The sequence below is a fragment of the Peromyscus maniculatus genome, chromosome 23 (genome assembly GCF_049852395.1).
Source record: "Peromyscus maniculatus bairdii isolate BWxNUB_F1_BW_parent chromosome 23, HU_Pman_BW_mat_3.1, whole genome shotgun sequence".
Lineage (NCBI taxonomy): Eukaryota > Metazoa > Chordata > Mammalia > Rodentia > Cricetidae > Peromyscus > Peromyscus maniculatus.
This window is the reverse complement of record NC_134874.1, coordinates 31,143,885-31,215,973: the sequence shown is the minus strand read 5'-3', so window position 1 is coordinate 31,215,973 and position 72,089 is coordinate 31,143,885.

Sequence of the window (72,089 nt, the reverse complement as noted above, 5' to 3'; positions counted from 1 at the left end):
CAGCCAGTACAGTGTATTGGACTGAAGAGAAGCTCCTGTATTACTTAGGTTCCAATACTGAGTTGGACTAGAAATGCCCTGTTTGTGTAGGAAGCACAGTTCTTTTCTTCTGAGATAGCTCACTGTACTGGCCCTATAGGAAACTCAGTAGAGTACAAGAATGCCCATTTCTCAAAAGCAGAGTGTTTTTCTTGCATGGCACACTAGGGTTCAATTAAACTTCTTATGGAGTTGAATCACGATCAGTTTCAAGTTCTAGCAGCAAGTGTTCATTCAGGCTAAGAACACCACTCTTGTGCTATTCTGGCCATACACAGTGCAAATAGCATTCGCGTCTGTTCCCAGCAAGTACAGTGTATTGGACTGAAGAGAACCTCCTGTTTTACTTAGTTTCCAATACTGAGTTGAACTAGATATGCCCCGTTTGTGTAGGAAGCACAGTTCTTTTGTTCTGAGCTAGCTCACTCTACTGGCCCTATAGGAAACACAGTAGAGTGCAAGAATGCCCGTTTCTCAAAAGCAGAGTGTTTTTCTTGTATGGCACACTAGGGTTCAATTCAATTTCCTAAACGGAGTTGAATCACGTTCAGTTTCAAGTTCTAACAGCAAGTGATCATTCAGGCTAAGCACACGACTCTGGTGCCCTTCTGGCCAAACACAGTGCAAATAGCATTCGCATCTGGTCCCATCAAGTACAGTGTATTGGACTGAAGAGAACCTCCTGTTTTACTTAGTTTCCAATACTGAGTTGAACTAGATATGCCCCGTTTGTGTATTAAGCACAGTTCTTTTGTTCTGAGCTAGCTCACTGCACTGGCCGGATAGGAAACTCAGTAGAGTGCAAGAATGCCCTTTTCTCAAAAGCAGAGTGTTTTTCTTGCATGTCACACTAGGGTTCAATTAAATTTCCTAAACGGTGTTGTTTCACGTTCAGTTTCAAGTTCTAGCAGCAAGTGTTCATCCAGGCTAAGAACACAACTCTTGTGCTATTCTGGAGATACACTGTGCAAATAGCATTCGCGTCTGTTCCCAGCAAGTACAGTGTATTGGGCTGAAGAGAAGCTCCTGTTTTACTTAGTTTCCGTACTGAGTTGAACTAGATATGCCCCGTTTGTGTATTAAGCACAGTTCTTTTGTTCTGAGCTAGCTCACTGCACTGGCCCGATAGGAAACTCAGTAGAGTGCAAGAATGCCCGTTTATCAAAAGCAGAGTGTTTTTCTTGCATGGCAGCTAGGGTTCAGTTAAACTTCCTAAACGGAGTTGTATCACATTCAGTTTCAAATTCTAGCAGCAAGTGTTCATTCAGGCTAAGAACAACACACTTGAGCTAATCTGGCCATACACATTGCATATAGGATTCGCGTCTGTTACCAGTCAGTACAGTGTATTGGACTGCAGAGAAGCTCCTGTTTTAATTAATTTCCCATACTGAGTTGAACTAGATATGCCCCGTTTGTGTAGGAAGCACAGTTCTTTTGTTCTGAGCTAGCTCACTCTACTGGCCCTATAGGAAACACAGTAGAGTGCAAGAATGCCCGTTTCTCAAAAGCAGAGTGTTTTTCTTGTATGGCACACTAGGGTTCAATTCAATTTCCTAAACGGAGTTGAATCACGTTCAGTTTCAAGTTCTAACAGCAAGTGTTCATTCAGGCTAAGCACACGACTCTGGTGCCCTTCTGGCCAAACACAGTGCAAATAGCATTTGCATCTGGTCCCATCAAGTACAGTGTATTGGACTGAAGAGAACCTCCTGTTTTACTTAGTTTCCAATACTGAGTTGAACTAGATATGCCCCGTTTGTGTATTAAGCACAGTTCTTTTGTTCTGAGCTAGCTCACTGCACTGGCCGGATAGGAAACTCAGTAGAGTGCAAGAATGCCCGTTTCTCAAAAGCAGAGTGTTTTTCTTGCATGTCACACTAGGGTTCAATTAAATTTCCTAAACGGTGTTGTTTCACGTTCAGTTTCAAGTTCTAGCAGCAAGTGTTCATCCAGGCTAAGAACACAACTCTTGTGCTATTCTGGAGATACACTGTGCAAATAGCATTCGCGTCTGTTCCCAGCAAGTACAGTGTATTGGGCTGAAGAGAAGCTCCTGTTTTACTTAGTTTGCGTACTGAGTTGAACTAGATATGCCCCGTTTGTGTATTAAGCACAGTTCTTTTGTTCTGAGCTAGCTCACTGCACTGGCCAGATAGGAAACTCAGTAGAGTGCAAGAATGCCCGTTTCTCAAAAGCAGAGTGTTTTTCTTGCATGGCAACTAGGGTTCAGTTAAACTTCCTAAACGGAGTTGTATCACGTTCAGTTTCAAGTTCTAGCAGCAAGTGTTCATTCAGGCTAAGAACAACACACTTGAGCTAATCTGGCCATACACATTGCATATAGGATTCGCGTCTGTTCCCAGTCAGTACAGTGTATTGGACTGCAGAGAAGCTCCTGTTTTAATTAATTTCCCATACTGAGTTGAACTAGATATGCCCCGTTTGTGTAGGAAGCACAGTTCTTTTGTTCTGAGCTAGCTCACTCTACTGGCCCTATAGGAAACACAGTAGAGTGCAAGAATGCCCGTTTCTCAAAAGCAGAGTGTTTTTCTTGTATGGCACACTAGGGTTCAATTCAATTTCCTAAACGGAGTTGAATCACGTTCAGTTTCAAGTTCTAACAGCAAGTGTTCATTCAGGCTAATTTCATGACTCTGGTGCCCTTCTGGCCAAACACAGTGCAAATAGCATTCGCATCTGGTCCCATCAAGTACAGTGTATTGGACTGAAGAGAACCTCCTGTTTTACTTAGTTTCCAATACTGAGTTGAACTAGATATGCCCCGTTTGTGTATTAAACACAGTTCTTTTGTTCTGAGGTAGCTCACTGCACTGGCTGGATAGGAAACTCAGTAGAGTGCAAGAATGCCCGTTTCTCAAAAGCAGAGTGTTTTTCTTGCATGTCACACTAGGGTTCAATTAAATTTCCTAAACGGTGTTGTTTCACGTTCAGTTTCAAGTTCTAGCAGCAAGTGTTCATCCAGGCTAAGAACACAACTCTTGTGCTATTCTGGAGATACACTGTGCAAATAGCATTCGCGTCTTTTCCCAGCAAGTACAGTGTATTGGGCTGAAGAGAAGCTCCTGTTTTACTTAGTTTCCGTACTGAGTTGAACTAGATATGCCCCGTTTGTGTATTAAGCACAGTTCTTTTGTTCTGAGCTAGCTCACTGCACTGGCCCGATAGGAAACTCAGTAGAGTGCAAGAATGCCCGTTTCTCAAAAGCAGAGTGTTTTTCTTGCATGGCAACTAGGGTTCAGTTAAACTTCATTAATGGAGTTGTATCACGTTCAGTTTCAAGTTCTAGCAGCAAGTGTTCATTCAGGCTAAGAACAACACACTTGAGCTAATCTGGCCATACACATTGCATATAGGATTCGCGTCTGTTCCCAGTCAGAACAGTGTATTGGACTGCAGAGAAGCTCCTGTTTTAATTAATTTCACTTACTGAGTTGAACTAGATATGCCCCGTTTGTGTAGGAAGCACAGTTCTTTTGTCTGAGCTAGCTCACTGTGCTGGCCCTATAGGAAACACAGTAGAGTGCAAGATTGCCCGTTTCCCAAAAGCAGAGTGTTTTTCTTGCATAGCACACTAGGGTTCAATTAAACTTCCGAAACGGAGTTGAATCACGTTCAGTTTCAAGTTCTTGCAGCAAGTGTTCATTCAGGCTAAGAACACCACTCTTGTGCTATTCTGGCCATACTTAGTTCAAATAGCATTCGTGTCTGTTCCCAGCCAGTACAGTGTATTGGACTGAAGAGAAGCTCCTGTTTTACATAATTTACAATACTGAGTTGAACTAGATATGCCCCGTTTGTGTATTAAGCACAGTTCTTTTGTTCTGAGCTAGCTCACTGCACTGGCCGGATAGGAAAGTCAGTAGAGTACAAGAATGCCCGTTTCTCAAAAGCAGAGTGTTTTTCCTGCATGGCACAATAGGGTTCAATTAAACATCCTCAACAGAGTTGAATCACGTTCAGTTTCAAGTTCTAACAGCAAGTGTTCATTCAGGCTGAGAACACCACTATTGTGGTATTCTGGCCATACACAGTGCAAATAGCATTCGCGTCTGTTCCCAACAAGTACAGTGTTTTGGACTGAAGAGAAGCTCCTGTTTTACTTACTATCCAATTCTGAGTTGAACTATATATGCCCCGTTTGTGTAGGAAGCACAGTTCTTTTGCTCTGAGCTAGCTCACTCATCTGGCCCTACAGGAAACACAGTAGAGTACACGAATGCCCGTTTCTCAAAAGCAGAGTGTTTTTCTTGCATGGCACACTAGGGTTCAATTAAACTTCTTATGGAGTTGAATCACGATCAGTTTCAAGTTCTAGCAGCAAGTGTTCATTCAGGCTAAGAACACCACTCTTGTGCTATTCTGGCCATACACAGTGCAAATAGCATTCGAGTCTGTTCCCAGCAAGTACAGTGCATTGGACTGAAGAGAAGCTCCTGTTTTACTTAGTTTCCAATACTGAGTTGAACTAGATACGCCCCCTTTGTGTAGGAAGCACAGTTCTTTTGTGCCTACCTAGCTCACTGTACTGGCCCTATAGGAAACACAGTAGAGTGCAAGAATGCCCGTTTCTCAAAAACAGAGTATTTTTCTTGCATGGCACACTAGGGTTCAATTAAACTTCCTAAACGGAGTTGAATCACGTTCAGTTTCAAGTCCTAGCAGCAAGTGATCATTCAGGCTAACAACACCACTCTTGTGCTATTCTGGCCTTACACAGTGCAAATAGCATTCGCGTCTCTTCCCAGCCAGTAAAATGTATTGGAATGAAGAGAAGCTCCTGTTTTAATTAGTTTCCAATACTGAGTTGAACTTGATATGCCCCGTTTGTATAGGAAGCACAGTTCTTTTGTTCTGAGCTAGCTCACTGTACTGGCCATATAGGAAACACAGTAGAGTGCATGAATGCCCGTTTCTCAAAAGCAGAGTGTTTTTCTTGCATGGCATATTGGGTTCAATTAAACTTCCTAAACGGAGTTGAATCACGTTCAGTTTCAAGTTCTAGCAGCAAGTGTTCATTCATGCTAAGCACACAACTCTTGTGCCCTTGTGGCCATACACAGTACAAATAGCATTCGCATATCTTCCCAGAAAGTACAGTGTATTGGACTGAAGAGGAGCTCTTGTTTTACTTACTTTCCAATACTGAGTTGAACTAGATATGCCCCATTTGTGTATTAAGCACAGTTCTTTTGTTCTGAGCTAGCTCACTCTACTGGCCCTATAGGAAACACAGTAGAGTACTAGAATGCCCGTTTCACAAAAGCAGAGGGTTTTTCTTGCATGGCACACTAGGGTTCAATTAAACTTCTTACGGAGTTGAATCACGATCAGTTTCAAGTTCTAGCAGCAAGTGTTCATTCAGGCTAAGAACACCACTCCTGTGCTATTCTGGCCATACACAGTGCAAATAGCATTCGCTTCTGTTCCCAGCAAGTACAGTGTATTGGACTGAAGAGAAGCTCCTGTTTTACTTAGTTTCCATAACTGAGTTGAACTAGATGTGCTCCGTTTGTGTAGGAAGCACAGTTCTTTTGTTCTGAGCTAGCTCACTGTACTGGCCCTGTAGGAAACACAGTAGAGTGCAAGAATGCCCGTTTCTCAAAAACAGAGCGTTTTTCTTGCATGGCACACTAGGGTTCAATTAAACTTCCTAAATGGAGTTGAATCACGTTCAGTTTCAATTTCTTGCAGCAAGTGTTCATTCAGGCTAAGAACACCACTCTTGTGCTATTCTGGCCATACACATTGCAAATAGCATTCCCATCTGTTCCCAGCAAGTACAGTGCATTGGGCTGAAGAGAAGCTCCTCTTTTACTTAGTTTCCAATACTGAGATGAACTACATATGCCCCGTTTGTGTAGGAAGCACAGTTCTTTTGTTCTGAGCTAGCTCACTCATCTGGCCCTATAGGAAACACCTTAGAGTGCAAGAATGCCCGATTCTCAAAAGCAGAGTGTTTTTCTTGCATGGCACACTATGGTTCAATTAAACTTCCTAAACGGAGTTGAATCACGTTCAGTTTCAATTTCTTGCAGCAAGTGTTCATTCAGGCTAAGCACACCACTCTTGTGCCCTTGTGGCCATACACAGTACAAATAGCAAGCGCATCTGCTCACAGCAAGTACAGTGTATTGGACTGAAGAGGAGCTCCTGTTTTACTTAGTTTCCAATACTGAGTTGAACTAGATATGCCCCGTTTGTGTAGGAAGCACAGTTCTTTTGTTCTGAGCTAGCTCACTGTACTGGCCATATAGGAAACACAGTAGAGTGCAAGAATGCCCGTTTCTCAAAAGCATAGTGTTTTTCTTGCATGACACATTAGGGTTCAATTATACTTTCTAAACGGAGTTGAATCACGTTCAGTTTCAATTCTAGCAGCCAGTGTTCATTCACGCTAAGAACACCACTCTTGTGCTATTCTGGAAAAACACAGTGCAAATAGCATTCGCGTCTGTTCCCAGCAAGTACAGTGTATTGGACTGAAGAGAAGCTCCTGTTTTACTTAGTTTCCAATACTGAGATGAACTAGATATGCCCCGTTTGTGTAGGAAGCACAGTTCTTTTGTTCTGAGCTAGCACACTGTACTGGCCCTATAGGAAACACAGTAGAGTGCAAGAATGCCCGTTTCTCAAAAGCAGAGTGTTTTTCTTGCATGACACACTAGGGTCCAATAAAACTTCCTAAACGGAGTTGAATCATGTTCATTTTCAAGTTCTAACAGCAAGTGTTCATTGAGGCTAAGCACACCAATCTGGTTCCCTTCTGGCCATACACAGTGCAAATAGCATTCGCATCTGTTCCCAGCAAGTACAGTGTATTTGCCTAAAGAGAAGCTCCTGTTTTACTTAGTTTAAAATAGTGAGTTGAACTGGATATGCCCCGTTTGTGTAGGAAGCACAGTTCTTTTTTCTGAGCTAGCTCACTGTACTGGCCCTATAGGAAACACAGTAGACTGCAAGAATGCCCGTTTCTCAAAAGCAGAGTGTTTTTCTTGCATGGCACACTAGGGTTCAATTAAACTTCCGAAACGGAGTTGAATCACGTTCAGTTTCAAGTTCTAGCAGCAAGTGTTCATTCAGGCTAAGAACACCACTCTTGTGCCCTTGTGGCCATACACAGCACAAATAGCATGCGCATCTGTTCCCAGCAAGTACAGTGTATTGGACTGAAGAGGAGCTCCTGTTTTACTTACTTTCCAATACTGAGTTGAAATAGATATGCCCCGTTTGTGTAGGAAGCACAGTTCTTTTGTTCTGAGCTAGCTCACTGTACTGGCCCTATAGGAAACACAGTAGAATGCAAGAATGCCCGTTTCTCTAAAGCAGAGTGTTTTTTTGCATACCACACTAGGGTTCAATTAAACTTCCTAAACGGAGTTGAATCACGTTCACTTTCAAATCCTAGCAGCAAGTGATCATTCATGCTAAGAACACCACTCTTGTGCTATTCTGGCCATACATAGTACAAATAGCATTAGCGTCTCTTCCCAGCCAGTACAGTGTATTGGACTGAAGAGAAGCTCCTGTTTTACTTAGTTTCCAATACTGAGTTGAACTAGATATGCCCCGTATGTGTAGGAAGCACAGTTCTTTTGTTCTGAGCTAGCTCACTCATCTGGCCCTATAGGAAACTCAGTAGAGTAAAAGAATGCCCGTTTCTGACAAGCAGAGTGTTTTTCTTGCATGGCACACTAGGGTTCAATTAAACTTCCGAAACGGAGTTGAATCATGATCAGTTTCAAGTTCTAGCAGCAAGTCTTCATTCAGGATAAGAACACCACTCTTGTGCTATTCTGGCCATACACAGTGCAAATAGAATTCGAGTCTGTTCCCAGCAAGTACAGTACATTGGACTGAAGAGAAGCTCCTGTTTTACTTAGTTTCCAATACTGAGTTGAACTAGATATGCCCCGTTTGTGTAGGAAGCACAGTTCTTTTGTTCTGAGCTACCTAACTGTACTGGCCCAATAGGAAATGCAGTAGACTGCAAGAATGCCCATTTCTCAAAAGTATGGTGTTTTTCTTGCATGGCACACTAGGGTTCAATTAAACTTCCTAAACGGAGTTGAATCACGTTCAGTTTCAAGTTCTAACAGCAAGTGTTCATTCAGGCTAAGAACACCACTCTTGTGCTATTCTCGACATACACAGTGTAAATAGCATTCGCATCTGTTCCCAGCAAGTACAGTGTATTGGGCTGAGGAGAAGCTCCTCTTTCACTTAGTTTCCAATACTGAGATTAACTAGATATGCCCCGTTTGTGTAGGAAGCAAAGTTCTTTTGTTCTGAGCTAGCTCACTGTCCTAGTCCTATAGGAAACACAGTAGAGTGCATGAATGCCCGTTTCTCAAAAGCAGAGTGTTTTTCTTGCATGGCACACTAGGGTTCAATTAAACTTCCTAAACGGAGTTGAATCACGTTCAGTTTCAAGTTCTAGCCGCAAGTGTTCATTCAGGCTAAGCACACCACTCTTGTGCCCTTGTTGCCATACACAGTACCAATAGCATGCGCCTCTGTTCACAGCAAGTACAGTGTATTGGACTGAAGAGAAGCTCCTGTTTTACTTAGTTTCCAATACTGAGTTGAACTAGATATGCCCCGTTTGTATAGGAAGCACAGTTCTTTTGTTCTGAGCTAGCTCACTGTACTGGCCATATAGGAAACACAGTAGAGTGCATGAATGCCCATTTCTCAAAAGCAGAGTGTTTTTCTTGCATGACACATTAGGGTTCAATTAAACTTTCTAAACGGAGTTGAATCACGTTCAGTTTCAATTCTAGCAGCCAGTGTTCATTCAGGCTAAGAACACCACTCTTGTGCTATTCTGGCCATACACAGTGCAAATAGCATTCGCGTCTGTTCCCAGCAAGTACAGTGTATTGGACTGAAGAGAAGCTCCTCTTTTACTTAGTTTCCAATACTGAGTTGAACTAGATATGCCCCGTATGTGTAGGAAGCACAGTTCTTTTGTTCTGAGCTAGCTCACTGTACCTGCCCTATAGGAAACACAGTAGAGTGCAAGAATGCCCGTTTGTCAAAAGCAGAGGTTTTTTCTTGCATGGCACACTAGGGTTCAATTAAACTTCCTAAATGGGGTTGAATCATCACGTCAGTTTCAAGTTCTAGCAGCAAGTGTTCATTCAGGCTAAGAAAAAAACTCTTGTGCTATTCTGGCTATACACAGTGCAAATAGCATTAGCATCTATTCTCAGCAAGTACAGTGTATTGGCATGAAGAGAAGCTCCTCTTTTACTTAGTTTTCGTACTGAGTTGAATTAAATATGCCCCGTTTGTGTTGGAAGCATAGTTCTTTTGTTCTCAGCTAGCTCACTGTACTGGCCCTATAGGAAACTCAGTAGAGTCCAAGAATGCACGTTTCTCAAAAGCAGAGTGTTTTACTTGCATGGCACACTAGGGTTCAATTAAACTTCCTAAACGGAGTTGAATCACGTTCAGTTTCAAGTCCTAGCAGCAAGTGATCATTCAGGCTAAGAACACCACTCTTGTGCTATTCTGGCCATACACAGTGAAAATAGCATTCCCGTATGCTCCCAGCATGTACAGTGTATTGGCCTGAAGAGAAGCTCCTGTTTTACTTAGTTTCCAATACTGAGTTGAACTGGATATGCCCCGTTTGTGTAGGAAGCACAGTTCTTTTGTTCTGAGCTAGCTCACTGTACTGGCCCTATAGGAAACACAGTAGAGTACAAGAAAGCCCGTTTCTCAAAAGCAGAGTGTATTTCTTGCATGGCACACTAGGGTTCAATTAAACTTCCTAAACGGAGTTGAATCACTTTCAGTTTCAAGTTCAAGCAGCAAGTGTTCATTCAGGCTAAGAACACCACTCTTCTGCCCTTGTGGCCATACACAGTACAAATAGCATGCGCATCTGTTCCCAGCAAATACAGTGTATTGGACTAAAGAGGAGGTCCTGTTTCACTTAGTTTCCAATACTGAGTTGAACTAGATATGCCCCGTTTGTGTAGGAAGCACAGTTCTTTTTTCTGAGCTAGCTCACTGTACTGGCCCTATAGGAAACACAGTAGACTGCAAGAATGCCCGTTTCTCAAAAGCAGAGTGTATTTCTTGCATGGCACACTAGGGTTCAATTAAACTTCCTAAACGGAGTTGAATCACGTTCAGTTTCAAGTCCTAGCAGCAAGTGATCATTCAGGCTAAGAACACCACTCTTGTGCTATTCTGGCCATACACAGTGAAAATAGCATTCCCGTATGCTCCCAGCATGTACAGTGTATTGGCCTGAAGAGAAGCTCCTGTTTTACTTAGTTTCCAATACTGAGTTGAACTGGATATGCCCCGTTTGTGTAGGAAGCACAGTTCTTTTGTTCTGAGCTAGCTCACTGTACTGGCCCTATAGGAAACACAGTAGAGTACAAGAAAGCCCGTTTCTCAAAAGCAGAGTGTATTTCTTGCATGGCACACTAGGGTTCAATTAAACTTCCTAAACGGAGTTGAATCACTTTCAGTTTCAAGTTCAAGCAGCAAGTGTTCATTCAGGCTAAGAACACCACTCTTCTGCCCTTGTGGCCATACACAGTACAAATAGCATGCGCATCTGTTCCCAGCAAATACAGTGTATTGGACTAAAGAGGAGGTCCTGTTTCACTTAGTTTCCAATACTGAGTTGAACTAGATATGCCCCGTTTGTGTAGGAAGCACAGTTCTTTTTTCTGAGCTAGCTCACTGTACTGGCCCTATAGGAAACACAGTAGACTGCAAGAATGCCCGTTTCTCAAAAGCAGAGTGTATTTCTTGCATGGCACACTAGGGTTCAATTAAACTTCCTAAACGGAGTTGAATCACGTTCAGTTTCAAGTCCTAGCAGCAAGTGTTCATTCAGACTAAGAACACCACTCTTGTGCTATTCTGGCCATACACAGTGCAAATAGAATTCGAGTCTGTTCCCAGCAAGTACAGTGCATTGAACTGAAGAGAAGCTCCTGTTTTACTTAGTTTCCAATACTGAGTTGAACTAGATATGCCCCGTTTGTGTAGGAAGCACAGTTCTTTTGTTCTGAGCTACCTAACTGTACTGGCCCTACAGGAAATGCAGTAGAGTGCAAGAATGCCCGTTTCTCAAAAGTATAGTGTTTTTCTTGCATGGCACACTAGGGTTCAATTGAACTTCCTAAACGGAGTTGAATCACGTTCAGTTTCAAGTTCTAACAGCAAGTGTTCATTCAGGTTAAGAACACCACTCTTGTGCTATTCTCGACATACACAGTGCAAATAGCATTCGCATCTGTTCCCAGCAAGTACAGTGTATTGGGCTGAAGAGAAGCTCCTCTTTTACTTAGTTTCCAATACTGAGATTAACTAGATATGCCCCGTTTGTGCAGGAATCAAAGTTCTTTTGTTCTGAGCTAGCTCACTGTCCTGGTCCTATAGGAAACACAGTAGAGTGCATGAATGCCCATTTCTCAAAAGCAGAGTGTTTTTCTTGCATGGCACACTAGGGTTCAATTAAACTTCCTAAACGGAGTTGAATCACGTTCAGTTTCAAGTTCTAGCCGCAAGTGTTCATTCAGGCTAAGCACACCACTCTTGTGCCCTTGTTGCCATACACAGTACCAATAGCATGCGCATTAGTTCACAGCAAGTACAGTGTACTGGACTGAAGAGGAGCTCCTGTTTTACTTAGTTTCCATTACTGAGTTGAACTAGATATGCCCCCTTGTGTAGGAAGCACAGTTCTTTTGTTCTGACCTAGCTCACTGTACTGGCCCTGTATGAAACACAGTAGAGTGCAAGAATGCCCGTTTCTCAAAAGCAGAGTGTTTTTCTTGCATGGCACACTAGGGTTCAATTAAACTTCCTAAACGGAGTTGAATCACGTTCAGTTTCAAGTTCTAGCCGCAAGTGTTCATTCAGGCTAAGCACACCACTCTTGTGCCCTTGTTGCCATACACAGTACCAATAGCATGCGCCTCTGTTCACAGCAAGTACAGTGTATTGGACTGAAGAGAAGCTCCTGTTTTACTTAGTTTCCAATACTGAGTTGAACTAGATATGCCCCGTTTGTATAGGAAGCACAGTTCTTTTGTTCTGAGCTAGCTCACTGTACTGGCCATATAGGAAACACAGTAGAGTGCATGAAGGCCCATTTCTCAAAAGCAGAGTGTTTTTCTTGCATGACACATTAGGGTTCAATTAAACTTTCTAAACGGAGTTGAATCACGTTCAGTTTCAATTCTAGCAGCCAGTGTTCATTCAGGCTAAGAACACCACTCTTGTGCTATTCTGGCCATACACAGTGCAAATAGCATTCGCGTCTGTTCCCAGCAAGTACAGTGTATTGGACTGAAGAGAAGCTCCTCTTTTACTTAGTTTCCAATACTGAGTTGAACAAGATATGTCCCGTTTGTGTAGGAAGCACAGTTCTCTTGTTCTGAGCTAGTTCACTGTACTGGCCCTATAGGAAACACAGTAGAATGCTAGAATGCCCGTTTCTCAAAAGCAGAGTGTTTTTCTTGCACGACACACTAGGGTTCAATTAAACTTCCTAAACGGAGTTGAATCATGTTCAGTTTCAAGTTCTAACAGCAAGTGTTCATTCAGGCTAAGCACACCAATCTGGTTCCCTTCTGGCCATACACAGTGCAAATAGCATTCGCATCTGTTCCCAGCAAGTACAGTGTATAGGCCTGAAGAGAAGCTCCTGTTTTACTTAGTTTAAAATAGTGAGTTGAACTGGATATGCCCCGTTTGTGTAGGAAGCACAGTTCTTTTGTTCTGAGCTAGCTCACTGTACCTGCCCTATAGGAAACACAGTAGAGTGCAAGAATGCCCGTTTGTCAAAAGCAGAGGTTTTTTCTTGCATGGCACACTAGGGTTCAATTAAACTTCCTAAATGGGGTTGAATCATCACGTCAGTTTCAAGTTCTAGCAGCAAGTGTTCATTCAGGCTAAGAAAAAAACTCTTGTGCTATTCTGGCTATACACAGTGCAAATAGCATTAGCATCTGTTCTCAGCAAGTACAGTGTATTGGCCTGAAGAGAAGCTCCTCTTTTACTTAGTTTTTGTACTGAGTTGAATTAATTATGCCCCGTTTGTGTTGGAAGCATAGTTCTTTTGTTCTCAGCTAGCTCACTGTACTGGCCCTATAGGAAACTCAGTAGAGTCCAAGAATGCACGTTTCTCAAAAGCAGAGTGTTTTACTTGCATGGCACACTAGGGTTCAATTAAACTTCCTAAACGGAGTTGAATCACGTTCAGTTTCAAGTCCTAGCAGCAAGTGATCATTCAGGCTAAGAACACCACTCTTGTGCTATTCTGGCCATACACAGTGAAAATAGCATTCCCGTATGCTCCCAGCATGTACAGTGTATTGGCCTGAAGAGAAGCTCCTGTTTTACTTAGTTTCCAATACTGAGTTGAACTGGATATGCCCCGTTTGTGTAGGAAGCACAGTTCTTTTGTTCTGAGCTAGCTCACTGTACTGGCCCTATAGGAAGCACAGTAGAGTACAAGAAAGCCCGTTTCTCAAAAGCAGAGTGTATTTCTTGCATGGCACACTAGGGTTCAATTAAACTTCCTAAACGGAGTTGAATCACTTTCAGTTTCAAGTTCAAGCAGCAAGTGTTCATTCAGGCTAAGAACACCACTCTTCTGCCCTTGTGGCCATACACAGTACAAATAGCATGCGCATCTGTTCCCAGCAAATACAGTGTATTGGACTAAAGAGGAGGTCCTGTTTCACTTAGTTTCCAATACTGAGTTGAACTAGATATGCCCCGTTTGTGTAGGAAGCACAGTTCTTTTTTCTGAGCTAGCTCACTGTACTGGCCCTATAGGAAACACAGTAGACTGCAAGAATGCCCGTTTCTCAAAAGCAGAGTGTATTTCTTGCATGGCACACTAGGGTTCAATTAAACTTCCTAAACGGAGTTGAATCACGTTCAGTTTCAAGTCCTAGCAGCAAGTGTTCATTCAGACTAAGAACACCACTCTTGTGCTATTCTGGCCATACACAGTGCAAATAGAATTCGAGTCTGTTCCCAGCAAGTACAGTGCATTGGACTGAAGAGAAGCTCCTGTTTTACTTAGTTTCCAATACTGAGTTGAACTAGATATGCCCCGTTTGTGTAGGAAGCACAGTTCTTTTGTTCTGAGCTACCTAACTGTACTGGCCCTATAGGAAATGCAGTAGAGTGCAAGAATGCCCGTTTCTCAAAAGTATAGTGTTTTTCTTGCATGGCACACTAGGGTTCAATTGAACTTCCTAAACGGAGTTGAATCACGTTCAGTTTCAAGTTCTAACAGCAACTGTTCATTCAGGTTAAGAACACCACTCTTGTGCTATTCTCGACATACACAGTGCAAATAGCATTCGCATCTGTTCCCAGAAAGTACAGTGTATTGGGCTGAAGAGAAGCTCCTCTTTTACTTAGTTTCCAATACTGAGATTAACTAGATATGCCCCGTTTGTGCAGGAAGCAAAGTTCTTTTGTTCTGAGCTAGCTCACTGTCCTGGTCCTATAGGAAACACAGTAGAGTGCATGAATGCCCATTTCTCAAAAGCAGAGTGTTTTTCTTGCATGGCACACTAGGGTTCAATTAAACTTCCTAAACGGAGTTGAATCACGTTCAGTTTCAAGTTCTAGCCGCAAGTGTTCATTCAGGCTAAGCACACCACTCTTGTGCCCTTGTTGCCATACACAGTACCAATAGCATGCGCATTAGTTCACAGCAAGTACAGTGTACTGGACTGAAGAGGAGCTCCTGTTTTACTTAGTTTCCATTACTGAGTTGAACTAGATATGCCCCCTTGTGTAGGAAGCACAGTTCTTTTGTTCTGACCTAGCTCACTGTACTGGCCCTGTATGAAACACAGTAGAGTGCAAGAATGCCCGTTTCTCAAAAGCAGAGTGTTTTTCTTGCATGGCACACTAGGGTTCAATTAAACTTCCTAAACAGAGTTGAATCACGTTCAGTTTCAAGTCCTAGCAGCAAGTGATCATTCAGGCTAACAACACCACTCTTGTGCTATTCTTGCCTTACACAGTGCAAATAGCATTCGCGTCTCTTCCAAGCCAGTACAGTGTATTGGACTGAAGAGAAGCTCCTGTTTTACTTAGTTTCCAATACTGAGTTGAACTAGATATGCCCCGTTTGTGTAGGAAGCACAGTTCTTTTGTTCTGAGCTAGCTCACTGTACTGGCCATATAGGAAACACAGTAGAGTGCATGAATGCCCATTTCTCAAAAGCAGAGTGTTTTTCTTGCATGACACATTAGGGTTCAATTAAACTTTCTAAACGGAGTTGAATCACGTTCAGTTTCAATTCTAGCAGCCAGTGTTCATTCAAGCTAAGAACACCACTCTTTTGCTATTCTGGTCATACACAGTGCAAATAGCATTCGCGTCTGTTCCCAGCAAGTACAGTGTATTGGACTGAAGAGAAGCTCCTCTTTTACTTAGTTTCCAATACTGAGTTGAACTAGATATGCCCCGTATGTGTAGGAAGCACAGTTCTCTTGTTCTGAGCTAGTTCACTGTACTGGCCCTATAGGAAACACAGTAGAATGCTAGAATGCCCGTTTCTCAAAAGCAGAGTGTTTTTCTTGCACGACACACTAGGGTTCAATTAAACTTCCTAAACGGAGTTGAATCATGTTCAGTTTCAAGTTCTAACAGCAAGTGTTCATTCAGGCTAAGCACACCAATCTGGTTCCCTTCTGGCCATACACAGTGCAAATAGCATTCGCATCTGTTCCCAGTAAGTACAGTGTATAGGCCTGAAGAGAAGCTCCTGTTTTACTTAGTTTAAAATAGTGAGTTGAACTGGATATGCCCCGTTTGTGTAGGAAGCACAGTTCTTTTTTCTGAGCTAGCTCACTGTACCTGCCCTATAGGAAACACAGTAGAGTGCAAGAATGCCCGTTTGTCAAAAGCAGAGGTTTTTTCTTGCATGGCACACTAGGGTTCAATTAAACTTCCTAAACGGAGTTGAATCATCACGTCAGTTTCAAGTTCTAGCAGCAAGTGTTCATTCAGGCTAAGAAAAAAACTCTTGTGCTATTCTGGCAATACACAATGCAAATAGCATTGGCATCTGTTCTCAGCAAGTACAGTGTATTGTCCTGAAGAGAAGCTCCTCTTTTACTTAGTTTCCGTACTGAGTTGAATTAGATATGCCCCGTTTGTGTAGGAAGCACAGTTCTTTTGTTCTGAGCTACCTAACTGTACTGGCCCTATAGGAAATGCAGTAGAGTGCAAGAATGCCCGTTTCTCAAAAGTAGAGTGTTTTTCTTGCATGGCACACTAGGGTTCAATTGAACTTCCTAAACGGAGTTGAATCACGTTCAGTTTCAAGTTCTAACAGCAACTGTTCATTCAGGTTAAGAACACCACTCTTGTGCTATTCTCGACATACACAGTGCAAATAGCATTCGCATCTGTTCCCAGAAAGTACAGTGTATTGGGCTGAAGAGAAGCTCCTCTTTTACTTAGTTTCCAATACTGAGATTAACTAGATATGCCCCGTTTGTGCAGGAAGCAAAGTTCTTTTGTTCTGAGCTAGCTCACTGTCCTGGTCCTATAGGAAACACAGTAGAGTGCATGAATGCCCATTTCTCAAAAGCAGAGTGTTTTTCTTGCATGGCACACTAGGGTTCAATTAAACTTCCTAAACGGAGTTGAATCACGTTCAGTTTCAAGTTCTAGCCGCAAGTGTTCATTCAGGCTAAGCACACCACTCTTGTGCCCTTGTTGCCATACACAGTACCAATAGCATGCGCATTAGTTCACAGCAAGTACAGTGTATTGGACTGAAGAGGAGCTCCTGTTTTACTTAGTTTCCATTACTGAGTTGAACTAGATATGCCCCCTTGTGTAGGAAGCACAGTTCTTTTGTTCTGACCTAGCTCACTGTACTGGCCCTGTATGAAACACAGTAGAGTGCAAGAATGCCCGTTTCTCAAAAGCAGAGTGTTTTTCTTGCATGGCACACTAGGGTTCAATTAAACTTCCTAAACGGAGTTGAATCACGTTCAGTTTCAAGTCCTAGCAGCAAGTGATCATTCAGGCTAACAACACCACTCTTGTGCTATTCTTGCCTTACACAGTGCAAATAGCATTCGCGTCTCTTCCCAGCAAGTACAGTGTATTGGACTGAAGAGAAGCTCCTGTTTTACTTAGTTTCCAATACTGAGTTGAACTAGATATGCCCCGTTTGTATAGGAAGCACAGTTCTTTTGTTCTGAGCTAGCTCACTGTACTGGCCATATAGGAAACACAGTAGAGTGCATGAATGACCATTTCTCAAAAGCAGAGTGTTTTTCTTGCATGACACATTAGGGTTCAATTAAACTTTCTAAACGGAGTTGAATCACGTTCAGTTTCAATTCTAGAAGCCAGTGTTCATTCAAGCTAAGAACACCACTCTTGTGCTATTCTGGTCATACACAGTGCAAATAGCATTCGCGTCTGTTCCCAGCAAGTACAGTGTATTGGACTGAAGAGAAGCTCCTCTTTTACTTAGTTTCCAATACTGAGTTGAACTAGATATGCCCCGTATGTGTAGGAAGCACAGTTCTCTTGTTCTGAGCTAGTTCACTGTACTGGCCCTATAGGAAACACAGTAGAATGCTAGAATGCCCGTTTCTCAAAAGCAGAGTGTTTTTCTTGCACGACACACTAGGGTTCAATTAAACTTCCTAAACGGAGTTGAATCATGTTCAGTTTCAAGTTCTAACAGCAAGTGTTCATTCAGGCTAAGCACACCAATCTGGTTCCCTTCTGGCCATACACAGTGCAAATAGCATTCGCATCTGTTCCCAGTAAGTACAGTGTATAGGCCTGAAGAGAAGCTCCTGTTTTACTTAGTTTAAAATAGTGAGTTGAACTGGATATGCCCCGTTTGTGTAGGAAGCACAGTTCTTTTGTTCTGAGCTAGCTCACTGTACCTGCCCTATAGGAAACACAGTAGAGTGCAAGAATGCCCGTTTGTCAAAAGCAGAGGTTTTTTCTTGCATGGCACACTAGGGTTCAATTAAACTTCCTAAACGGAGTTGAATCATCACGTCAGTTTCAAGTTCTAGCAGCAAGTGTTCATTCAGGCTAAGAAAAAAACTCTTGTGCTATTCTGGCTATACACAATGCAAATAGCATTGGCATCTGTTCTCAGCAAGTACAGTGTATTGGCCTGAAGAGAAGCTCCTCTTTTACTTAGTTTCCGTACTGAGTTGAATTTGATATGCCCCGTTTAAGTTGGAAGCATAGTTCTTTTGTTCTCAGCTAGCTCACTGTACTGGCCCTATAGGAAACTCAGTAGAGTCCAAGAATGCACGTTTCTCAAAAGCAGAGTGTTTTACTTGCATGGCACACTAGGGTTCAATTAAACTTCCTAAACGGAGTTGAATCACGTTCAGTTTCAAGTCCTAGCAGCAAGTGATCATTCAGGCTAAGAACACCACTCTTGTGCTATTCTGGCCATACACAGTGAAAATAGCATTCCCGTATGTTCCCAGCATGTACAGTGTATTGGCCTGAAGAGAAGCTCCTGTTTTACTTAGTTTCCAATACTGAGTCGAACTGGATATGCCCCGTTTGTCTAGGAAGCACAGTTCTTTTGTTCTGAGCTAGCTCACTGTACTGGCCCTATAGGAAACACAGTAGAGTACAAGAAAGCCCGTTTCTCAAAAGCAGAGTGTATTTCTTGCATGGCACACTAGGGTTCAATTAAACTTCCTAAACGGAGTTGAATCACTTTCAGTTTCAAGTTCTAGCAGCAAGTGATCATTCAGGCTAAGAACACTACTCTTGTGCTATTCTGGCCATACACAGTGCAAATAGCATTCGCGTCTGTTCCCAGCAAGTACAGTGTATTGGACTGAAGAGTAGCTCCTCTTTTACTTAGTTTCCAATACTGAGTTGAACTAGATATGCCCCGTTTGTGTAGGAAGCACAGTTCTTTTGTTCTGAGCTAGCTCACTGTACTGGCCTAATAGGAAACACAGTAGAGTGCATGAATGCCCGTTTCTCAAAAGCAGAGTGTTTTTCTTGCATGGCACACTAGGGTTCAATTAAACTTCCTAAACGGAGTTGAATCACGTTCAGTTTCAAGTTCTAGCCGCAAGTGTTCATTCAGGCTAAGCACACCACTCTTGTGCCCTTGTTGCCATACACAGTACCAATAGCATGCGCCTCTGTTCACAGCAAGTACAGTGTATTGGACTGAAGAGAAGCTCCTGTTTTACTTAGTTTCCAATACTGAGTTGAACTAGATATGCCCCGTTTGTATAGGAAGCACAGTTCTTTTGTTCTGAGCTAGCTCACTGTACTGGCCATATAGGAAACACAGTAGAGTGCATGAATGCCCATTTCTCAAAAGCAGAGTGTTTTTCTTGCATGACACATTAGGGTTCAATTAAACTTTCTAAACGGAGTTGAATCACGTTCAGTTTCAATTCTAGCAGCCAGTGTTCATTCAGGCTAAGAACACCACTCTTGTGCTATTCTGGCCATACACAGTGCAAATAGCATTCGCGTCTGTTCCCAGCAAGTACAGTGTATTGGACTGAAGAGAAGCTCCTCTTTTACTTAGTTTCCAATACTGAGTTGAACTAGATATGTCCCGTTTGTGTAGGAAGCACAGTTCTCTTGTTCTGAGCTAGTTCACTGTACTGGCCCTATAGGAAACACAGTAGAATGCTAGAATGCCCGTTTCTCAAAAGCAGAGTGTTTTTCTTGCACGACACACTAGGGTTCAATTAAACTTCCTAAACGGAGTTGAATCATGTTCAGTTTCAAGTTCTAACAGCAAGTGTTCATTCAGGCTAAGCACACCAATCTGGTTCCCTTCTGGCCATACACAGTGCAAATAGCATTCGCATCTGTTCCCAGCAAGTACAGTGTATAGGCCTGAAGAGAAGCTCCTGTTTTACTTAGTTTAAAATAGTGAGTTGAACTGGATATGCCCCGTTTGTGTAGGAAGCACAGTTCTTTTGTTCTGAGCTAGCTCACTGTACCTGCCCTATAGGAAACACAGTAGAGTGCAAGAATGCCCGTTTGTCAAAAGCAGAGGTTTTTTCTTGCATGGCACACTAGGGTTCAATTAAACTTCCTAAATGGGGTTGAATCGTCACGTCAGTTTCAAGTTCTAGCAGCAAGTGTTCATTCAGGCTAAGAAAAAAACTCTTGTGCTATTCTGGCTATACACAGTGCAAATAGCATTAGCATCTGTTCTCAGCAAGTACAGTGTATTGGCCTGAATAAAAGCTCCTCTTTTACTTAGTTTTCGTACTGAGTTGAATTAAATATGCCCCGTTTGTGTTGGAAGCATAGTTCTTTTGTTCTCAGCTAGCTCACTGTACTGGCCCTATAGGAAACTCAGTAGAGTCCAAGAATGCACGTTTCTCAAAAGCAGAGTGTTTTACTTGCATGGCACACTAGGGTTCAATTAAACTTCCTAAACGGAGTTGAATCACGTTCAGTTTCAAGTCCTAGCAGCAAGTGATCATTCAGGCTAAGAACACCACTCTTGTGCTATTCTGGCCATACACAGTGAAAATAGCATTCCCGTATGTTCCCAGCATGTACAGTGTATTGGCCTGAAGAGAAGCTCCTGTTTTACTTAGTTTCCAATACTGAGTCGAACTGGATATGCCCCGTTTGTCTAGGAAGCACAGTTCTTTTGTTCTGAGCTAGCTCACTGTACTGGCCCTATAGGAAACACAGTAGAGTACAAGAAAGCCCGTTTCTCAAAAGCAGAGTGTATTTCTTGCATGGCACACTAGGGTTCAATTAAACTTCCTAAACGGAGTTGAATCACTTTCAGTTTCAAGTTCTAGCAGCAAGTGATCATTCAGGCTAAGAACACTACTCTTGTGCTATTCTGGCCATACACAGTGCAAATAGCATTCGCGTCTGTTCCCAGCAAGTACAGTGTATTGGACTGAAGAGTAGCTCCTCTTTTACTTAGTTTCCAATACTGAGTTGAACTAGATATGCCCCGTTTGTGTAGGAAGCACAGTTCTTTTGTTCTGAGCTAGCTCACTGTACTGGCCTAATAGGAAACACAGTAGAGTGCATGAATGCCCGTTTCTCAAAAGCAGAGTGTTTTTCTTGCATGGCACACTAGGGTTCAATTAAACTTCCTAAACGGAGTTGAATCACGTTCAGTTTCAAGTTCTAGCCGCAAGTGTTCATTCAGGCTAAGCACACCACTCTTGTGCCCTTGTTGCCATACACAGTACCAATAGCATGCGCCTCTGTTCACAGCAAGTACAGTGTATTGGACTGAAGAGAAGCTCCTGTTTTACTTAGTTTCCAATACTGAGTTGAACTAGATATGCCCCGTTTGTATAGGAAGCACAGTTCTTTTGTTCTGAGCTAGCTCACTGTACTGGCCATATAGGAAACACAGTAGAGTGCATGAATGCCCATTTCTCAAAAGCAGAGTGTTTTTCTTGCATGACACATTAGGGTTCAATTAAACTTTCTAAACGGAGTTGAATCACGTTCAGTTTCAATTCTAGCAGCCAGTGTTCATTCAAGCTAAGAACACCACTCTTTTGCTATTCTGGTCATACACAGTGCAAATAGCATTCGCGTCTGTTCCCAGCAAGTACAGTGTATTGGACTGAAGAGAAGCTCCTCTTTTACTTAGTTTCCAATACTGAGTTGAACTAGATATGCCCCGTATGTGTAGGAAGCACAGTTCTCTTGTTCTGAGCTAGTTCACTGTACTGGCCCTATAGGAAACACAGTAGAATGCTAGAATGCCCGTTTCTCAAAAGCAGAGTGTTTTTCTTGCACGACACACTAGGGTTCAATTAAACTTCCTAAACGGAGTTGAATCATGTTCAGTTTCAAGTTCTAACAGCAAGTGTTCATTCAGGCTAAGCACACCAATCTGGTTCCCTTCTGGCCATACACAGTACAAATAGCATTCGCATCTGTTCCCAGTAAGTACAGTGTATAGGCCTGAAGAGAAGCTCCTGTTTTACTTAGTTTAAAATAGTGAGTTGAACTGGATATGCCCCGTTTGTGTAGGAAGCACAGTTCTTTTTTCTGAGCTAGCTCACTGTACCTGCCCTATAGGAAACACAGTAGAGTGCAAGAATGCCCGTTTGTCAAAAGCAGAGGTTTTTTCTTGCATGGCACACTAGGGTTCAATTAAACTTCCTAAACGGAGTTGAATCATCACGTCAGTTTCAAGTTCTAGCAGCAAGTGTTCATTCAGGCTAAGAAAAAAACTCTTGTGCTATTCTGGCAATACACAATGCAAATAGCATTGGCATCTGTTCTCAGCAAGTACAGTGTATTGTCCTGAAGAGAAGCTCCTCTTTTACTTAGTTTCCGTACTGAGTTGAATTAGATATGCCCCGTTTGTGTAGGAAGCACAGTTCTTTTGTTCTGAGCTACCTAACTGTACTGGCCCTATAGGAAATGCAGTAGAGTGCAAGAATGCCCGTTTCTCAAAAGTATAGTGTTTTTCTTGCATGGCACACTAGGGTTCAATTGAACTTCCTAAACGGAGTTGAATCACGTTCAGTTTCAAGTTCTAACAGCAACTGTTCATTCAGGTTAAGAACACCACTCTTGTGCTATTCTCGACATACACAGTGCAAATAGCATTCGCATCTGTTCCCAGAAAGTACAGTGTATTGGGCTGAAGAGAAGCTCCTCTTTTACTTAGTTTCCAATACTGAGATTAACTAGATATGCCCCGTTTGTGCAGGAAGCAAAGTTCTTTTGTTCTGAGCTAGCTCACTGTCCTGGTCCTATAGGAAACACAGTAGAGTGCATGAATGCCCATTTCTCAAAAGCAGAGTGTTTTTCTTGCATGGCACACTAGGGTTCAATTAAACTTCCTAAACGGAGTTGAATCACGTTCAGTTTCAAGTTCTAGCCGCAAGTGTTCATTCAGGCTAAGCACACCACTCTTGTGCCCTTGTTGCCATACACAGTACCAATAGCATGCGCATTAGTTCACAGCAAGTACAGTGTATTGGACTGAAGAGGAGCTCCTGTTTTACTTAGTTTCCATTACTGAGTTGAACTAGATATGCCCCCTTGTGTAGGAAGCACAGTTCTTTTGTTCTGACCTAGCTCACTGTACTGGCCCTGTATGAAACACAGTAGAGTGCAAGAATGCCCGTTTCTCAAAAGCAGAGTGTTTTTCTTGCATGGCACACTAGGGTTCAATTAAACTTCCTAAACGGAGTTGAATCACGTTCAGTTTCAAGTCCTAGCAGCAAGTGATCATTCAGGCTAACAACACCACTCTTGTGCTATTCTTGCCTTACACAGTGCAAATAGCATTCGCGTCTCTTCCCAGCAAGTACAGTGTATTGGACTGAAGAGAAGCTCCTGTTTTACTTAGTTTCCAATACTGAGTTGAACTAGATATGCCCCGTTTGTATAGGAAGCACAGTTCTTTTGTTCTGAGCTAGCTCACTGTACTGGCCATATAGGAAACACAGTAGAGTGCATGAATGACCATTTCTCAAAAGCAGAGTGTTTTTCTTGCATGACACATTAGGGTTCAATTAAACTTTCTAAACGGAGTTGAATCACGTTCAGTTTCAATTCTAGCAGCCAGTGTTCATTCAAGCTAAGAACACCACTCTTGTGCTATTCTGGTCATACACAGTGCAAATAGCATTCGCGTCTGTTCCCAGCAAGTACAGTGTATTGGACTGAAGAGAAGCTCCTCTTTTACTTAGTTTCCAATACTGAGTTGAACTAGATATGCCCCGTATGTGTAGGAAGCACAGTTCTCTTGTTCTGAGCTAGTTCACTGTACTGGCCCTATAGGAAACACAGTAGAATGCTAGAATGCCCGTTTCTCAAAAGCAGAGTGTTTTTCTTGCACGACACACTAGGGTTCAATTAAACTTCCTAAACGGAGTTGAATCATGTTCAGTTTCAAGTTCTAACAGCAAGTGTTCATTCAGGCTAAGCACACCAATCTGGTTCCCTTCTGGCCATACACAGTGCAAATAGCATTCGCATCTGTTCCCAGTAAGTACAGTGTATAGGCCTGAAGAGAAGCTCCTGTTTTACTTAGTTTAAAATAGTGAGTTGAACTGGATATGCCCCGTTTGTGTAGGAAGCACAGTTCTTTTGTTCTGAGCTAGCTCACTGTACCTGCCCTATAGGAAACACAGTAGAGTGCAAGAATGCCCGTTTGTCAAAAGCAGAGGTTTTTTCTTGCATGGCACACTAGGGTTCAATTAAACTTCCTAAACGGAGTTGAATCATCACGTCAGTTTCAAGTTCTAGCAGCAAGTGTTCATTCAGGCTAAGAAAAAAACTCTTGTGCTATTCTGGCTATACACAATGCAAATAGCATTGGCATCTGTTCTCAGCAAGTACAGTGTATTGGCCTGAAGAGAAGCTCCTCTTTTACTTAGTTTCCGTACTGAGTTGAATTTGATATGCCCCGTTTAAGTTGGAAGCATAGTTCTTTTGTTCTCAGCTAGCTCACTGTACTGGCCCTATAGGAAACTCAGTAGAGTCCAAGAATGCACGTTTCTCAAAAGCAGAGTGTTTTACTTGCATGGCACACTAGGGTTCAATTAAACTTCCTAAACGGAGTTGAATCACGTTCAGTTTCAAGTCCTAGCAGCAAGTGATCATTCAGGCTAAGAACACCACTCTTGTGCTATTCTGGCCATACACAGTGAAAATAGCATTCCCGTATGTTCCCAGCATGTACAGTGTATTGGCCTGAAGAGAAGCTCCTGTTTTACTTAGTTTCCAATACTGAGTCGAACTGGATATGCCCCGTTTGTCTAGGAAGCACAGTTCTTTTGTTCTGAGCTAGCTCACTGTACTGGCCCTATAGGAAACACAGTAGAGTACAAGAAAGCCCGTTTCTCAAAAGCAGAGTGTATTTCTTGCATGGCACACTAGGGTTCAATTAAACTTCCTAAACGGAGTTGAATCACTTTCAGTTTCAAGTTCTAGCAGCAAGTGATCATTCAGGCTAAGAACACTACTCTTGTGCTATTCTGGCCATACACAGTGCAAATAGCATTCGCGTCTGTTCCCAGCAAGTACAGTGTATTGGACTGAAGAGTAGCTCCTCTTTTACTTAGTTTCCAATACTGAGTTGAACTAGATATGCCCCGTTTGTGTAGGAAGCACAGTTCTTTTGTTCTGAGCTAGCTCACTGTACTGGCCATATAGGAAACACAGTAGAGTGCATGAATGCCCATTTCTCAAAAGCAGAGTGTTTTTCTTGCATGACACATTAGGGTTCAATTAAACTTTCTAAACGGAGTTGAATCACGTTCAGTTTCAATTCTAGCAGCCAGTGTTCATTCAAGCTAAGAACACCACTCTTGTGCTATTCTGGTCATACACAGTGCAAATAGCATTCGCGTCTGTTCCCAGCAAGTACAGTGTATTGGACTGAAGAGAAGCTCCTCTTTTACTTAGTTTCCAATACTGAGTTGAACTAGATATGCCCCGTATGTGTAGGAAGCACAGTTCTCTTGTTCTGAGCTAGTTCACTGTACTGGCCCTATAGGAAACACAGTAGAATGCTAGAATGCCCGTTTCTCAAAAGCAGAGTGTTTTTCTTGCACGACACACTAGGGTTCAATTAAACTTCCTAAACGGAGTTGAATCATGTTCAGTTTCAAGTTCTAACAGCAAGTGTTCATTCAGGCTAAGCACACCAATCTGGTTCCCTTCTGGCCATACACAGTGCAAATAGCATTCGCATCTGTTCCCAGTAAGTACAGTGTATAGGCCTGAAGAGAAGCTCCTGTTTTACTTAGTTTAAAATAGTGAGTTGAACTGGATATGCCCCGTTTGTGTAGGAAGCACAGTTCTTTTTTCTGAGCTAGCTCACTGTACCTGCCCTATAGGAAACACAGTAGAGTGCAAGAATGCCCGTTTGTCAAAAGCAGAGGTTTTTTCTTGCATGGCACACTAGGGTTCAATTAAACTTCCTAAACGGAGTTGAATCATCACGTCAGTTTCAAGTTCTAGCAGCAAGTGTTCATTCAGGCTAAGAAAAAAACTCTTGTGCTATTCTGGCAATACACAATGCAAATAGCATTGGCATCTGTTCTCAGCAAGTACAGTGTATTGTCCTGAAGAGAAGCTCCTCTTTTACTTAGTTTCCGTACTGAGTTGAATTAGATATGCCCCGTTTGTGTAGGAAGCACAGTTCTTTTGTTCTGAGCTACCTAACTGTACTGGCCCTATAGGAAATGCAGTAGAGTGCAAGAATGCCCGTTTCTCAAAAGTATAGTGTTTTTCTTGCATGGCACACTAGGGTTCAATTGAACTTCCTAAACGGAGTTGAATCACGTTCAGTTTCAAGTTCTAACAGCAACTGTTCATTCAGGTTAAGAACACCACTCTTGTGCTATTCTCGACATACACAGTGCAAATAGCATTCGCATCTGTTCCCAGAAAGTACAGTGTATTGGGCTGAAGAGAAGCTCCTCTTTTACTTAGTTTCCAATACTGAGATTAACTAGATATGCCCCGTTTGTGCAGGAAGCAAAGTTCTTTTGTTCTGAGCTAGCTCACTGTCCTGGTCCTATAGGAAACACAGTAGAGTGCATGAATGCCCATTTCTCAAAAGCAGAGTGTTTTTCTTGCATGGCACACTAGGGTTCAATTAAACTTCCTAAACGGAGTTGAATCACGTTCAGTTTCAAGTTCTAGCCGCAAGTGTTCTTTCAGGCTAAGCACACCACTCTTGTGCCCTTGTTGCCATACACAGTACCAATAGCATGCGCATTAGTTCACAGCAAGTACAGTGTATTGGACTGAAGAGGAGCTCCTGTTTTACTTAGTTTCCATTACTGAGTTGAACTAGATATGCCCCCTTGTGTAGGAAGCACAGTTCTTTTGTTCTGACCTAGCTCACTGTACTGGCCCTGTATGAAACACAGTAGAGTGCAAGAATGCCCGTTTCTCAAAAGCAGAGTGTTTTTCTTGCATGGCACACTAGGGTTCAATTAAACTTCCTAAACGGAGTTGAATCACGTTCAGTTTCAAGTCCTAGCAGCAAGTGATCATTCAGGCTAACAACACCACTCTTGTGCTATTCTTGCCTTACACAGTGCAAATAGCATTCGCGTCTCTTCCCAGCAAGTACAGTGTATTGGACTGAAGAGAAGCTCCTGTTTTACTTAGTTTCCAATACTGAGTTGAACTAGATATGCCCCGTTTGTATAGGAAGCACAGTTCTTTTGTTCTGAGCTAGCTCACTGTACTGGCCATATAGGAAACACAGTAGAGTGCATGAATGACCATTTCTCAAAAGCAGAGTGTTTTTCTTGCATGACACATTAGGGTTCAATTAAACTTTCTAAACGGAGTTGAATCACGTTCAGTTTCAATTCTAGCAGCCAGTGTTCATTCAAGCTAAGAACACCACTCTTGTGCTATTCTGGTCATACACAGTGCAAATAGCATTCGCGTCTGTTCCCAGCAAGTACAGTGTATTGGACTGAAGAGAAGCTCCTCTTTTACTTAGTTTCCAATACTGAGTTGAACTAGATATGCCCCGTATGTGTAGGAAGCACAGTTCTCTTGTTCTGAGCTAGTTCACTGTACTGGCCCTATAGGAAACACAGTAGAATGCTAGAATGCCCGTTTCTCAAAAGCAGAGTGTTTTTCTTGCACGACACACTAGGGTTCAATTAAACTTCCTAAACGGAGTTGAATCATGTTCAGTTTCAAGTTCTAACAGCAAGTGTTCATTCAGGCTAAGCACACCAATCTGGTTCCCTTCTGGCCATACACAGTGCAAATAGCATTCGCATCTGTTCCCAGTAAGTACAGTGTATAGGCCTGAAGAGAAGCTCCTGTTTTTCTTAGTTTAAAATAGTGAGTTGAACTGGATATGCCCCGTTTGTGTAGGAAGCACAGTTCTTTTGTTCTGAGCTAGCTCACTGTACCTGCCCTATAGGAAACACAGTAGAGTGCAAGAATGCCCGTTTGTCAAAAGCAGAGGTTTTTTCTTGCATGGCACACTAGGGTTCAATTAAACTTCCTAAACGGAGTTGAATCATCACGTCAGTTTCAAGTTCTAGCAGCAAGTGTTCATTCAGGCTAAGAAAAAAACTCTTGTGCTATTCTGGCTATACACAATGCAAATAGCATTGGCATCTGTTCTCAGCAAGTACAGTGTATTGGCCTGAAGAGAAGCTCCTCTTTTACTTAGTTTCCGTACTGAGTTGAATTTGATATGCCCCGTTTAAGTTGGAAGCATAGTTCTTTTGTTCTCAGCTAGCTCACTGTACTGGCCCTATAGGAAACTCAGTAGAGTCCAAGAATGCACGTTTCTCAAAAGCAGAGTGTTTTACTTGCATGGCACACTAGGGTTCAATTAAACTTCCTAAACGGAGTTGAATCACTTTCAGTTTCAAGTTCTAGCAGCAAGTGATCATTCAGGCTAAGAACACTACTCTTGTGCTATTCTGGCCATACACAGTGCAAATAGCATTCGCGTCTGTTCCCAGCAAGTACAGTGTATTGGACTGAAGAGTAGCTCCTGTTTTACTTAGTTTCCAATACTGAGTTGAACTAGATATGCCCCGTTTGTGTAGGAAGCACAGTTCTTTTGTTCTGAGCTAGCTCACTGTACTGGCCATATAGGAAACACAGTAGAGTGCATGAATGCCCATTTCTCAAAAGCAGAGTGTTTTTCTTGCATGACACATTAGGGTTCAATTAAACTTTCTAAACGGAGTTGAATCACGTTCAGTTTCAATTCTAGCAGCCAGTGTTCATTCAAGCTAAGAACACCACTCTTGTGCTATTCTGGTCATACACAGTGCAAATAGCATTCGCGTCTGTTCCCAGCAAGTACAGTGTATTGGACTGAAGAGAAGCTCCTCTTTTACTTAGTTTCCAATACTGAGTTGAACTAGATATGCCCCGTATGTGTAGGAAGCACAGTTCTCTTGTTCTGAGCTAGTTCACTGTACTGGCCCTATAGGAAACACAGTAGAATGCTAGAATGCCCGTTTCTCAAAAGCAGAGTGTTTTTCTTGCACGACACACTAGGGTTCAATTAAACTTCCTAAACGGAGTTGAATCATGTTCAGTTTCAAGTTCTAACAGCAAGTGTTCATTCAGGCTAAGCACACCAATCTGGTTCCCTTCTGGCCATACACAGTGCAAATAGCATTCGCATCTGTTCCCAGTAAGTACAGTGTATAGGCCTGAAGAGAAGCTCCTGTTTTACTTAGTTTAAAATAGTGAGTTGAACTGGATATGCCCCGTTTGTGTAGGAAGCACAGTTCTTTTGTTCTGAGCTAGCTCACTGTACCTGCCCTATAGGAAACACAGTAGAGTGCAAGAATGCCCGTTTGTCAAAAGCAGAGGTTTTTTCTTGCATGGCACACTAGGGTTCAATTAAACTTCCTAAACGGAGTTGAATCATCACGTCAGTTTCAAGTTCTAGCAGCAAGTGTTCATTCAGGCTAAGAAAAAAACTCTTGTGCTATTCTGGCAATACACAATGCAAATAGCATTGGCATCTGTTCTCAGCAAGTACAGTGTATTGTCCTGAAGAGAAGCTCCTCTTTTACTTAGTTTCCGTACTGAGTTGAATTAGATATGCCCCGTTTGTGTAGGAAGCACAGTTCTTTTGTTCTGAGCTACCTAACTGTACTGGCCCTATAGGAAATGCAGTAGAGTGCAAGAATGCCCGTTTCTCAAAAGTAGAGTGTTTTTCTTGCATGGCACACTAGGGTTCAATTGAACTTCCTAAACGGAGTTGAATCACGTTCAGTTTCAAGTTCTAACAGCAACTGTTCATTCAGGTTAAGAACACCACTCTTGTGCTATTCTCGACATACACAGTGCAAATAGCATTCGCATCTGTTCCCAGAAAGTACAGTGTATTGGGCTGAAGAGAAGCTCCTCTTTTACTTAGTTTCCAATACTGAGATTAACTAGATATGCCCCGTTTGTGCAGGAAGCAAAGTTCTTTTGTTCTGAGCTAGCTCACTGTCCTGGTCCTATAGGAAACACAGTAGAGTGCATGAATGCCCATTTCTCAAAAGCAGAGTGTTTTTCTTGCATGGCACACTAGGGTTCAATTAAACTTCCTAAACGGAGTTGAATCACGTTCAGTTTCAAGTTCTAGCCGCAAGTGTTCATTCAGGCTAAGCACACCACTCTTGTGCCCTTGTTGCCATACACAGTACCAATAGCATGCGCATTAGTTCACAGCAAGTACAGTGTATTGGACTGAAGAGGAGCTCCTGTTTTACTTAGTTTCCATTACTGAGTTGAACTAGATATGCCCCCTTGTGTAGGAAGCACAGTTCTTTTGTTCTGACCTAGCTCACTGTACTGGCCCTGTATGAAACACAGTAGAGTGCAAGAATGCCCGTTTCTCAAAAGCAGAGTGTTTTTCTTGCATGGCACACTAGGGTTCAATTAAACTTCCTAAACGGAGTTGAATCACGTTCAGTTTCAAGTCATAGCAGCAAGTGATCATTCAGGCTAACAACACCACTCTTGTGCTATTCTTGCCTTACACAGTGCAAATAGCATTCGCGTCTCTTCCCAGCAAGTACAGTGTATTGGACTGAAGAGAAGCTCCTGTTTTACTTAGTTTCCAATACTGAGTTGAACTAGATATGCCCCGTTTGTATAGGAAGCACAGTTCTTTTGTTCTGAGCTAGCTCACTGTACTGGCCATATAGGAAACACAGTAGAGTGCATGAATGACCATTTCTCAAAAGCAGAGTGTTTTTCTTGCATGACACATTAGGGTTCAATTAAACTTTCTAAACGGAGTTGAATCACGTTCAGTTTCAATTCTAGCAGCCAGTGTTCATTCAAGCTAAGAACACCACTCTTGTGCTATTCTGGTCATACACAGTGCAAATAGCATTCGCGTCTGTTCCCAGCAAGTACAGTGTATTGGACTGAAGAGAAGCTCCTCTTTTACTTAGTTTCCAATACTGAGTTGAACTAGATATGCCCCGTATGTGTAGGAAGCACAGTTCTCTTGTTCTGAGCTAGTTCACTGTACTGGCCCTATAGGAAACACAGTAGAATGCTAGAATGCCCGTTTCTCAAAAGCAGAGTGTTTTTCTTGCACGACACACTAGGGTTCAATTAAACTTCCTAAACGGAGTTGAATCATGTTCAGTTTCAAGTTCTAACAGCAAGTGTTCATTCAGGCTAAGCACACCAATCTGGTTCCCTTCTGGCCATACACAGTGCAAATAGCATTCGCATCTGTTCCCAGTAAGTACAGTGTATAGGCCTGAAGAGAAGCTCCTGTTTTACTTAGTTTAAAATAGTGAGTTGAACTGGATATGCCCCGTTTGTGTAGGAAGCACAGTTCTTTTGTTCTGAGCTAGCTCACTGTACCTGCCCTATAGGAAACACAGTAGAGTGCAAGAATGCCCGTTTGTCAAAAGCAGAGGTTTTTTCTTGCATGGCACACTAGGGTTCAATTAAACTTCCTAAACGGAGTTGAATCATCACGTCAGTTTCAAGTTCTAGCAGCAAGTGTTCATTCAGGCTAAGAAAAAAACTCTTGTGCTATTCTGGCTATACACAATGCAAATAGCATTGGCATCTGTTCTCAGCAAGTACAGTGTATTGGCCTGAAGAGAAGCTCCTCTTTTACTTAGTTTCCGTACTGAGTTGAATTTGATATGCCCCGTTTAAGTTGGAAGCATAGTTCTTTTGTTCTCAGCTAGCTCACTGTACTGGCCCTATAGGAAACTCAGTAGAGTCCAAGAATGCACGTTTCTCAAAAGCAGAGTGTTTTACTTGCATGGCACACTAGGGTTCAATTAAACTTCCTAAACGGAGTTGAATCACGTTCAGTTTCAAGTCCTAGCAGCAAGTGATCATTCAGGCTAAGAACACCACTCTTGTGCTATTCTGGCCATACACAGTGAAAATAGCATTCCCGTATGTTCCCAGCATGTACAGTGTATTGGCCTGAAGAGAAGCTCCTGTTTTACTTAGTTTCCAATACTGAGTCGAACTGGATATGCCCCGTTTGTCTAGGAAGCACAGTTCTTTTGTTCTGAGCTAGCTCACTGTACTGGCCCTATAGGAAACACAGTAGAGTACAAGAAAGCCCGTTTCTCAAAAGCAGAGTGTATTTCTTGCATGGCACACTAGGGTTCAATTAAACTTCCTAAACGGAGTTGAATCACTTTCAGTTTCAAGTTCTAGCAGCAAGTGATCATTCAGGCTAAGAACACTACTCTTGTGCTATTCTGGCCATACACAGTGCAAATAGCATTCGCGTCTGTTCCCAGCAAGTACAGTGTATTGGACTGAAGAGTAGCTCCTCTTTTACTTAGTTTCCAATACTGAGTTGAACTAGATATGCCCCGTTTGTGTAGGAAGCACAGTTCTTTTGTTCTGAGCTAGCTCACTGTACTGGCCTAATAGGAAACACAGTAGAGTGCATGAATGCCCGTTTCTCAAAAGCAGAGTGTTTTTCTTGCATGGCACACTAGGGTTCAATTAAACTTCCTAAACGGAGTTGAATCACGTTCAGTTTCAAGTTCTAGCCGCAAGTGTTCATTCAGGCTAAGCACACCACTCTTGTGCCCTTGTTGCCATACACAGTACCAATAGCATGCGCCTCTGTTCACAGCAAGTACAGTGTATTGGACTGAAGAGAAGCTCCTGTTTTACTTAGTTTCCAATACTGAGTTGAACTAGATATGCCCCGTTTGTATAGGAAGCACAGTTCTTTTGTTCTGAGCTAGCTCACTGTACTGGCCATATAGGAAACACAGTAGAGTGCATGAATGCCCATTTCTCAAAAGCAGAGTGTTTTTCTTGCATGACACATTAGGGTTCAATTAAACTTTCTAAACGGAGTTGAATCACGTTCAGTTTCAATTCTAGCAGCCAGTGTTCATTCAGGCTAAGAACACCACTCTTGTGCTATTCTGGCCATACACAGTGCAAATAGCATTCGCGTCTGTTCCCAGCAAGTACAGTGTATTGGACTGAAGAGAAGCTCCTCTTTTACTTAGTTTCCAATACTGAGTTGAACTAGATATGTCCCGTTTGTGTAGGAAGCACAGTTCTCTTGTTCTGAGCTAGTTCACTGTACTGGCCCTATAGGAAACACAGTAGAATGCTAGAATGCCCGTTTCTCAAAAGCAGAGTGTTTTTCTTGCACGACACACTAGGGTTCAATTAAACTTCCTAAACGGAGTTGAATCATGTTCAGTTTCAAGTTCTAACAGCAAGTGTTCATTCAGGCTAAGCACACCAATCTGGTTCCCTTCTGGCCATACACAGTGCAAATAGCATTCGCATCTGTTCCCAGCAAGTACAGTGTATAGGCCTGAAGAGAAGCTCCTGTTTTACTTAGTTTAAAATAGTGAGTTGAACTGGATATGCCCCGTTTGTGTAGGAAGCACAGTTCTTTTGTTCTGAGCTAGCTCACTGTACCTGCCCTATAGGAAACACAGTAGAGTGCAAGAATGCCCGTTTGTCAAAAGCAGAGGTTTTTTCTTGCATGGCACACTAGGGTTCAATTAAACTTCCTAAATGGGGTTGAATCGTCACGTCAGTTTCAAGTTCTAGCAGCAAGTGTTCATTCAGGCTAAGAAAAAAACTCTTGTGCTATTCTGGCTATACACAGTGCAAATAGCATTAGCATCTGTTCTCAGCAAGTACAGTGTATTGGCCTGAATAAAAGCTCCTCTTTTACTTAGTTTTCGTACTGAGTTGAATTAAATATGCCCCGTTTGTGTTGGAAGCATAGTTCTTTTGTTCTCAGCTAGCTCACTGTACTGGCCCTATAGGAAACTCAGTAGAGTCCAAGAATGCACGTTTCTCAAAAGCAGAGTGTTTTACTTGCATGGCACACTAGGGTTCAATTAAACTTCCTAAACGGAGTTGAATCACGTTCAGTTTCAAGTCCTAGCAGCAAGTGATCATTCAGGCTAAGAACACCACTCTTGTGCTATTCTGGCCATACACAGTGAAAATAGCATTCCCGTATGTTCCCAGCATGTACAGTGTATTGGCCTGAAGAGAAGCTCCTGTTTTACTTAGTTTCCAATACTGAGTCGAACTGGATATGCCCCGTTTGTCTAGGAAGCACAGTTCTTTTGTTCTGAGCTAGCTCACTGTACTGGCCCTATAGGAAACACAGTAGAGTACAAGAAAGCCCGTTTCTCAAAAGCAGAGTGTATTTCTTGCATGGCACACTAGGGTTCAATTAAACTTCCTAAACGGAGTTGAATCACTTTCAGTTTCAAGTTCTAGCAGCAAGTGATCATTCAGGCTAAGAACACTACTCTTGTGCTATTCTGGCCATACACAGTGCAAATAGCATTCGCGTCTGTTCCCAGCAAGTACAGTGTATTGGACTGAAGAGTAGCTCCTCTTTTACTTAGTTTCCAATACTGAGTTGAACTAGATATGCCCCGTTTGTGTAGGAAGCACAGTTCTTTTGTTCTGAGCTAGCTCACTGTACTGGCCTAATAGGAAACACAGTAGAGTGCATGAATGCCCGTTTCTCAAAAGCAGAGTGTTTTTCTTGCATGGCACACTAGGGTTCAATTAAACTTCCTAAACGGAGTTGAATCACGTTCAGTTTCAAGTTCTAGCCGCAAGTGTTCATTCAGGCTAAGCACACCACTCTTGTGCCCTTGTTGCCATACACAGTACCAATAGCATGCGCCTCTGTTCACAGCAAGTACAGTGTATTGGACTGAAGAGAAGCTCCTGTTTTACTTAGTTTCCAATACTGAGTTGAACTAGATATGCCCCGTTTGTATAGGAAGCACAGTTCTTTTGTTCTGAGCTAGCTCACTGTACTGGCCATATAGGAAACACAGTAGAGTGCATGAATGCCCATTTCTCAAAAGCAGAGTGTTTTTCTTGCATGACACATTAGGGTTCAATTAAACTTTCTAAACGGAGTTGAATCACGTTCAGTTTCAATTCTAGCAGCCAGTGTTCATTCAGGCTAAGAACACCACTCTTGTGCTATTCTGGCCATACACAGTGCAAATAGCATTCGCGTCTGTTCCCAGCAAGTACAGTGTATTGGACTGAAGAGAAGCTCCTCTTTTACTTAGTTTCCAATACTGAGTTGAACTAGATATGTCCCGTTTGTGTAGGAAGCACAGTTCTCTTGTTCTGAGCTAGTTCACTGTACTGGCCCTATAGGAAACACAGTAGAATGCTAGAATGCCCGTTTCTCAAAAGCAGAGTGTTTTTCTTGCACGACACACTAGGGTTCAATTAAACTTCCTAAACGGAGTTGAATCATGTTCAGTTTCAAGTTCTAACAGCAAGTGTTCATTCAGGCTAAGCACACCAATCTGGTTCCCTTCTGGCCATACACAGTGCAAATAGCATTCGCATCTGTTCCCAGCAAGTACAGTGTATAGGCCTGAAGAGAAGCTCCTGTTTTACTTAGTTTAAAATAGTGAGTTGAACTGGATATGCCCCGTTTGTGTAGGAAGCACAGTTCTTTTGTTCTGAGCTAGCTCACTGTACCTGCCCTATAGGAAACACAGTAGAGTGCAAGAATGCCCGTTTGTCAAAAGCAGAGGTTTTTTCTTGCATGGCACACTAGGGTTCAATTAAACTTCCTAAATGGGGTTGAATCGTCACGTCAGTTTCAAGTTCTAGCAGCAAGTGTTCATTCAGGCTAAGAAAAAAACTCTTGTGCTATTCTGGCTATACACAGTGCAAATAGCATTAGCATCTGTTCTCAGCAAGTACAGTGTATTGGCCTGAATAAAAGCTCCTCTTTTACTTAGTTTTCGTACTGAGTTGAATTAAATATGCCCCGTTTGTGTTGGAAGCATAGTTCTTTTGTTCTCAGCTAGCTCACTGTACTGGCCCTATAGGAAACTCAGTAGAGTCCAAGAATGCACGTTTCTCAAAAGCAGAGTGTTTTACTTGCATGGCACACTAGGGTTCAATTAAACTTCCTAAACGGAGTTGAATCACGTTCAGTTTCAAGTCCTAGCAGCAAGTGATCATTCAGGCTAAGAACACCACTCTTGTGCTATTCTGGCCATACACAGTGAAAATAGCATTCCCGTATGCTCCCAGCATGTACAGTGTATTGGCCTGAAGAGAAGCTCCTGTTTTACTTAGTTTCCAATACTGAGTTGAACTGGATATGCCCCGTTTGTGTAGGAAGCACAGTTCTTTTGTTCTGAGCTAGCTCACTGTACTGGCCCTATAGGAAACACAGTAGAGTACAAGAAAGCCCGTTTTTCAAAAGCAGAGTGTATTTCTTGCATGGCACACTAGGGTTCAATTAAACTTCCTAAACGGAGTTGAATCACTTTCAGTTTCAAGTTCAAGCAGCAAGTGTTCATTCAGGCTAAGAACACCACTCTTCTGCCCTTGTGGCCATACACAGTACAAATAGCATGCGCATCTGTTCCCAGCAAATACAGTGTATTGGACTAAAGAGGAGGTCCTGTTTCACTTAGTTTCCAATACTGAGTTGAACTAGATATGCCCCGTTTGTGTAGGAAGCACAGTTCTTTTTTCTGAGCTAGCTCACTGTACTGGCCCTATAGGAAACACAGTAGACTGCAAGAATGCCCGTTTCTCAAAAGCAGAGTGTATTTCTTGCATGGCACACTAGGGTTCAATTAAACTTCCTAAACGGAGTTGAATCACGTTCAGTTTCAAGTCCTAGCAGCAAGTGTTCATTCAGACTAAGAACACCACTCTTGTGCTATTCTGGCCATACACAGTGCAAATAGAATTCGAGTCTGTTCCCAGCAAGTACAGTGCATTGGACTGAAGAGAAGCTCCTGTTTTACTTAGTTTCCAATACTGAGTTGAACTAGATATGCCCCGTTTGTGTAGGAAGCACAGTTCTTTTGTTCTGAGCTACCTAACTGTACTGGCCCTATAGGAAATGCAGTAGAGTGCAAGAATGCCCGTTTCTCAAAAGTATAGTGTTTTTCTTGCATGGCACACTAGGGTTCAATTGAACTTCCTAAACGGAGTTGAATCACGTTCAGTTTCAAGTTCTAACAGCAAGTGTTCATTCAGGTTAAGAACACCACTCTTGTGCTATTCTCGACATACACAGTGCAAATAGCATTCGCATCTGTTCCCAGCAAGTACAGTGTATTGGGCTGAAGAGAAGCTCCTCTTTTACTTAGTTTCCAATACTGAGATTAACTAGATATGCCCCGTTTGTGCAGGAAGCAAAGTTCTTTTGTTCTGAGCTAGCTCACTGTCCTGGTCCTATAGGAAACACAGTAGAGTGCATGAATGCCCATTTCTCAAAAGCAGAGTGTTTTTCTTGCATGGCACACTAGGGTTCAATTAAACTTCCTAAACGGAGTTGAATCACGTTCAGTTTCAAGTTCTAGCCGCAAGTGTTCATTCAGGCTAAGCACACCACTCTTGTGCCCTTGTTGCCATACACAGTACCAATAGCATGCGCATTAGTTCACAGCAAGTACAGTGTACTGGACTGAAGAGGAGCTCCTGTTTTACTTAGTTTCCATTACTGAGTTGAACTAGATATGCCCCCTTGTGTAGGAAGCACAGTTCTTTTGTTCTGACCTAGCTCACTGTACTGGCCCTGTATGAAACACAGTAGAGTGCAAGAATGCCCGTTTCTCAAAAGCAGAGTGTTTTTCTTGCATGGCACACTAGGGTTCAATTAAACTTCCTAAACAGAGTTGAATCACGTTCAGTTTCAAGTCCTAGCAGCAAGTGATCATTCAGGCTAACAACACCACTCTTGTGCTATTCTTGCCTTACACAGTGCAAATAGCATTCGCGTCTCTTCCCAGCCAGTACAGTATATTGGACTGAAGAGAAGCTCCTGTTTTACTTAGTTTCCAATACTGAGTTGAACTAGATATGCCCCGTTTGTGTAGGAAGCACAGTTCTTTTGTTCTGAGCTAGCTCACTGTACTGGCCATATAGGAAACACAGTAGAGTGCATGAATGCCCATTTCTCAAAAGCAGAGTGTTTTTCTTGCATGACACATTAGGGTTCAATTAAACTTTCTAAAAGGAGTTGAATCACGTTCAGTTTCAATTCTAGCAGCCAGTGTTCATTCAAGCTAAGAACACCACTCTTGTGCTATTCTGGTCATACACAGTGCAAATAGCATTCGCGTCTGTTCCCAGCAAGTACAGTGTATTGGACTGAAGAGAAGCTCCTCTTTTACTTAGTTTCCAATACTGAGTTGAACTAGATATGCCCCGTATGTGTAGGAAGCACAGTTCTCTTGTTCTGAGCTAGTTCACTGTACTGGCCCTATAGGAAACACAGTAGAATGTTAGAATGCCCGTTTCTCAAAAGCAGAGTGTTTTTCTTGCACGACACACTAGGGTTCAATTAAACTTCCTAAACGGAGTTGAATCATGTTCAGTTTCAAGTTCTAACAGCAAGTGTTCATTCAGGCTAAGCACACCAATCTGGTTCCCTTCTGGCCATACACAGTGCAAATAGCATTCGCATCTGTTCCCAGTAAGTACAGTGTATAGGCCTGAAGAGAAGCTCCTGTTTTACTTAGTTTAAAATAGTGAGTTGAACTGGATATGCCCCGTTTGTGTAGGAAGCACAGTTCTTTTTTCTGAGCTAGCTCACTGTACCTGCCCTATAGGAAACACAGTAGAGTGCAAGAATGCCCGTTTGTCAAAAGCAGAGGTTTTTTCTTGCATGGCACACTAGGGTTCAATTAAACTTCCTAAACGGAGTTGAATCATCACGTCAGTTTCAAGTTCTAGCAGCAAGTGTTCATTCAGGCTAAGAAAAAAACTCTTGTGCTATTCTGGCAATACACAATGCAAATAGCATTGGCATCTGTTCTCAGCAAGTACAGTGTATTGTCCTGAAGAGAAGCTCCTCTTTTACTTAGTTTCCGTACTGAGTTGAATTAGATATGCCCCGTTTGTGTAGGAAGCACAGTTCTTTTGTTCTGAGCTACCTAACTGTACTGGCCCTATAGGAAATGCAGTAGAGTGCAAGAATGCCCGTTTCTCAAAAGTATAGTGTTTTTCTTGCATGGCACACTAGGGTTCAATTGAACTTCCTAAACGGAGTTGAATCACGTTCAGTTTCAAGTTCTAACAGCAACTGTTCATTCAGGTTAAGAACACCACTCTTGTGCTATTCTCGACATACACAGTGCAAATAGCATTCGCATCTGTTCCCAGAAAGTACAGTGTATTGGGCTGAAGAGAAGCTCCTCTTTTACTTAGTTTCCAATACTGAGATTAACTAGATATGCCCCGTTTGTGCAGGAAGCAAAGTTCTTTTGTTCTGAGCTAGCTCACTGTCCTGGTCCTATAGGAAACACAGTAGAGTGCATGAATGCCCATTTCTCAAAAGCAGAGTGTTTTTCTTGCATGGCACACTAGGGTTCAATTAAACTTCCTAAACGGAGTTGAATCACGTTCAGTTTCAAGTTCTAGCCGCAAGTGTTCATTCAGGCTAAGCACACCACTCTTGTGCCCTTGTTGCCATACACAGTACCAATAGCATGCGCATTAGTTCACAGCAAGTACAGTGTATTGGACTGAAGAGGAGCTCCTGTTTTACTTAGTTTCCATTACTGAGTTGAACTAGATATGCCCCCTTGTGTAGGAAGCACAGTTCTTTTGTTCTGACCAGGCTCACTGTACTGGCCCTGTATGAAACACAGTAGAGTGCAAGAATGCCCGTTTCTCAAAAGCAGAGTGTTTTTCTTGCATGGCACACTAGGGTTCAATTAAACTTCCTAAACGGAGTTGAATCACGTTCAGTTTCAAGTCCTAGCAGCAAGTGATCATTCAGGCTAACAACACCACTCTTGTGCTATTCTTGCCTTACACAGTGCAAATAGCATTCGCGTCTCTTCCCAGCAAGTACAGTGTATTGGACTGAAGAGAAGCTCCTGTTTTACTTAGTTTCCAATACTGAGTTGAACTAGATATGCCCCGTTTGTATAGGAAGCACAGTTCTTTTGTTCTGAGCTAGCTCACTATACTGGCCATATAGGAAACACAGTAGAGTGCATGAATGACCATTTCTCAAAAGCAGAGTGTTTTTCTTGCATGACACATTAGGGTTCAATTAAACTTTCTAAACGGAGTTGAATCACGTTCAGTTTCAATTCTAGCAGCCAGTGTTCATTCAAGCTAAGAACACCACTCTTGTGCTATTCTGGTCATACACAGTGCAAATAGCATTCGCGTCTGTTCCCAGGAAGTACAGTGTATTGGACTGAAGAGAAGCTCCTCTTTTACTTAGTTTCCAATACTGAGTTGAACTAGATATGCCCCGTATGTGTAGGAAGCACAGTTCTCTTGTTCTGAGCTAGTTCACTGTACTGGCCCTATAGGAAACACAGTAGAATGCTAGAATGCCCGTTTCTCAAAAGCAGAGTGTTTTTCTTGCATGACACACTAGGGTTCAATTAAACTTCCTAAACGGAGTTGAATCATGTTCAGTTTCAAGTTCTAACAGCAAGTGTTCATTCAGGCTAAGCACACCAATCTGGTTCCCTTCTGGCCATACACAGTGCAAATAGCATTCGCATCTGTTCCCAGTAAGTACAGTGTATAGGCCTGAAGAGAAGCTCCTGTTTTACTTAGTTTAAAATAGTGAGTTGAACTGGATATGCCCCGTTTGTGTAGGAAGCACAGTTCTTTTGTTCTGAGCTAGCTCACTGTACCTGCCCTATAGGAAACACAGTAGAGTGCAAGAATGCCCGTTTGTCAAAAGCAGAGGTTTTTTCTTGCATGGCACACTAGGGTTCAATTAAACTTCCTAAACGGAGTTGAATCATCACGTCAGTTTCAAGTTCTAGCAGCAAGTGTTCATTCAGGCTAAGAAAAAAACTCTTGTGCTATTCTGGCTATACACAATGCAAATAGCATTGGCATCTGTTCTCAGCAAGTACAGTGTATTGGCCTGAAGAGAAGCTCCTCTTTTACTTAGTTTCCGTACTGAGTTGAATTTGATATGCCCCGTTTAAGTTGGAAGCATAGTTCTTTTGTTCTCAGCTAGCTCACTGTACTGGCCCTATAGGAAACTCAGTAGAGTCCAAGAATGCACGTTTCTCAAAAGCAGAGTGTTTTACTTGCATGGCACACTAGGGTTCAATTAAACTTCCTAAACGGAGTTGAATCACGTTCAGTTTCAAGTCCTAGCAGCAAGTGATCATTCAGGCTAAGAACACCACTCTTGTGCTATTCTGGCCATACACAGTGAAAATAGCATTCCCGTATGTTCCCAGCATGTACAGTGTATTGGCCTGAAGAGAAGCTCCTGTTTTACTTAGTTTCCAATACTGAGTCGAACTGGATATGCCCCGTTTGTCTAGGAAGCACAGTTCTTTTGTTCTGAGCTAGCTCACTGTACTGGCCCTATAGGAAACACAGTAGAGTACAAGAAAGCCCGTTTCTCAAAAGCAGAGTGTATTTCTTGCATGGCACACTAGGGTTCAATTAAACTTCCTAAACGGAGTTGAATCACTTTCAGTTTCAAGTTCTAGCAGCAAGTGATCATTCAGGCTAAGAACACTACTCTTGTGCTATTCTGGCCATACACAGTGCAAATAGCATTCGCGTCTGTTCCCAGCAAGTACAGTGTATTGGACTGAAGAGTAGCTTCTCTTTTACTTAGTTTCCAATACTGAGTTGAACTAGATATGCCCCGTTTGTGTAGGAAGCACAGTTCTTTTGTTCTGAGCTAGCTCACTGTACTGGCCTAATAGGAAACACAGTAGAGTGCATGAATGCCCGTTTCTCAAAAGCAGAGTGTTTTTCTTGCATGGCACACTAGGGTTCAATTAAACTTCCTAAACGGAGTTGAATCACTTTCAGTTTCAAGTTCTAGCAGCAAGTGTTCATTCAGGCTAAGAACACCACTCTTGTGCCCTTGTGGCCATACACAGTACAAATAGCATGCGCATCTGTTCCCAGCAAGTACAGTGTATTGGACTGAAGATGAGCTCGTGTTTTACTTAGTTTCCAATACTGAGTTGAACTAGATATGCCCCGTTTGTATAGGAAGCACAGTTCTTTTGTTCTGAGCTAGCTCACTGTAGTGGCCCTATAGGAAACACAGTAGAGTGCAAGAATGCCCGTTTCACAAAAGCAGAGTGTTTTTTTGCATGGCACACTAGGGTTCAATTAAACTGCCTAAACGGAGTTGAATCACGTTCAGTTTCAAGTTCTAGCAGCAAGTGATCATTCAGGCTACGAACACCACTCTTGTGCTATTCTGGCCATACACAGTGCAAATCGCATTCGCGTCTCTTCCCAGCCAGTACAGTGTATTGGACTGAAGAGAAGATCCTGATTTACATAGTTTCCAATACTGAGTTGAACTAGATATGCCCCGATTCTGTAGGAAGCACAGTTCTTTTGTTCTGAGATAGCTCACTGTACTGGCCCTATAGGAAACACAGTAGAGTGCAAGAATGCCCGTTTCTCAAAAGCAGAGTGTTTTTCCGCATGGCACACTAAGGTTCAATTATACATTCTAAAGGGAGTTGAATCACCTTCAGTCAATTCTAGCAGCCAGTGTTCATTCAGGCTAAGAACACTACTCTTGTGCTATTCTGAAAAACACATTGCAAATAGCATTCGCGTCTGTTCCCAGCAAGTACAGTGTATTGGATTGAAGAGAAGCTCCTGTTTTACTTAGTTTCCAAACTGAGTTGAACTAGATATGCCCCGTTTGTGTAGGAAGCACAGTTCTTTTGTTCTGAGCTAGCTCACTGTACTGGCCCTATAGGAAACACATTAGAGTGCAAGAATGCCCGTTTCTCAAAAGCAGAGTGTTTTTCTTGCATGGCACACTAGGGTTCGATTAAACTTCCTAAACGGAGTTGAATCAGTTTCAGTTTCAAGTTCTAGCAGCAAGTGTTCATTCAGGCTAAGAACACCACTCTTGTGCCCTTGTGGCCATACACAGTACAAATAGCCTGCGCATCTGTTCCCAGCAAGTACAGTGTATTGGACTGAAGATGAGCTCGTGTTTTACTTAGTTTCCAATACTGAGTTGAACTAGATATGCCCCGTTTGTGTAGGAAGCACAGTTCTTTTGTTCTGAGCTACCTAACTGTACTGGCCCTATAGGAAACACAGTAGAGTGCAAGAATGCCCGTTTCACAAAAGCAGAGTGTTTTTCTTGCATGGCACACTAGGGTTCAATTAAATTTCCTAAACGGAGTTGAATCACGTTCAGTTTCAAGTCCTAGCAGCAAGTGATCATTCAGGCTAAGAACACCACTCTTGTGCTATTCTGGCCATACACAGTGCAAATAGCATTCGCGTCTCTTCCCAGCCAGTACAGTGTATTGGACTGAAGAGAAGCTCCTGTTTTACTTAGTTTCCAAAACTGAGTTGAACTAGATTTGCCCCGTTTGTGTAGGAAGCACAGTTCTTTTGTTCTGAGCAAGCTCACTGTACTGGCCCTATAGGAAACAAAGAAGAGTGCAAGAATGCCCGATTCTCAAAGCAGAGTGTTTTTCTTGCATGACACACTAGGGATCAATGAAACTTCCTTAACGGAGTTGAATCACGTTCAGTTTCAAGTTCTAACAGGAAGTGTTCATTCAGGCTAAGCACACCAATCTGGTGCCCTTCTGGCCACACACAGTGCAAATAGCATTCGCATCTGTTCCCAGCAAGTACAGTGTATTAGACTGAAGAGAAGCTCCTGTTTTACTTAGTTTAAAATAGTGAGTTGAACTGGATATGCCCCGTTTGTGTAGGAAGCACAGTTCTTTTTTCTGAGCTAGCTCACTGTACCTGCCCTTTAGGAAACACAGTAGAGTGCAAGAATGCCCGTTTCTCAAAAGCAGAGTGTTTTTCTTGCATGGCACACTAGGGTTCAATTAAACATCCTAAACGGAGTTGAATCACGTTCAGTTTCAAGTTCTAGCATCAAGTGTTCATTCAGGCTAAGAACACCATTCTTGTGCTATTCTGGCCATACACAGTGCAAATAGCATTCGTGTCTGTTCCCAGCAAGTACAGTGTATTGGACTGAAGAGAAGCTCCTGTTTTACTTACTATCCAATACTGAGTTGAAATAGATATGACCCTTTTGTGTAGGAAGCACAGTTCTTTTGTTCTGAGCTAGCTCACTCACCTGGCCCTGTAGGAAACACAGTAGAGTGCAAGAATGCCCGATTCTCAAAAGCAGAGTGTTTTTCTTACATGGCACACTAGGGTTCAATTAAACTTCCTAAACGGAGTTGAATCACGTTCAGTTTCAAGTTCTAGCAGCAAGTGTTCATTCAGGCCAAGCATACTAATCTTGTGCACTTCTGTCAATACACAGTGCAAATAGCATTCGCGTCTCTTCCCAGCAATTACAGTGTATTGGACTGAAGAGAATTTCCTGTTTTACTTAGTTTCCATTACTGAGTTTAACTGGATATGCCCCGTTTGTGTAGGAAGCACAGTTCTTTTGTTCTGAGCTAGCTCACTGTACTGGCCCTATAGGAAACACAGTAGAGTGCATGAATGCCCGTTTCTCAATAGCAGAGTGTTTTTCATGCATGGCAAACTAGGGTTGAATTAAACTTCCTAAATGGAGTTGAATCAAGTTCAGTTTCAAGTTCTAGCAGCAAGTGTTCATTCAGGCTAAGAACACCCCTCTTGTGCTATTCTGGCCATACACAGTGCAAATAGCATTCGCATCTGTTCCCAGCAAGTATAGTGTATTGGACTGAAGAGAAGCTCCTGTTTTACTTAGTTTCCAATACTGAGTTGAAATAGATATGCCCCGTTTGTGTAGGAATCACAGTTCTTTTGTTCTGAGCTAGCTCACTGTACTTCCCTATAGGAAACAGTAGAGTGCAAGAATGCCCGTTTCTCAAAAGCAGAATGTTTTTCTTGCATGGCACACTAGGGTTCAATTAAATCCTATACGGATTTGAATCACGTTCAGTTTCAAGTTCTAGCAGCAAGTGTTCATTCAGGCTAAGAACTCCACTCTTGTGCAATTCTGGCCATACACAGTGCAAATAGCATTTGTGTCTGTTCCCAAAAGTACAGTGTATTTGACTGAAGAGAACCTCTTTTTTACTTAGTTTCCAATACTGAGTTGAACTAGATATGCCCCGTTTGTGTAGGAAGCACAGTTCTTTTGTTTTGAGCTAGCTCACTGTACTGGCCCTATAGGAAACACAGTAGAGTACAAGAATGCCCGTTTCTCAAAAGCAGAGTGTTTTTCTTGCATGGCACACTAGGGTTCAATTAAACTTCCTAAACGGAGTTGAATCACGTTAAGTTTCAAGTTCTAGCAGCAAGTGTTCACTCAGGCTAAGAACACCACTCTTGTGCTATTCTGGCCATTACAGTGCAAATAGCATTCGCATCTGTTCCCAGCAAGTACAGTGTATTGGATTGAAGAGAAGCTAATGTATTACTTAGTTTCCAATACTGAGTTGAACTAGATATGCCCCGTTAGTGTAGGAAGCACAGTTCTTTTGTTTTGAGCTAACTCACTTTACTGGCCATATAGGAAACACACAAGAGTGCAAGAATGCCCGTTTCTCAAAAGCAGAGTGTTTTTCTTGCATGGCCAACTAGGGTTCAATTAAACTTCCTAAATGGAGTTGAATCACATTCAGTTTCAATTCTAGCAACATGTGCTAATTCAGGGTAAGAACACCGCTCTTGTGCTATTCTGGCCATACACAGTGCAAATAACTTTCGCGACTGTTCCCAGCAAGTACATTGAATTGGACTGAAGAGAAGCTCCTTTTTTATTTAGTTTCCAATAGTGAGTTGAAATAGATATTCCGCGATTTTGTAGGAAGCACAGTTCTTTTGTTTTGTCCTAGCTCATTGTACTGGCACTTTAGGAAACACAGTAGAGTTCAAGAATGCCCTTTCCTCAAAAGCAGAGTGTTTTTCTTGTATGGCCAACTAGCATTCAATTAAACTTAATAAACGGAGTTGAATCATATTCACTTTCAAGTTCTAGCAACATGTGTTATTTCAGGGTAAGAACACCACTCTTGTGCTCTTCTGGCAATTTCCAGTGCAAATGGCATTCGGGACTGTTCCCTGCAAGTACAGTGTATGGGACTGAAGAGAAGATTTTGTTTGACTTAGTTTCCAATACATAGTTGAACTACATATGCCCCGTAGTGTAGGAAGCACAGTGCTTTTGTTTTGAGCTAGCTCATTGTATTGGCCTGTAGGAAACAGAGTAGAGTGCAAGAATGCTCTTTTCTCAAAAGGAGAGTGTTTTTCTTGCATTGCAAACTAAGGTTCAATTAAACTTCCTAAACGGTGTAGAATCAAATTCAGTTTCAAGTACTAGCAGCAATTTTTAATTCAGGGTAAGAACAGCACTCTTGTGTTATTTTGGCCATACACAGTGCAAATAGCATTCGTGTCTATTCCGAGAAAGTACAGTGTTTTGGACTGAAGAGAAGCTCCTGTTTTTCCTAATTTCAAATACGGAGTTCATCCAGATATGCCCCATTTGTGTATGACGCACAGTTCTTTTGTTTTGAGTTAGCTCCTTGTACTGGCCCTATAGAAAACATAGTAGAGTGCAAGAATGCCTTTTCCTCAAAAGCAGAGAGTATTTCTCCTATGGCCAACTGGGATCAATTAAACTTCCTAAACGGAGTTGATTCACATTCAGGTTCAAAATGTAACAGCAAGTGTTAATTCAGGGTAAGAATACCACTCTTGAGGTATTCTGGTCATACACAGTGCAAATAGCATTCGCGTCTGTTCGTAGCAAGTACAGTGTATTGGACTGAACAGAAGCTCGTGTTTGACTTAGTTTCCAATACTGAGTTGAACTATGTATGCCCCGTTTGTGTAGGAAGCACAGTTCTTTTGTTTTGAGCTATCTTACTGTCCTGGCAATATCGGAAACACAGAGGAGTGCAAGAATGCCCGTTTCTCAAAAGCAGAGTGTTTTTCTTGCATGGCACACTAGGGTTCAATACAACTTCCTAAATGCAGTTGAATCACATTCAGTTTCAAGTTCTAGCAGCAAGTGTTAATTCAGGGTAAGATCACGACTCTTGTGCGATTCTGGCCATACACAGTGCAAATAGCATTCGCGTCTATTCCCAGCAAGAACAGTGTATTGGACTGAAGATAAGCTCCTGTTTGACTTAGTTTCCAATACTGAGTTTAACTACATATGCCCCGTTTGTGTAGGAAGCACATTTTTTAATTTTCAGCTAGCTCACTGTTCTGGTCCTATAAGAAACAGAGTAGAGTGCATGAATGCCTTTTCCTCAAAAGCAGAGTGTTTTTCTCAAATGGCCAACTATGGTTCAATTAAATTTCCTAAACGTAGTTGAATCACATTCAGGTTCAAGTTCTAGCAGCACGTGTTAATTCATGCTAAGAACACTAATCTTCTGCTATTCTGGCCATACACAGTGCACATATTTTTCGCTTCTGTTTAAAGCAATTACAGTGTATTGGACTGAAGAGAAGCTCCTGTTTGACTTAGTTTCCAATACTGAGTTGAACTAGATATGTCCCGTTTGCGTACGAAGCACAGTTCATTTGTTTTGAGCTAGCTCACTTTCCTGGCTCTATAGGAAACACAGTAGAGTGCAAGAATGCCATTTTCTCAAAAGGAGAGTGTTTTTCCTGTATGGAAAACTAGGGTTCAATTAAACTTCCTAAAAGGAGTTGAATCACATTCAGTTTCAATTTCTAGCAGCAAGTGTTAATTCAGGGTAAGTACACCACATTTTTGATATTCTGGCCATATACAGTGCAAATAGTACTTGAGTCTGTTTTCAATAATTATAGTGTATTGGACTGAAGAGAAGCTCCTGTTTTACTAAGTTTCCAAAGTTGAGTTGAACAAGTTATGCCCTGTTTGGGTAGAAAGAAAAGTTCTCGTGTTTTGAGCTAGCTCACTGAACTGGCCCTATAGGAAATACAGGAGAGAGCAAGAATGCCCTTTTCTCTAAAGGAGAGTGTTTTTCTTGTATGGCAAACTAGGGTTCAATTCAACTTCCTAAATGGAATTGAATCACATTCAGTTTAAAGGTCTAGCAGCTAGTGTTCTTTCAAGGTAAGAACACCACTCTTGTGCTATTCTGGCCATATACAGTGCAAATAGCATTTGTTTCTGTTCCAAGCAAATACAGTGTATGGGACTGAAGAGAACCTCCTGTTTGACTTAGTTTCCCATACTGAGTTGAACTAGATATGCTCCATTGGTGTAGGAAGTACAGTTCTTATGTTTTGAGCTAGCTCACTGTCCTGGCCATCTAGGAAACACAGTAGAGTGCAAGAATGTCCTCTTTTCAAAAGCAGAGTGTTTTTCTTGTATGGCAAACTAGGGTTCAATTAAACTTCCTAAGCGGAGTTGAATAACATTCAGTTTCAAGTTCTAGCAGCAAGTGTTAATTCAGGATAAGAACACCACTCTTGTACTATTCTGGCCTTACATAATGCAAATAGCTTTCGCGTCTGTTCCCAAAAAAGTACAGTGTATTATACTGAAGAGAAGCTCCTGTTTTACTTAGTTTCTAAAACTGAGTTGAACTAGATATGCCCCGTTTGTGGAGCAAACAGTTCTTTTGTTTTGAGCTAACTCACTCTACTGGCCCTATAGGAAACACAGTATTGGACAAGAATGCTCTTTTCTCAAAAGCAGAGTGTTTTTTTTGTATGGCAAACTAGGTTTCAATTAAACATCCTAAAAGTAGTTGAATCACATTCAGTTTCAAGTTACAGCAGCAAGTTTTAATTCAGGGTAAGAACACCACTCTTGTGCTATTCTGGCCATACACTGTGCAAATAGCATTCGTGTCTGTTCTCAGCAAGTACAGTATATTGGACTGAAGAGAAGCTCCTGTTTGACTTAGTTTCCAATACTGAGTTGCCTAGATATGCCCGGTTTGTTGAGCAAGCACAGTTCTTTTGTTTTGAAACAGCTCACTCTACTGACCCTAGAGGAAACACAGTAGAATGCAAGAATATCCTTTACTCAAAAGCAGAGTGTTTTTCTCGTATGACAAATTAGGTTTCAATTAAACTTCCTAAGTGGAATTGAATCACATTAAGTTTCAAGTTCTAGAAGCAAGAGGTAACTCAGTGTAATAAGACCACTCTTGTGCTATTCTGGCCATACATAGTTCAAATACCATTCGCCTCTGTTCCCAGCAAGTACAGTGTATTGGACTGATGAGAAGCTCCTGTTTGACTTATTTTCCAATACTGAGAGGGTAGATATGCCCTGTTAGTGTAGGAAGCACAGTTCTTTTGTTTTGAACTAGCTCACTGTTCTGGCCCTATAGGAAACACAGTAGAGTGCAAGAATGCCCGTTTCTCAAAAGCAGAGTGTTTTTCTTGTATGGCAAACTGGGGTTCAATTTAACTTCCTAAGCAGAGCTGAATAACATTCAGTTTCAAGTTCTTGTAGCAAGTGTTAATTCAGGGTAAGAACACCACTTTTGTGCAATTCTGGCCATACACAGTACAAATAGCATTCCCGTCTCTTCCCAGCTAGTAGAGTGTATTGGACTGAAGAGAAGCTCTTGTTTTACTTAGTTTCCAATATTAACTTAACTACATATGTCCCGTTTGTGTAGGAAGCAGAATTCTTTTGTTTTGAGCTAGCTCTCTGTACTGGCCCTATAAGAAACACACAGAGTGCAAGAATGCACTTTTATCAAAAGCAGAGTGTTTTTCTTTTATGGCAAACTAGGGTTAAATTAAACTTCCTTAACGGAGTTGAATCACATTTAGTTTCAAGTCCTAGCATCAAGCTTTAATTCAGGTTAAGTACAACTCTCTTGTTGTATTCTGGCCATCCACAGTACAAATAGCATTCGCGTTGTTCCCAGCAAGTACAGTTTATTGGACTGATGGGAAGCTCCTGTTTGACTAATTTTCCAATACTGAGTTGAACAAGATATGCCCCGTTTTTGTAGGAAGCACAGTTCGTTTGTTTTGAGCTAGCTCACTGTCTTGGCCATATAGGAAACCGGGTAGAGTACAAGAATGCCCTTTTCTCAAAAGCAGAGTGTTCTTCATGTATGACAAATTAGGGTTCAATTAAACTTCCTAAACAGAGCTGAATCACATTCAGTTTCAAGTTCTGGCAGCAAGTGTTAATTCAGGGTAAGAGCAACACTCTTGTGTTATTCTGGCAATACACGGTGCAAATAGCATTCGGGTCTGTTACCAGCAAGTACAGTGTATTGGACTGAAGAGAAACTCCTGTTTTTCCTAATATCCAATACTGAGTTGAACTAGATATGCCCCGTATGTGTAGGAAGCACATTTCTTCGGTTTTGAGCTAGCTCACTGTTCTGGCACTATAGGAAACATTGTAGAGTGCAAGAATGCCTTTCCTAAAAGCACAGTTTTTTTCTCGTATAGACAAATAGAGTTCAATTAAACTTCCTAAACGGAGTTGAATCATATTCAGTTTCAAGTTCTAGCAGCAAGTGTTAATTCAGGGTAAGAACACCACTCTTGTGCTATTCTGGCCATACACAGTACAAATAGCATTCCCGTCTCTTCCCAGCTAGTAGAGTGTATTGGACTGAAGAGAAGCTCTTGTTTTACTTATTTTCCAATATTGAGTTAACTACATATGTCCCGTTTGTGTAGGAAGCAGAATTCTTTTGTTTTGAGCTAGCTCTCTGTACTGGACCTATAAGAAACACAGTAGAGTGCAAGAATGCACTTTTATCAAAAGCAGAGTGTTTTTCTTTTATGGCAAACTAGGGTTCAATTAAACTTCCTAAACGGAGTCGAATCACATTCAGTTTCAAATTCTAGCACCAAGTGTTAATTCAGGGTAAGAACACCATTCCTGTGGTATTCTGGCCATACACAGTGCCAATTTTCATTCCCGTCTCTTCCTGGCAAGTACAGTGTAATGGACTGAGGAGAAGCTCCTCTTTGACTTAGTTTCCAATAATGAGTTGAAATAGATAGGCAGCGTTTGTGTAGGAATCACAGCTCTTTTGTTTTATGCTAGCTCACTGTACTGGCCCTTTAGGAAACACAGTAGAGTGCAAGAATGCCCATTTCTCAAAAGCAGAGTGTTTTTCTTTTTTGGTAAACTAGGGTTCAATTAAACTTCCTAAACTGAGTCGAATCACATTCAGTTTCAAATTTTAGCACCAAGTGTTAATTCAGAATAAGAACACGATTCCTGTGCTATTCTGGCCATATACAGTGCCAATAGCATTCGCAACTCTTCCCAGAGAGTACAGTGTAATGGACTGAGGAGAAGCTCTGTTTGACTTAGTTTCCAATACTGAGTTGAACTAGATATTCAGCGTTTGTGTAGGAAGCACAGTTCTTTTGTTTTTAGCTACCTCACTGTACTGCCCCATTAGGAAACACAGTAGAGTGCAAGAATGCCCTTTTCTCAAACGCAGAGTGTTTTTCTTGTATGGCAAATTAGGGTTAAATTAAACTTCCTAAACGGAGATGTATCACATTTACTTTCAAGTCCTAGCAGCAAGCTCTAATTAAGGGTATGTACACCACTCTTGTGGTATTCTGGCCATCGACAGTACAAATAGCATTTGCGTTGTTTCCAGCTAGTACAGTGTATTGGAATGAAGAAAAGCTCTTGTTTGACTTAGTTTCCAATACTGAATTGAACTAGGTATACCCCGTTTGTGTAGGAAGCACAGTTCTTTTCTTATGAGCTAGCACACTGTACTGGACCTATAGGAAACACAGTAGAGTTCAAGAATGCCCTTTTCTCAATAGCAGAGTGTTTTTCTTGTATGGCAAACTAGGGATCAATTAAACTTCCAAAACGGAGTTGAATCACATTCAGTTTCAAGTTCTAGCAGCAAGTGTTAATTCACGGTAATAACACCACTCTTGTGCTATTCTGTCCATGTAGTGCAAATAGCATTCGCGTCTGTTACCAGCAAGTACAGTGTATTGGACTGATGAGAAGCTACTGTTTGTCTTATTTTCCAATATTGAGTTGAACAAGATATGCCCTGTTTGTGTAGGAAGCATAGTTCGTTTGTCCTGGCCCTATAGGAAACACAGTAGAGTGCAAGAATAACCTTTTTTCAAAAGCAGAGTGTTTTTCTTGTATGGCAAACTAGGGTTCAATTTAACTTCCTAAACAGAGCTGAAACACATTCAGTTTCAAGTTCTGTCAGCAAGTGTTAATTCAGGGTAAGAACACCACCCTTGTGCTATTGTGGTCATACACAGTGCAAATAGCATTTGCATCTGTTCCCAGCAAGTACAGTGTATTGGACTGAAGAGAAGCTCCTGTTTGACTTAGATTCCAATACTGAGTTGAACTAGATATGCCTCGTTTGTGTAGGAAGTACATTTCTTTGGTTTTGAGCTAGCTCACTGTTCTGGCCCTGTAAGAAACACAGTAGAGTGCAAGAATGCCCTTTTCTCAAAAGCAGAGTGTTTTTCTCATTTGGCAAACTAGGGTTCAATTAAACTTCCTAAACTGAGTTGAATCACATTCAGTTTCAATTCTAGCAGCAAGTGTTAAGTCATGGTAAGAACACAACTCTTGTGCTATTCTCGCCATAAACAGTGCAAATATCTTTCGGGTCTCTTCCCAGCAAGTACTGTGTATTGAACTGCAGAGAAGCTCCAGTTTCTAATTCCTGAGTTTAACTAGATATGCCCCTTTTGAGTAGGAAGCACAGTTCTTTTCTTTTGAGCTTGCTCACTGTACTGACCCTAGAGGAAACACAGTAGAGTGCAAGAATGCCCTTTTCTAAAAATTAGAGAGTTTTTCCCATATGGCAAATTAGGGTTCAATTAAACTAGCACTCTATACTGGCCCTATAGGAAACACATTAGAGTGCAAGAATGCACTTTTCTCATAAGCAGAGTTTTTATCTTTTATGGCAAACTAGGGTTCAATTAAACTTCCTAAACGGAGTCGAATCACGTTCAGATTCAAATTCTAGCACCAAGTGTTAATACAGAGTAAGAACACCATTCCTGTGCTATTCTGGCCATAAAAAGTGCCAATAGCATTTGCGTCTTTTCCCAGCAAATACAGTGTAATAGACTGAGGAAAATCTCCTGTTTGACTTACTTTCCAATACTAGGTTGAACTATATATGCAGCCTATGTGTAGCAAGCACTGTTCTTTTGTTTTTAGCTAGCTCACTGTACTGCCCCTTTAGGAAACACAGGAGAGTGCAAGCATGCCCTTTTCTCAAACGGGGAGTGTTTTTCTTGTATGGCAAACTAGGGTTAAATTAAACATCTTAAACGGAGTTGAATCATATTTACTTTCATGTCCTAGCAACAAACTTTAATTCAGGGTAAGTACACAACCCTTGTGGTATTCTGGCCATCCACAGTACAAATAGTATTCAAGTTCTTCCTAGCAAGTACAGTGTATTGGACTGAAGAGAAGCTCCGTTTAACTTGGTTTCCAATACTCAGTTGAGGTATATATGCCCCGTTTGTGTAGGAAGTACAGTTCTTTTGTTTTGAGCTAGCTCACTGTACTGGCACTTTAGGAAACACAGTAGAGTGCATGAATGCCCTTTTCTCAAAAGCAGAGTTTTTTCTCGTATGGCAAATTAGGGTTCATTTAAACTTCCTAAATGCAATTGAATCACATTAAGTTTCAAGTTCTAGCAGCAAGTGTTAAATCAGGATAAGAACACCACTCTTGTGGTATTCTGGCCATACATAGTGCAAATAGCATTCGCGTCTGTTCCCATCAAGTACAGTGTATTGGACTAAAGGGAAGCTCCGTTTGAGGTGGTTTCCAATACTGAGTTGAAGTATATATGCCCCGTTTGTGTAGGAAGTACAGTTCTTTTCTTTTGAGCTAGCTCACTGTACTGGACATATAGGAAACACAGTAGAGTGCATGAATGCCCTTTTTTCAAAAGCAGAGTTTTTTCTCGTATGGCAAATTAGGGTTCAATTAAAATTCCTAAATGGAATGAATCACATTAAGTTTCAAGTTCTAGCAGCAAGTGTTAAATCAGGATAAGAACACCACTATTGTGGTATTCTGGCCATACAGAGTGCAAATAGCATTCGCGTCTGTTCCCACCAAGTAGAGTGTATTGGACTGATGAGAAGCTCCTGTTTGACTTATTTTCCAATATTGAGTTGAATAAGATATTTCCCGTTTGTGTTGTAAGGACAGGTCGTTTGTTTGAGCTAGCTCACTGTACTGGCACTATAGGAAATACAGTAGAGTGCAAGAATGCCCTTTTCTCAAAAGCAGAGTGTTTTTTTTGTATGGCAAACTAGGTTTCAATTACTTCCTAAACAGAGCTGAATCACATTCAGTTTCAAGTTCTGGCAGCAAGTGTTAATTCAGGTTAAGAACACCACTCTTGTGCTATTCTGGCTATACACAGTGCAAATACGATTCGCCTCTGTTCCCAGCAAGTACAGTGTATTGGACTGAAGAGAAGCTCATTTTCTCTTGGTTTCCAATACTGAGTTGAGCTAGATATGCCCCGTTTGTGTAGGAAGCACAGTTCTTTTCTTTTGAGCTAGCTCACTGTACTGGTCCTATAGGAAACACAGTAGAGTGCAAGAATGTTATTTTCTCAAAAGCAGGATGTTTTTCTTGTAAGGCAAATTAGGGTTCAATTAAACTTCCTAAACGGAGTTGAATCATATTCTGTTTCAAGTTCAAGCAGCAAATATTAATTCAGGGTAAGAATACCACTCTTCTGCTATTCTGGTCATACACAGTACAAATAGCTTTCGCGTCTGTTCCCAGGAAGGACAGTGTATTGGACTGAAGAGAAGCTCCTGATTTTCCCAATATCCAATACTGACTTGAACTAGATATGCAGCGTCTATATAGGAAGCACAGTTCTTTTTTTTTTTTTTGAGTTAGCTCACTACACTGGCCCTATAGGAAACACATTAGAGTGCAAGAATGCTCTTTTCTCAAAAGCAGAGTACTTTTCTCATTAGGCAAACTAAGTTTCAAGTAAACTTCCTAAACGGAGTTGAATCATATTCAGTTTCAAGTTCTAGCAGCAAGTGTTAATTCATGTTAAGAACACCACTCTTGTGCTATACTGGCCATACACCGTGCAAAATCATTCAGATCTGTTCCCAGCAAGTACTGTGTATTGAACTGCAGAGAAGGTCCAGTTTCCAATACTGAGTTTAACTAGATATGCCCCGTTTGTGTAGGAAGCACAGTTCTTTACTTTTAAGCTAGCTCCCTGTACTGGCCCTAGAGGAAACACAGTAGAGTACAAGAATGCCCTTTACTCAAAATCAGAGTTTTTTCTTGTATGGCAAACTAGGGTTCAATTAAACTTCCTATACGGAGTTGAATCTCATTTCGTTTCAAGTTCTAGCATCAAGATTTAATTCAGGGGAAAAACACCACTCTTGTGCTATCTGGCCATACACAGTGCAAATAGCCTTCGCGTCTATTCCCAAGAGTACAGTGTATTGGACTGAAGAGAAGCTCCTTTTGACTTAGTTTCCAATACTGAGTTGAGCTAGATATGCCCCGTTAGTGTAGGAAGCACAGTTCTTTTGTTTTGAGCTAGCTCACTGTCCTGGCCCTATACAAAATACAGTAGAGTGCAAGAATGCCCTTTTCTCAAAAGCAGAGTGTTTTTCTTGTATGGCAAACTAGGGTTCAATTAAACTTCCTAAACAGAGCTGAATCACATTCAGTTTCAAGTTCTGGGAGCAAGTGTTAATTCAGGGTAAGAACACAACTCTTGTGCTATTCTGGCCATACACAGTGCAAATAGCATTCGGTCTGTGCCCAGCAAGTACTGTGTATTGAACTGCAGAGAAGCTCCAGTTTGCAATACTGAGTTGAACTAGATATGCCCCGTTTGTGTAGGAAGCACAGTTCTTTTCTTTTGAGCTAGCTCACTGTCCTGGCCCTATACGAAATACAGTAGAGTGCAAGAATGCCCTTTTCTCAAAAGCACAGTGTTTTTCTTGTATAGCAAACTAGGGTTCAATTAAACTTCCTAAACAGAGCTGAATCACATTCAGTTACAAGTTCTGGGAGCAAGTGTTAATTCAGGGTAAGAACACAACTCTTGTGCTATTCTGGCCATACACAGTGCAAATAGCATTCGGTCTGTGCCCAGCAAGTACTGTGTATTGAACTGCAGAGAAGCTCCAGATTGCAATACTGAGTTGAACTAGATATGCCCCGTTTGTGTAGGGACCACAGTTCTTTTCTTTTGAGCTAGCTCTCTGTACTGGCCCTAGAGGAAACACAGTAGAGTGCAAGAATGCCCTTTTCTCAAAAGCAGAGTTTTTTCTTGTATGGCAAACTAGGGTTCAATTAAACTTCCTAGACGGAGTTGAATCACATTTCGTTTCAAGTTCTAGCAGCAAGATTTAATTCAGGGGAAGAAAACTACTCTTGTGCTATCTGGCCATACACTGTGCAAATAGCATTCGCTTCTGTTCCCAGCAAGTACAGTGTATTGGACTGAAGAGAAGCTCCGTTTGACGTGGTTTCCAATACTGACTTGAGGTATATATGCCCCGTTTGTGTAGGAAGTACAGTTCTTTTCTTTTGAGCTAGCTCACTGTACTGGCCCTATAGGAAACACAGTAGAGTGCATGAATGCCCTTTTCTCAAAAGCAGAGTTTTTCTCGTATGGCAAATTAGGGTTCAATTAAAATTCCTAAATGGAATGAATCACATTAAGTTTCAAGTTCTAGCAGCAAGTGTTAAATCAGGATAAGAACACCACTATTGTGGTATTCTGGCCATACAGAGTACAAATAGCATTCGCTTCTGTTCCCACCAAGTAGAGTGTATTGGACTGATGAGAAGCTCCTGTTTGACTTATTTTCCAATACTGAGTTGAACAAGATATTTCCTGTTTCTGTAGTAAGCACAGGTCATTTGTTTTGAGCTAGCTCACTGTACTGGCACTATAGGAAACACAGTAGAGTGCAAGAATGCCCTTTTCTCAAAAGCAGAGTGCTTTTCTTGTATGGCAAACTAGGTTTCAATTACTTCCTAAACAGAGCTGAATCACATTCAGTTTCAAGTTCTGGCAGCAAGTGTTAATTCAGGTTAAGAACACCACTCTTGTGCTATTCTGGCAATACACAGTGCAAATAAGATTCGCGTCTGTTCCCAGCAAGTACAGTGTATTGGACTGAAGAGAAGCTCATTTTCTCATGGTTTCCAATACTGAGTTGAGCTAGATATGCCCCGTTTGTGTACGAAGCACAGTTCTTTTTTTTTTGAGCTAGCTCACTGTACTGGCCCGATAGGAAACACAGTAGAGTGTAAGAATGCTATTTTCTCAGAAGCAGGATGTTTTTCTTGTAAGGCAAATTAGGGTTCAATTAAACTTCCTAAACGGAGTTGAATCATATTCAGTTTCAAGTTCTAGCAGCAAATGTTAATTCAGGATAAGAATACCACTCTTCTGCTATTCTAGTCATACACAGAACAAATAGCTATCGCGTCTGTTCCCAGGAAGGAGAGTGTATTGGACTGAAGAGAAGCTCCTGATTTTCCCAATATCCAATACTGACTTGAACTAGATATGCCCCGTCTATGTAGGACGCACAGTTCTTTTTTTTTTTTTTTTTTGAGTTAGCTCACTACACTGGCCCTATAGGAAACACATTAGAGTGCAAGAAATCTCTTTTCTCAAAAGCAGAGTACTTTTCTCATTAGGCAAACTAAGGTTCAAGTAAACTTCCTAAACGGAGTTGAATCATATTCAGTTTCAAGTTCTAGCAGCAAGTGTTAATTCATGTTAAGAACACCACTCTTGTGCTATACTGGCCATACAGAGTGCAAATAGCATTCGGGTCTGTTCCCAGCAAGTACTGTGTATTGAACTGCATAGAAGCTCCAGTTTCCAATACTGAGTTGAACTAGATATGGCCCGTTTGTGTTGGAAGCACAGTTCTTTTATTTTGAGCTAGATCACTGTACTGGCCATAGAGGAAACACAGTAGAGTGCAAGAATGCCCTTTTCTCAAAAGCAGAGTTTTTTCTTGTATGGCAAACTAGGGTTCAATTAAACTTTATAGACGGAGTTGAATCACATTTCGTTTCAAGTTCTAGCAGCAAGATTTAATTCAGGGGATGAAACCCACTCTTCTGCTATCTGGCTGTACACTGTGCAAATAGCATTCGCGTCTGTTCCCAGCAAGTACAGTGTATTGGACTGAAGAGAAGCACCGTTTGAGGTGGTTTCCAATACTTATTTGAGGTATATATGCCCCGTTTGTGTAGGAAGTACAGTCCTTTTCTTTTGAGCTAGCTTACTGTACTGGCCCTTTAAGAAACACAGTAGACTGCATGAATGCCCTTTTTTCAAAAGCAGAGTTTTTTCTCATATGGCAAATTAGGGTTCAATTAAAATTCCTAAATGGAATGAATCACATTAAGTTTCAAGTTCTAGCAGCAAGTGTTAAATCAGGATAAGAAAACCACTATTGTGGTATTCTGGCCATACAGAGTGCAAATAGCATTCGCGTCTGTTCCCACCAAGTAGAGTGTATTGGACTGATGAGAAGCTCCTGTTTGACTTATTTTCCAATACTGACTTGAACAAGATATTTCACGTTTGTGTAGTAAGCACAGGTCGTTTGTTTGAGCAAGGTCACTGTACTGGCACTATAGGAAACACAGTAGAGTATAAATGCTATTTTCTCAAAAGCAGGATGTTTTTCTTGTAAGGCAAATTAGGGTTCAATTAAACTTCCAAAACGGAGTTGAATCATATTCAGTTTCAAGTTCTAGCAGCAAATATTAATTCAGGGTATGATAACCACTCTTCTGCTATTCTGGTCATACATAGTACAAATAGCTATCGCGTCTGTTCCCAGGAAGGACAGTGTATTGGACTGAAGAGAAGCTCCTGATTTTCCCAATATCCAATACTGACTTGAACTAGATATGCCCCGTCTATGTAGGAAGCACAGTTCTTTTTTTTTTTTTTTTTGAGTTAGCTCACTACACTGGCCCTATAGGAAACACATTAGAGTGCAAGAATGCTCTTTTCTCAAAAGCAGAGTACTTTTCTCATTAGGCAAACTGAGTTTCAAGTAAACTTCCTAAACGGAGTTGAATCATATTCAGTTTCAAGTTCTAGCAGCAAGTGTTAATTCATGTTAAGAACACCACTCTTGTGCTTTACTGGCCATACACAGTGCAAATATCATTCGGGTCTGTTCGCAGCAAGTACTGTGTATTGAACTGCATAGAAGCTCCAGTTTCCAATACTGAGTTTAACTAAATATGCCCCGTTTGTGTAGGAAGCACAGTTCTTTACTTTTGAGCTAGCTCCCTATACTGGCCCTAGAGGAAACACAGTAGAGTACAAGAATGCCCTTTTCTCAAAATCAGAGTTTTTTCTTGTATGGCAAACTAGGGTTCAATTAAACTTCCTAAACAGAGCTGAATCACATTCAGTTTCAAGTTCTGGGAGCAAGTGTTAATTCAGGGTAAGAACACAACTCTTGTGCTATTCTGGCCATACACAGTGCAAATAGCATTCGGTCTGTGCCCAGCAAGTACTGTGTATTGAACTGCAGAGAAGCTCCAGTTTGCAATACTGAGTTGAACTAGATATGCCCCGTTTGTGTAGGAAGCACAGTTCTTTTCTTTTGAGCTAGCTCACTGTACTGGCCCTAGAGGAAACACAGTAGAGTGCAAGAATGCCCTTTTCTCAAAAGCAGAGTTTTTTCTTATATGGCAAACTAGGGTTCAATTAAACTTCCTAGACGGAGTTGAATTACATTTCGTTTCAAGTTCTAGCAGCAAGATTTAATTCAGGGGATGAAACCCACTCTTGTGCTATCTGGCTGTACACTGTGCAAATAGCATTCGCGTCTGTTCCCAGCAATTACAGTGTATTGGACTGAAGAGAAGCTCCGTTTGAGGTGGTTTCCAATACTGAGTTGAGGTATATATGCCCCGTTTGTGTAGGAAGTACAGTTCTTTTCTTTTGAGCTAGCTCACTGTACTGGCCATATAGGAAACACAGTAGAGTGCATGAATGCCCTTTTCTCAAAAGCAGAGTTTTTTCTCGTATGGCAAATTAGGGTTCAATTAAAATTCCTAAATGAAATGAATCACATTATGTTTCATGTTCTAGCAGCAAGTGTTAAATCAGGATAAGAACACCACTATTGTGGTATTCTGGCCATACAGAGTGCAAATAGCATTCGCGTCTGTTCCCACCAAGTACAGTGTATTGGACTGATGAGAAGCTCCTGTTTGACTTATTTTCCAATACTGAGTTGAACAAGATATTTCCCGTTTGTGTAGTAAGCACAGGTCATTTGTTTTGATCTAGCTCACTGTACTGGCACTATAGGAAACACAGTAGAGTGCAAGAATGCCCTTTTCTCAAAAGCAGAGTGCTTTTCTTGTATGGCAAACTAGGTTTCAATTACTTCCTAAACAGAGCTGAATCACATTCAGTTTCAAGTTCTGGCAGCAAGTGTTAATTCAGGTTAAGAACACCACTCTTGTGCTATTCTGGCAATACACAGTGCAAATACGATTCGCGTCTGTTCCCAGCAAGTACAGTGTATTGGACAGAAGAGAAGCTCATTTTCTCTTGGTTTCCAATACAGAGTTGAGCTAGATATGCCAGTTTGTGTAGGAGGCACAGTTCTTTTGTTTTGAGCTAGCTCACTGTACTGGCCCGATAGGAAAAACAGTAGAGTGCAAGAATGCTATTTTCTCAAAAGCAGGATGTTTTTCTTGTAAGGAAATTAGGGTTCAATTAAACTTCCGAAACGGAGTTGAATCATATTCAGTTTCAAGTTCTAGCAGCAAATATTAATTCAGGGTAAGAATACCACTCTTCTGCTATTCTGGTCATACGCAGTACAAATAGCTATCGCGTCTGTTCCCAGGAAGGACAGTGTATTGGTCTGAAGAGAAGCTCCTGATTTTCCCAATATCCAATACTGACTTGAACTAGATATGCCCCGTCTATGTAGGAAGCACAGTTCTTTTTTTTTTTTTTTTTTTTTTTGAGTTAGCTCACTACACTGGCCCTATAGGAAACACATTAGAATGCAAGAATGCTCTTTTCTCAAAAGCAGAGTACTTTTCTCATTAGGCAAATTAAGGTTCAAGTAGATTTCCTAAACGGAGTTGAATCATATTCAGTTTCAAGTTCTAGCAGCAAGTGTTAATTCATGTTAAGAACACCACTCTTGTGCTATACTGGCCATACACAGTGCAAATATCATTCGGGTGTGTTCCCAGCAAGTACTGTGTATTGAACTGCATAGAAGCTCCAGTTTCCAATACTGAGTTTAACTAGATATGCCCCGTTTGTGTAGGAAGCACAGTTCTTTACTTTTGAGCTAGCTCCCTATACTGGCCCTAGAGGAAACACAGTAGAGTACAAGAATGCCCTTTTCTCAAAATCAGAGTTTTTTCTTGTATGGCAAACTAGGGTTCAGTTAAACTTCCTAAACGGAGTTGAATCTCATTTCGTTTCAAGTTCTAGCATCAAGATATAATTCAGGGGAAAAACAACACTCTTGTGCTATCTGGCCATACACAGTGCAAATAGCATTCGCGTCTATTACCAGAAGTACAGTGTATTGGACTGAAGAGAAGCTCCTTTTGACTTAGTTTCCAATACTGAGTTGAGCTAGGTATGCCCCGTTAGTGTAGGAAGCACAGTTCTTTTGTTTTGAGCTAGCTCACTGTCCTGGCCCTATACGAAATACAGTAGAGTGCAAGAATGCCCTTTTCTCAAAAGCAGAGTGTTTTTCTTGTATGGCAAACTAGGGTTCAATTAAACTTCCTAAACAGAGCTGAATCACATTCAGTTTCAAGTTCTGGGAGCAAGTGTTAATTCAGGGTAAGAACACAACTCTTGTGCTATTCTGGCCATACACAGTTCAAATAGCATTCGGTCTGTGCCCAGCAAGTACTGTGTATTGAACTGCAGAGAAGCTCCAGTTTGCAATACTGAGTTGAACTAGATATGCCCCGTTTGTGTAGGAAGCAGAGTTCTTTTCTTTTGAGCTAGCTCACTGTACTGGCCCTAGAGGAAACACAGTAGAGTGCAAGAATGCCCTTTTCTCAAAAGCAGAGTTTTTTCTTGTATGGCAAACTAGGGTTCAATTAAACTTCCTAGACGGAGTTGAATCACATTTCGTTTCAAGTTCTAGCAGCAACATTTAATTGAGGGGAAGAAAAGTACTCTTGTGCTATCTGGCCATACACAGTGCAAATAGCATTCGCGTCTGTTCCCAGCAATTACAGTGTATTGGACTGAAGAGAATCTCCTTTTGACTTATTTTCCAATACTGAGTTGAGCTAGATATGCCCCGTTAGTGTAGGAAGCACAGGTCTTTTGTTTGGAGCTAGCTCACTGTCCTGGCCCTATTGGAAATACAGTAGAGTGCAAGAATGCCATTTTCTCAAAAGCAGAGTGTTTTTTCTTGTATGGCAAACTAGAATTCAATTAAACTTCCTAAACGGAGTTGAATCACATTCACTTTCCAGTTCTACCATCAAGTGTTAATTCATAGTAAGAACACCAATCTTGTGCTCTTCTGGCCCTACATAGTACAAATATTTTTTTTTTTTTTTTTTTTTTTTTTGGTTTTTTTATTATTATTATTATTATTATTATTTTACAACACCATTCAGTTCAACATAATAGCCACAGAATCCCCTGTTCTCCCCCTCTCGCCCACCCCTCCCCCCAGCCCACCCCCCATTCCCACCTCCTCCAGATCAAGGTCTCCCCCGAGGACCGGGGTTGACCTGGTAGACTCAGTCCAGGCAGGTCCATTCCCCCCTCCCAGACCGAGCCAAGTGTCCCTGCATAAGTCCCAGGATTCAAACAGCCAACTCATGCAACGAGCCCAGGACCTGGCATCAATGCACAGCTGCCTCCCAAACAGATCAAGCCAACTGACTGTCTCACCCGTTCAGGTGGCCTGATCCAGTTGGGGGCCCCTCAGCCTTTGGTTCATAGATCCTGTGCTTCCATTCATTTGGTTATTTATCCCGGTGCTTTATCCAACCTTGGCTTCAACAATTCTCGCTCATATAAATCCTCTTCATACTCACTAGACTCCCAGTGCTCCACCAGGGGCCCAGCCGTGGATGTCTGCCTTCAGATTCCTCAGTCCTTGGATGGGGTTTATGGCATCACTATTTGGGTGTCTGGCCATTCCATCACCAGAGTAGGTCAGTTCCTGCCGTCTCGCGACCATTGCCAGCAGTCTTTTGAGGGGGTATCTTTGTGGATCTCCGTGGGCCTCCCTAGCTCTCTGCTTCCTCCCCTTCTCACCTTCCCATGTGGTCTTCATTTACCATGGTCTCCTATTCCTTGTTCTCCCTCTCTTTTCTTGATCCAGCTAGGATCTCCCACTCTTTCCCTCGACTGTCGCCCTTCATTGTTCCCACTCATGACCAGGCTATTCATGTAGATCTTGTCCATTTCTCCGTGTCTTTTTTGGGGTCCCGTTTTCCAGGTAGCCTCACTGGTGATGTGAGTAGCAGTCTAGTCATCCTTGTTCCACATCTAGCATCTTCCTATGAGTGAGTACATACCATATTTGTCTTTCTGAGTCTGGGTTACCTCACTCAGGATGATTTTTTCTAGATCCATCCATTTGCCTGCAAACCGTGTGATGTCGTTGTTTTTCTCTGCTGAGTAGTATTCCATTGTGTATATGTGCCACAATTTATTTATCCATTCTTCAGTTGAAGGGCATCTAGGTTGTTTCCAGGTTTTGGCTATTACAAACAATGCTGATATGAACATAGCTGAGCAAGTGCTCTTGTGGTATGATTGAGCATTTCTTGGGTATATGCCCAGGAGTGGTATAGCTGGATCTTGGGGGAGATATGTAAAAGAAACATTATGTAAAAGAAACATTACTAAACATTATAGCTGGATCTTGGGGGAGATATGTAAAAGAAACATATGTAAAAGAAACATTACTAAAGCTTAAACCACATATAAAACCCCACACATTAATAGTGGGAGATCTCAACACCCCACTTTCACCACTGGACAGATCTCTCAAATCGAAACTTAACAGAGAAATAAAGGACTTAACCGATGTCATGACCCAATTGGACCTAATAGATATCTACAGAACATTCCATCCTAACAAGAAAGAATATACTTTCTTCTCAGCACCCCATGGAACTTTCTCTAAAATCGACCACATACTTGGCCACAAAGCAAATCTCAACAGATACAAAACAATCAGAATAACCTCCTGTGTTCTATCAGATCACCATGGTTTAAAGCTAGATTTCAACAACAACAAAAACTACAGAAAACCTACAACCTCATGGAAACTGAATAATGCTCAACTGAATCACCAATGGGTTAAGGAAGAAATAAAGAAAGAAATTAAAGACTTCCTAGAGATCAATGAAAATGAAGACACCACATACCCAAACTTATGGGACACTATGAAAGCAGTGCTAAGAGGGAAATTCATAGCACTAAATGCCCACATAAAGAAGTTGGAGAAATCGCACACTAGTGAATTAACAGCACATCTGAAAGCTCTAGAACAAGAAGAAGCAAAGTCTCCCAGGAAGAATAGACGCCAGGAAATTATCAAAGTGAGAGGTGAAATTAATAAATTAGAAACTAAGAGAATAATACAAAAAATTAATGAAACAAAGAGTTGGTTCTTTGAGAAAATCAACAAGATAGACAAGCCCTTATCCAAACTAACCAAAAGACAGAGAGAGAGAATCCAAATCAACAAAATCAGAAATGAAAAGGGGGACATAACAACAGACATTGAGGAAATCCAGAGAATTATAAGGTCATATTTCAAAAACCTCTACTCCACAAAACTGGAAAACCTAAAAGAAATGGACATAGTACAAATATTATTCCTGTTTTTTCCCAGCAAGTACAGTGTAATGGACTGAAGAGAAGCTCCTCTTTTACTTAGTTTCCAATACTGAGTTGAACTAGATATGGCCCATTTGTGTAGCAAGCACAGTTCTTTAGTTTTGAACTAGCTCACTGCCCTTGCCCTATAGAAAACACTGTAGAGTGCAAGAATGCCTTTTTCTCAAAAGCACAGTGTTTTTCTTGTAAGGCATACTAGGGTTCAATTAAACTTCCTAAACGGAGTTCAATCACATTCAGTTTCAAGTTCTAGCAGCAAGTGTTAATTCAGGATAAGAACACCACTCTTGTGCTATTATGGCAATACACAGTGCAGATAGCATTCGCGTCTGTTCCCAGCAATTACAGTGTACTGGACTGAAGAGAAGCTTCTGTTTGACTTAGTTTCCAATACTGAGTTAAACTACATATGCCCCATTTATGTAGGTTGCACAGTTATTTAGTTTTGATGAGGCTCATACTGTCCTGGCCCTATAGGAAACACAGTAGAGTGCAAGAATGCCCTTTTCTCAAAAGCAGGGGATTTTTCTTGTAAGGCAAACTAGGATTCAATTAAACTTCCTAAATGGAAATGAAGCACATTCAGTTTGAAATTCTAGCAGCAAGTGTTAATTCCGGGTAAGAACACCACTCTTGTGCTATTCTGGTCATACACACTGCAAATAAAATTCGAATCAATTCCCAGCAACTACAGTGTATTGGACTGAAGAAAAGCTCCTGTTTGACTTAGTTTCCAATACTGAGTTCAACTATATATGCCCCGTTTATGTAGGAAGCACAGTTCTTTTATTTTGAGCTAGCTCACTGAACTGGCCTTATAGGAAACACAGTAGATTGCAACAATGCTCTTTTCTCAAAATCAGATTGTTTTTCTCAGTTGGAAAACTAAGGTTCAATTAAACTTCCTAAACGGAGTTGAATCACATTAAGTTTCAATTCTAGGAGCAAGATTTAATTCAGGGGAAGAACAGCACTCTTGTGCTATCTGGCCATACACAGTGCAAATAGCATTCTCGTGTGTTCCCAGCATGTACATTGTATTGTACTGAATAGAAGCTCCTTTTAACTTAGTTTCAAATACTGAGTTGAGCTAGATATGCCCCGTTTGTGTAGGAAGCACAGTTCTTTTGCTTTGAACTAGCTCACTTTACTGGCCCTATAGGAAACACAGTAGACTGCAAGAATGCCTTTTTCTCAAAAGCAGAGTGTTTTTCTCATATGGCAAATTATGGTTCAATTAAACTTCCTAAATGGAGTTGAATCACATTCAGTTTCAAGTTCTAGCATCAAGTGTTAATTCAGGGTAAGAACACTACTCATCTGCTATTCTTGCCAACACATTGGGAATAGCATTCGCATCTGTTCCCAGCAAGTACAGTGTATTGGACTGAAGAGAAGCTCCTGTTTGACTTAGTTTCCAATACTGCGTTGAACAAGACTTCCCCCGTTTTTGTAGCAAGCACAGTTCATTTTTTTTAGCTAGCTCACTGTACTGGCCCTATAGGAAAAACACTAGAGTGCAAGAATGCATTTTTCTCAAAAGCAAAGTGTATTCCTTGTATGGCAAACTAGGGTTCAATTAAACTTCCTAAACGGAGTTGAATCACATTCAGTTTCAGGTTCTAGCAGCAAGTGTTAATTCAGGGTAAGAACACCACTCTTGTACAATGCGGGCCATACACTATACAAATACCTTCATGTGTGTTCCCAGCAAGTATAGATTATTGGACTGCTGAGAAGCTCCTGTTTGACTTAGTTTCCAAAACTGAGTTCAACTGAATATGCCCCGTTTTTGTAGGAAGCACAGTTGTTTTGTTCTGAGCTACCTCTCTGTACTGGCCCTATAGGAAACACAGGAGAGTGCAAGCATGCCCGTTTTTCAAAAGCAGAGTGTTTTCCGTGTATTGCACACTAGGGTACAATTAAACTTCCTAAATGGAGTTGAATCACGTTCAGGTTCAAGTTCTAGGAACAAGTGTTAATTCAGAGTAAGAACACCATTCTTGTGCTATTCTGGCTATATAAGATGCAAATAGCATTGGAGTCTGTTCCCAGCAAGTACAGAATGTTGGACTGAAGAGAAGCTATTGTTTTACTTAGTTTCCAATACTGAGTTGAACTAGACATGCCCCGTTTGTGTAGGAAGCACAGTTCTTTTGTTGTGATCTAGCTCACTTTACTGACCCTATAGGAAACACAGTAGGGTGCAAGAATGCCCTTTTCTCAAAAGGGTAGTGTTTTTAATGTATGGCAAACTAGCATTCAACTAAACTTACTAAACTGAGTTGAATCACATTCAGTTTCAAATTCTAGCAGCAAGTGTTAATACAGGTTAAGATTCCACTCTTGTGCTATTCTGGCCATACACAGTGCAAATAGCTTTCTCGTCTGTTCCCAGCAAGTAAAGTGTATTGGACTGAAGAGAAGCTCCTGTTTTACTTAGTTTCCAATACTGAGTTGAACTAGATATGACCCGTTTGTTTAAGAAGCACAGTTCTCTCTTTCTGAGATAGCTCACTGTACAGGTCCTATAGGAAACACAAGAGAGTGCAAGAATGCCCGTTTCTTAAAAGCAGAGTGTTTTCCTTATATGGCACACTAGGGTTCAATTAAACTTCCTAAACGGAGTTGAATCACATTCAGTTTCAAGTTCTACCTCCTAGCGTTAATTCAGGGTAAGAACAAAACTCTTGTGCGCTTCTGGCCATACACAGTGCAAAAAGCATTCGTGTTTGATCCCAGCAAGTTCAGTGTGTTGAACTGAAGAGAAGCTCTTGCTTGAATAAGTTTCCAATACTGAGTTGAACTAGATATGCCCCATTTGTCTAGGAAGCACAGTTCTTTTGTGTTGAACTAGGTCACCTACTGGCCATTTAGGAAACACAGTAGAGTGCAAGAATGCCCTTTTCTCAAAAGCAGAGTGTTTTTCTTGTATGGCAAACTAGGGTACGATAAACCTTCCTAAACGGAGTTGAATATCATTCAGTTTCAAGTTCTAGAAGTCAGTGTTAATTCAGGGTAAGAACACCAAACTTGTTCTATTCTGGCCATACACAGTGCAAATAGCATTCGCGTTTGTTCCCAGCAAGTACAGTGTATTGGACTGAAAAGAAGATCCTGTTTTACTTAGTTTCCAATACTGAGTTCCACTAGATATGCCCTGTTTGTGTAGGAAGCACAGTTCTTTTGTTGTGAGCTAACTAACTATACTGGCCCTATAGGAAACACAGGAGAGTGCAAGATTGCCCGTTTCTCAAAAGCAGAGTGTTTTCCTTCTATTGCACACTAGGGTTCAATTAAACTTCCTAAATGTAGTTGAATCACATTCAGGTCAAGTTACAGCAGCAAGGGTTAATTCAGGGTAAGACCACCACTCTTGTGCTTTTGTGGCAATTCACATGGCAAAGAGCATTCGCGTCTGTTCCCAGCAAGTAAAGTGTATTGGCCTGAAGAGAAGCTCCTGTTTTACTTATTTTACAATGCTGAGTTGAACTCGATATGCTCCGTTTTTGTAGGAAGCACAGTTCTTTTGTTCTGTGCTAGCTCACTGTACTGGCCCGATAGGAAACACAGTAGAGTGCATGAATGCCCGTTTCACAAAGGCAGAGTGTTTTTCTTGTATGGCAAACTAGGGTTCAATTAAACTTCCTAAACATTGTTGAATCACATTAAGGTTCAAGTTCTAGCAGCAAGTGTTAATTCAGGATAAGAATACCACTCTTGTGCTATCTGGCCATTCACACGGCAAAGAGCATTCGCTTCTTTTCCCAGCAAGTACAGTGTATTGGACTTAAGAGAAGCTCCTCTTTTACTTAGTTTCCAATACTGAGTTGAACTAGATATGCCCCGTTTCTGTAGTAAGCACAGTTCTTTGTTCAGAGCTAATTCACTGTACTGGCTCTATAGGAAACACAGTAGAGTCCAAGATGCCCATTTCTCAAAAGCAGAGTGTTTTTCTTGTATGGCAAACTAGGGTTCAATTAAACTTCCTAAACGGAGTGAAATCACATTCAGTTTCAATTTCTAGCAGCAAGTGTTAATTCAGGGTAAGAATACCACTCATGTGCTATTCTGGCCATTCACATGGCAAATAGCATTCGCGTCTATTCCCAGAGTGTACAGTGTATTGGACTGAAGAGAAGCTCCCGTTTTACTTATTTTCCTATACTGAGTTGAACTAGATATGCCCGGTTTGTGTAGGAATCACAGTTCTTTTTTTCTTTGGTAGCTCACTGTACTGGCCCGATATGAAACATAGTATAGTACATGAATGCCCGTTTCTCAAATCAGAGTGTTTTTCTTGTATGGCAAACTAGCCTTCAATTAAACTTCCTAAACTGAGTTGAATCACATTCAGTTTCAAGTTCTAGCAGCAAGTTTTCATTCAGGGTAAGAACACCATTGTTGTGCTAATCTGGCCATCCACTCCGCAAAGAGCATTAGTGTCTGCTCCCAGCAAGTACAGTATATTGGAATGAAGAGAAGCTCCTGTTTTACTTAGTTTCCAATAGTGAGTTGAACTAGATATGCCCCGTTTGTGTAGGAATCACAGTTCTTTTGTTCTGTGCTAGCTCACTGTATTGGCTCAATAGGAAACACATTAGAGATCATGAATGCCCATTTCTCAAAAGCAGAGTGTTTTTCTTGTATGGCAAATTAGGGTTCAATTAATATTCCAAAACCGAGTTGAATCACATTCACTATCAAGTTCTAGCAACAAGTGTTAATTCACGGTAAGAACACCACTCTTGTGCTATTCTGGGCATTCACAGTACAAATAGCATTTGTGTCTTTTCCCAGCAAGTACAATGTATTGGACTGAAGAGAAGCTCCTGTTTTACATAGTTTCCAATACTGAGTTGAATTAGATATGTCCTGTTTGTGTAGGAAGCCCAGTCCATTGTTCTGAGCTAACTCACTATACTTGCCCTATAGTAAACACAGTAGAGTGCAAGAATGTCCGTTTCTCAAAAGCAGACTGTTTTTCTTGTATGGCAAACTTGGGTTGAATTAAACTTCCTAAACATTGTTGAATCACATTCAGGTTCAAGTTCGAGCAGCAAGTTGTAGCTAGAGTTTTCCTGCTTTGCCCACAGTCAAGACAAATCTTTGTCACCCGCCAGTCCCACAGCCGCTCAGACCCAACCAAGTAAACACAGAGACTTATATTGCTTACAAACTGTATGGCCGTGGCAGGCTTCTTGCTAACTGTTCTTTTATCTTAAATTAACCCATTTTTATAAATCTATACCTTTCCACGTGGCTTGTGACTTACTGGCGTCTTTACATGCTGCTTGTCCTGGCAGTGGCTGCAGTGTCTCTACTGCCACAGCCTTCTGCTTCCCAGAATTCTGGTCTCTCCTTGTCTCACCTACTTCCTGCCTGGCCTCTGCCCAATCAGTGTTTTATTTATTGACCAATCAGAGCAATTTGACATACAGACCGTCCCCAAGCAGCAAGTGTTAATTCAGGGTAAGAACACCACTCTTGTGCTATTCTGGGCATATACAATACAAATAGCATTCGCAGCTGTTTGCAGCAAGTATAGTGTATTGGACTGAAAGGAAGCTCCTATTTTACTTAGTTTCGAATATGAGTTGAACTAGATATGCCCCGTTTGTGTAGGAAGCACTGTTCTTTTGTTCTGTGCTAGCTCACTGTACTGGCCTTATAGGAAACACAGTAGAGTGCATGAATGCATGTTTCTCAAAAGCAGAGTGTTTTTCTTGTAGGGCAAACTAAGGTTCAATTAAAATTCCTAAACGGAGTTGATCATATTCAGGTTCAAGTTCTAGCAGCAAGTGTTAATTCAGGGTAAGAACACCACTCTCATTCTATTTTGGCCATACAGAGGGGAAATAGCATTCGTGTCTGTTCCCAGCAAGTACAGTCTATTTGACTGAAGAGAAGCTCCTGTTTTGCTTAGTTTCCAATACTGAGTTGAACTAGATAAGCCCCGTTTGTGTAGGAAGCACAGTTCTTTGTTCTGAGCTAACTCACTGTACTGGCCCAAAGGAAAACACAGTAGATGCAAGAATGCCCGTTTCTCAAAAGCAGAGTGTTTTTCTTGTATGGCAAACTAGGGTTCAATTAATCTTCCTAAACGGAGTTGAATCACATTCAGTTTCAAGTTCTAGCAGCAAGGGTTAATTCAGGGTAAGAACATCACTCTTGTGCTATTCTGGACTTTCACACGGCAAAGAGCATTCACATCTATTCACAGCAAGTACAGTGTATTGGACTTAAGAGAAGCTCCTGTTTTACTTAGTTTCCAATACTGAGATGAACTAGATATGCCCCGTTTATGTAGAAAGCACAGTTCTTTTGTTCTGAGCTAGCTCACTGTACTGGCCCTACTGGAAACACAGTAGAGTGCAAGAATGCCCTTTTCTCAAAAGCAGAGTGTTTTTCTTGAATGGCAAACTAGGGTTCAATTAAACCTCCTAAACGAAGTTGAATCACATTCAGGTTTAAGTTCCAGCAGCAAGTGCTAATTGAGGGTAAGAACACCACTCTTGTGCTATTCTGGCCATAGAAAGTACAAATAGCATTCACGTCTCTTCCCAGCAAGTACAGTGTATTGGACTGAAGAGAGGCTCCTGTTTTACTAAGTTTCCATTACTGAGTTGAACTAGATATTCCCCGTTTGTGTAGGAAGCACAGTCCTTTGTTCTGAGCTAACTCACTGTTTTGGCCCTTATGAAACACAGTAGAATGCAAGAATGCCCGTTTCTCAAAAGCAGAGTGTTTTTCTTGTATGGCAAACTAGGGTTCAATTAAACTTCTTAAACGGAGTTCAATCACATTCAGGTTCAAGTTCTAGCAGCAAGTGTTAATTCAGGTAAGAACACCACTCTTGTGCTATTCTGGCCATAGACAGTGCAAATAGCATTCACGTCTGTTCCCATCAAGTACAGTGGGTTGGACTGAAGAGAAGCTCCGGTTTTACTTAGTCTCCTATACTGAGTTGAACTAGATATGCCCCATTTTGTAGGAAGCACAGTTCTTTGTTCTGAGCTAACTCACTGTACTGGCCCTATAGGAAACACAGTAGAGTGCAAGAATGCCCGTTTCTAAAAAGCAGACTGTTTTCTTGTATAGCAAACTAGGGTTCAATTAAACTTCCTAAATGGTTTTGAATCACATTTAGTTTGAAGTTCTAGCAGCAAGTGTTAATTCAGGATAAGTCCACTACTCTTGTGCTATTATGGCCTGACACATTGCAAATAGCATTCATGTCTGTTCCTAGCAAGTATAGTGCATTG